The sequence below is a fragment of the Apium graveolens genome, chromosome 8 (genome assembly GCF_009905375.1).
Source record: "Apium graveolens cultivar Ventura chromosome 8, ASM990537v1, whole genome shotgun sequence".
Classification (NCBI taxonomy): domain Eukaryota; kingdom Viridiplantae; phylum Streptophyta; class Magnoliopsida; order Apiales; family Apiaceae; genus Apium; species Apium graveolens.
In genome coordinates, this window is record NC_133654.1 from 35,184,614 (window position 1) to 35,256,702 (window position 72,089).

A 72,089-nucleotide genomic window follows, 5' to 3' on the forward strand; every position below is an offset into this window, starting at 1 on the left:
GTACCTTTATTTGTAAAAACTGATCCAAACGGTATCGGTTTTCGAGATAATTATCCAAATCAATACAATTTGTACTGCGGTCTTGGTCTCAGCGCCTGGTTACACGTATTACGAGGTGATAATTGTGATAGTTTAATAAAAAGCTCCCGTTTCTCGAAAATACGAGTTTTATTGATTTACCGAAACGAATATTGTATCGAAAATATTGCGCTGGGACCCGCGCAGGACAAACTGTACGCCGGATCGAAAAAGTCGAAACATGGAATATGCTCGGAATATTACAATTAGGTTAGGAAGGAGTTCTCGGAAAATTTCGGGTTCTAAAAACGTAACAACGGATGACATCGGTTGGTTCCCGTTTTTATAAAATAGATTTTAAATACTCGGAAAAAGATTTTAGAAATTTCAGATGATTCTTATAAATCCGTAACCCAACATAAAAATAATTAGGAAGATATGACAATTATCTATATTTTATTTTGGACATATAAAAATTAAAATACTCAATTAATAGTATTTTTGAATATCCAAGTACAGATAACATTTAACAATTAACTCACATAATAGATACTGTACACACATAATAATTGTATAATAGCAAAAATAATTACACGATATATCCCGGATATTACATCCTTCCCCCCTTAAAAGGATTCTGTCCTCAGAATCTCCTAAGAAAACAAATGAGGGTACTTTTCTCTCATATCACTTTCTAACTCCCAGGTTGACTCTTCAACCTTTGGGTTTCTCCACAATACTCTTACTAACTTTACCACTTTATTCCTCAATATTTTCTCTCTATTCTCTAGAATCTCTACCGGATTCTCTACATATGACAAATCTGTCTGAAGCTCTATTGGCTCATATTCTATTACATGCCTGGAGTCTGGATTATATTTCTTAAGCATTGATATGTGAAAAATATTATGAATCTGCTCCATGTGCGGAGGTAACGTTAACTCGAAAGCTATTTTGCCAACGTGCTTTAAGATTTCAAAAGGTCCTACATATCTTAGGCTCGGTTTTTCTTTCTTTCCAAACCTCGTTAATCCCTTCCACGGCGCTACTTTCAGTAGTACTAAGCTTCCTTTTTCGAATTTCATGTCTTTCCTTGATTGATCTGTTTATTTCCTTTGACGGTCTGGTACGGCTATCAATCTCTTCTGGATAACTTCAATAACTTCCTTTGTCTGCTGTACTAATTCTGGTCCAAGTATTTTACGCTCTACTGCTCCGTCTTAATACACTAGAGATCTGTATTTGCATCCATAAAGGGCTTCTTAGGGTGACATCCCGATACTAGCGTGATAACTGTTGTTGCAAGCAAATTCTATCAGAGGTAAATGCTCGCCCCAATTTCCTTTGAAATTAATAGCACAAATACGTAATAAGTCTTATATTGTCTGGATTATTCTTTCACTTTGGCCATCCGTCTCTAGGTGATAATCTGTACTCATATTCAATCTTGTTCCTAAACATTCTTGAAAACTCTTCCAAAATCTCGAATTAAATCTTGGATCTCGATCAGATACGATAGACACAAGAATTTCATGACGAACTACAATTTCCTTCAGGCACCTATGGATCAACATATCGAGCGAAAATCTTTCGTTTATAAGCAGAAAATGAGCTGGCTTGGTAAATCTATCCACTATAAGCCAAATGGCATCATGATTAGTTTTTGTGCTTGGTAACCCCAACTATGAAATCCATGGTGATATGCTCCCACTTCCACTCTGGAACTTCCAATGACTGTAACAATCCACTTGATCTCTGATGCTCTACTTTAACTCTATTGACATATATAACATCTGCTAATTCATTCTGTAATTCCCCGCTTCATATCTAACCACCTATAATTTCCTTTAAATCTCTATACATCTTGGTACTCCCTGAATGGATTGAATACCTCGAATTATGAGCTGCCTGTAAAATTTCATCCTTCAATTCCATCACTGGTGGAATCCAAGTTCTAGAAGAAAACCTAAGAATACCTTGATCGTCCTTTTTGCGTGCACTATTCTTCCCATACTAAATGATTTATATCCTGATTCATTACCTCTTCCTGACACTTCTTTATCTTTTCTAACAATTCTGATTGAAAAGTTATACTTAAACATTCTTACTCCTTTTTGGATTATGCACTCTGACTTCCAATTCCAACTTCTAGAATTCCATAGATAATTCTTCTCGTACAGTCTCTATGTTCATTCTCTCTCCTTCTTGCTCATCTCTTGCCACTACATTTGCTTTTCCTCGAGAGTTCATACTTCAACTCTTGTGGTCCGTATATATCTCACATCTTTCTCTATACTTATAATATTTCCCAATCTTTCAAAACGAATATTATTGTTGCTTTTAATCCCCAGTTATGAGTAGGGTACTTCTGCTCATAAGGTTTCGGTTGTCTGGATGCATATGCAATAACTTTATTGTTTTGCGTCAACACACATCATATTCCCTTACGAGAAGTATCACTATAAACTACCAAATCTCCCTGATGCTTTCAAAGTAATTAAATAGGTGTTGTAACCATTCTTTCATTTAACTCCGCAAAACTTTCTTCACCCTTCTCCATTTCATATAACCTTCTTGCTTTTCCTGGTTAACTTCATCTCGAATATTACAACTTTCAAGAAATCTTGCACAAATTTCCAATAATAACCGGCCCATTATAAAACTTCTTACTTTTGTTGGTGCTTCTGGTCTTTCTTTATTCATACTATCTTTAAATTTTCTGCTGAATCCCCTTTTGTCTCCTCCTTACTGACTGTCTATACTAAGAATTATATCTACTGCCATTAAAGTTTTCACCTGGTAAACTCTTTTTATACCACTTCTTTCTTCTTTGACTCCTCAGCTATCATTGTATAGGTTGCATGGTTCTTCTTAATTAACACAAGTATATCTTATCCAAATTCTTCCTTCAAAATTCTACTCATCAAATTTAAATATCACTGGTATATCAGTTCATCCCACTAACATTTCTAGAATTTTATAACAACAGTACTAAGTTCTGAAAATTATCTTTGATACGTCCATAAGTTAAATTTTCACTTGGTAATATACCCAGTCTCAAATCAATCTTATAAAAATACCTTGCTTCGTTCATTTAATTAAACAAATCATTGGTTCGAGATAACAGATATCTGCTCTTGAGAGTAACCTTGTTGATCTTTCGCTAACATATAATCTCACACTTTCATCTTTCTTATTAACACATCGTGCTAGGGCACTTTAAGGGGTACGCTAGGTCCAGTTGCTTTTTCTTCTATTTATCTCCTACGTTTCCTCTAGTAACTTTTTTATTTTATCTGGTGTCATTCTGTGCGGGACTTTGGACACTGGCTTCATTTCAGGTGCCACATCAATCATAAATGCATTTTCTTTATCTAAAGGAAATATTGGTAACTCATCTGGAAACCTATCTTGAGACTATAAAATCTTCAAGTTCGGTTTGCTCCTGACTCTTATTTATAATCGCCATAGCACTTATATTCTGGTCGCGGTAATCTTAAATCGTTCTTAACAAGTTCTTTACTTTCCTTTGTCCTTTAAACTTCTTCATGTTCTCATTTGGCGTCTTCAGAACTATCTTCCATTACGACGGTCTACCTGGGCATCACACTTGAATAGTTAATCCACTTCTTAGAATAATGTCAAATCCTCTTATCTCAAATGATATCAATTCTTCACAGCTTATTGCCAGAAATATTGATTCCGCCATTGGTACTTACTTATTTAATAACTGCACGTTCTTAACTTGCTATTCCTTTAGTCATAAACTTATTGATTCGACAGGATAATTTATCTTATCAATAAAACCTTGAGAGATATACGATCCAATTGCTCCCACATCTTTCAATACTTTAACACATAAGGTATCCGCAATAATCTTCCACGTCATCACATCCATATTCTAAATAACATATCGCAAATTCTCGTTCTTGGAGATGTATCCCATATTGAAGTAGATTCCTTTGACTCGTAATGCATTCCTGGCTAGGGCCAGTGATTTGCAATTCTCACCATATGCCCTTGTTTCCTTTCCATGCATGAGAGGTAGATGAGACTTTTCCCGCTGGGTGTATAATATGTTGACTTTTATTTAAAAGGCTCTCGCAAAGAACAACGGTACAACGATACAACTAGAAGGATTCACAATTTTAATAAACTTAGAGTTGAAAAGAAAGAAGAAGTAATGATTTGAATATGAATGAGACAACCACATTGGTACTTAAGATGGCCAGTCTTTCATACCGTATGGCATACAGCACATGATTAGGTGGCGTCCCACCCGACTCTTCGTCACTCCGACAAAGTGTCTCATCATAACATTGTTTGTCCCAATCAGAAAACAAAACCCGAGGGGAACAATTAAATTTTAATGGAATGCAAAATCCTTCTTTTTGATATTATCAGAAAGAATTTATTAAAAAAAGGAGTTCAGACATTTTAGGAATTAAAAAGGAATATATGCTGTAATGTTGAGGACGAGGATGGTACCATTGGTCACCATTCACATTTCACTTGTATTCATCTTTCGAGCTTGCTCAATCATTTCCCAATTGTATCACATAACAACTTTAGAAGTATGCTAAAATGCCTTCGCAACTAAGCATTATGGTAGATTCTTACTCATTAAGTCTCGCGTCTATAACGTCGCAGCTACACGTATAATACTTTAACAATTTGATCATAATGGCGTTCTTATCAGATAACCTTGAGTTTCCTCTTTTTAATTTGGAATAACCGTAAATCATTCAACATAACGATCATTTTATTAATAATATTCTTCCTTTAGAAAAGTCTGGAAATTTTCCCAATCTTCTTTGGTCATGCTCCGGCTTCCGCTTAATCAATGAATTCTTCTAACTCTGATAATCCCAGTAATTGGATGAATAGTTATTCCGTACGCTGGTTCTGTTGTTAATCCTATCAGACAATACTTGCACTCACTTCTTCATAATCGCAGGTTACCTCGTTCTCTGAATTAACAATACTGAGTCTGAAACAACATCCTTCCAGATAATCCGGGTCTTTTAACAAATAAGAAACTCAAGTAGTAACTTGACAACCAAGGTTTAAAACTTATTTTATTCAAAAAAGGCTTTTAGAAATTTTGTGAGGAAAAATCTTTTTCGAAAACTTGTTAAAAAAATTTTGAAAATTTTGAAAATCACACCTCCGGTTGTCCTTACTGTATGAGTTGGTTGTTTTCCTTCTTGATAGGGATAAATAAATTATGATTGTATAATTAAATACTGCATTAATTGTACAAGCTGTGGGCTGCTAGGCCCAATAAAAAGATATATGAAACTCAGACCAGAAAGGTTAAGCCTGATGGACCAGATCAAGCCTGATGGAATAAAAAAGGCCCAAAAGCCCTAATTATTAATTAATTTCGTAATTAATTAATAAGGGAAAAATCAGCTATTGAGAAGAGTCCCGATAAGGATATAAATCCTTATAGATTAGCCTCAAGGGGACCTAAAAGGATAAGGAATCAGCTTCCTACTTCCTAGGACTCCTAAGTCTATCCTAATTCAGAGGCTTGTCCACCAAGTCTCCTATACCAAGTCCAATTCAAGGACTCCCACATCTATATAAGGGGCCTCACCCCACAAATCAGAACTACGTTTTTTGGCTTGATTCTCTAATTCACAGAGATACGTAGGCATCTCGTAAAGGCAGAATTAAGCTACGAAGTACGAGAGCAGCCATTAAAGGCCTTGAGCTCCCGAATCTTAGTATTAAATACAGCAAGTAGTAACCTTAGCTTTTTATCCATAACATTTGGCGCCGTCTGTGGGAAAAACAACAACCATGGCGAGAACACGGAGAACAATTGGAGCTCTAGAGGAAGGAACACCATCAGAGACAACCCAGGTGATTTCATCAACCGTGGAGGATCCTCCCCATTCAACTTATGCATCTACTCAGGGGGAAGCCCAGACAGGGGCAACTCAACCTCAGCCACAAGGGACAACTCCCCCGACTATTCAAGGTACGAATCCTCAAGTTCAACAAGTACATATACCTGTGAATTCTCGACCCGTCGGGTATGAATATTCAACTGTTGTTACTACTAACCCCCCTTATGGGATGCCCCTTCACCCTGAGGTTGGAGGAAGCGGATATGCTGGGCGAAGTGAAGCAAGAGGGCGGTCGCCCCCCTATATACGAGGTTTGGATCCTATCCCTGAGGATCGGGAATTTTCTGGTCCATACACTGAGAGAGACTCCGAATCTTCGGATGATGAAGTGGCCCCGAGAAGGAGGCGTCCTGGAAAAGAGCCAATGGCCGATGGAAGGCAACGCCCCCAAAGCACCCCAGGGGCGAATCCCCAAGAAGTGCAGGAAAAGATCAGGGCTCATGAGACTGAAATCCAAAGGCTGAGGCGTGACTTGGAGGCTCACCAAGCCACCAGAACCCACATACCTCCTAGGGGGAGAAATCCTCCTCCTATCATAGACCTGGATGGTCCGGTAAGAAGAAGGGCTGCTGTCCCAAGAACTGATCCAAGCAATCTCCTTCCCCTTGGAGATCCTGATGATCCAACTCCACCCTTCACAGAAGAGATAATGAATGCCCATATCTCAAGGAAATTCAAGATGCCCACTATCAAAGCCTATGATGGCACGGGAGACCCCGCTAATCATGTTAGGACGTTCTCTAATGCACTGCTGCTGCAACCCGTGAACGATGCTATAAAATGTCGGGCCTTTCCTCAAACCCTGTCGGGTATGGCTCAAAGATGGTACAGTCGCCTACCCCCAAATTCTATTGGATCATTCAGAGAATTAAGTCAGGCTTTTATTAAGCAATTCATCAGTGGAAGAGTCCATGAGAAAAGTTCAGCATCTCTTATGAGTCTTGTGCAGGGAGCTAAGGAATCCTTAAGAGATTACCTGAATCGTTTTACAAAGGAAGCTTTAAAAGTCCCAGACCTTGATGATAAGGTAGCCATGATAGCACTGCAACAAGGAACTAGGGATGAGTTTTTCAAGATGTCTTTGGCCAAACGACCCCCTGAGAGCATGTTGCAGCTCCAAGAGAGGGCAGGGAAGTATATCAAGGTTGAAGAAAGTATGAGGAAGACCGTAGTAAGTAATGAGCCCACTGGAGGCAAGAAACGAAAAACTGATTTGGAGTATATCGCTAAGGATATATATCCTAGAACTGAACAAAACCCTGATTCAACCCCCAAGAAGGGAGGACCTGGGCAAAAGTTCACTGAATACGCTAAGCTGAATGCTCCTAGAAGTCAGATTTTGATGGAGATTGAGAAAGACAGAGATATTCGCTGGCCTAAGCCCTTGAAGGCTGATCCCGCCAAGCTAGATAAGGGCAAGTATTGCAGGTTTCACAAAGATGTTGGCCATGACACCGATGAGTGTAGACAGTTGAAAGATGAAATTGAGTTTTTGATTCGAAAAGGAAGATTGAACAAGTATACTGGAGATGGAGGAGACAGAAATAATAATGGAAGGAAGAACTTTGAAGATCGTAGGAGGGACCAAGATGATCAGGGGCGGAATCCCCAACCTAGAGGACCAGTTATAAACACCATTTATGGAGGGCCGAGACCTCGAGGGCCTGTGATAAACACGATCTTTGGAGGTCCAACTGCTGCTGGATTGTCCAAAAATTCCAGAAAGGCATATACTAGAGAGGTTATGCATATTGTTGGAGAAGCCCCGAAGAGGGCCAGGACAGAAGTAACATTGGCTTTTGATGATTCCGACCTAGAGGGTGTGAAGTTTCCCCATGACGACCCGCTGGTCATAACGCCGATAATAGGAAATAGCCCGGTTAAGAGGGTCCTTGTGGATAATGGTGCTTCTGTGGATATCTTGCTCCACGACACCTTTCTAAGGATGGGGTATAACGACTCCCAGTTAACACCAACCGACATGCCGATATATGGATTTGCTGGAGTAGAATGTCCTGTGGAAGGGATAATCAAGTTGCCAACCACCATAGGTACGGAGCCAAGGCAAGCAACGCAGATGCTGGATTTCGTAGTGGTAAAGGCTAGTTCAACCTATAATGCTATCATGGGGAGAACAGGGATACATGCCTTCAAGCCAGTCCCCTCTTCCTACCATTCAGTCATGAAGTTTCCCACCCGAAACGGGATTGGAGAAGAGAGAGGGGATCAAAAAATGGCTAGAAGCTGTTATGTGGCCTCTTTGAGGGCAGATGGAGTCGGGGGGCAGGTTCTTCCTATTGAAGATATGGATGTTCGAGAAAATGATGAGAATAGAGGAAGGCCAGCAGAAGAATTGGTTTCAGTTCCTTTAGATCCCAAGAATCCTGAGAGGATGACTTTCATTGGAGCTACATTAGAGGAGCCCCTTAGAGGGAAGTTAGTGAAATTTTTACAAGAAAATAGTGATGTGTTTGCATGGTCAGCAGCTGATATGCCAGGCATAGACCCGGAGTTAATTACTCACAAGTTAAACGTGGATCCAAGCCGGAAGACAGTGAAACAAAAGAAAAGAAATTTTGCCCCGGAAAGACAAGAGGCTATAAAGCAGGAAGTGGAAAAGCTCTTAGAGGCTGGTTTCATTGAGGAGATTCAATTTCCGGAGTGGTTAGCAAACCCTGTAATGGTGAAGAAGGCTAATGGAAAGTGGAGGATGTGTATAGACTTCACCGATCTGAATGATGCATGCCCCAAAGACTGTTTTCCGCTGCCTAGAATTGATACTTTGATTGATGCCACCGCTGGACATGAAATGCTGAGTTTCATGGATGGGTTTAGCGGATACAACCAGATCAAAATGCATAAGGATGACATTCCAAAGGTATCATTTATCACTGACTTTGGTGTTTATTGTTATCTTGTTATGGCATTTGGTCTCAAGAATGTAGGAGCCACCTATCAAAGGTTGGTGAATAAAATTTTTAAGGATCTTATTGGGAAGACTATGGAAGTCTATGTTGATGACATGCTAGTCAAGAGTCTAGTAAAGACTGATCATATAACCCATTTGAGGGAAGCTTTTGAGGTCCTGAGGTACCACAAGATGATGTTGAATCCTACGAAGTGTGCTTTCGGAGTAGGATCTGGAAAATTCTTGGGATTGATGGTCTCAAAGAGGGGAATTGAGGCTAACCCCGATAAAATAAAGGCAATCCTGGACATGGAACCCCCAAAAACTGTCAAGGATGTTCAGAAACTCACAGGAATGATTGCTGCGCTAGGACGATTCATCTCCAAGTCAGGAGACAAGTGCTTGTCATTCTTCAAGTCATTAAAGAACATTAAAGACTTTGTATGGAGTGAGGAAAATCAGAAGGCATTTGAAGAGTTAAAGAAGTATATGGGCCAGGCCCCGTTGTTGGCCAAGCCAGTTCTGGGTGAAGTTTTATTCTTGTACTTGGCTGTTTCAGAAAGCGCCTTGAGCGCGGTGTTGGTTAAGGAGGAACTGAAAGTCCAGAAACCCGTATACTATGTCAGCAAAATTTTGCATGGTGCTGAGTTGAATTATTCAGCCATTGAGAAATTCGCTTTAGCCTTGGTAATGGCTTCAAGAAAGCTGCGTCCTTATTTTCAAGCTCACCAAATTGAAGTGCTAACAAATCAGCCACTGAGAAATATCATTCACAGTCCCAAGGCAAGTGGGAGACTGATTAAGTGGGCAATAGAGTTGGGAGAGTTCGATCTCAAGTATAAGCCACGTATGGCCATAAAAGCCCAGGCACTAGCTGACTTCGTGGTGGAATGTACCATACCCAACCAAGAAGTCGGGGGCAGGAAGATACCATACCTCAAGACAAGGGAGTCGACAATAGGGACAAGGAGAAAGAATATTGGGTTCTCTATTTTGATGGAGCATCAAAAACAAATTCCAGTGGAGCAGGGTTGGTTTTGCAAAGCCCTGATGGATTCTTAATTGAGTATGCCATGAAGCTAGACTTCCCAACCACAAACAATGAGGCAGAGTATGAAGCCCTGATTGCTGGCCTTGGTCTAGCTGGGACACTTAGAGTCAAAAACTTAAAGGTCCGTGGAGACTCGAAGTTGATTCGTATCCCAGGTAAAGGGAGAATTTGAAGCAAGGGATGATACGATGGCTAAGTATGTTCGCCTAGTAAGGGCTGTGATGACCCAATTTAATGAATGCCATGTTGAACACATTCCAAGGGAAGAAAATGCTAAAGCAGATGCGCTATCAAAGTTTGCTTCATCTGAGATTGAAGAAAGTTCAAGAAGTGTGTACTTCCGTGTTTTGAAGACACGAAGCATAGATGTTAAGCTTGTGGCTCCCGTAGGCTTGGGGACATCATGGATTGATCCCATCAAGGCTCACATTCAGACCGGTTGGTTGCCAAGCGATGCAATTGAGGCACGGAAGTTAACTGTTCGAGCACTAAGGTACTCTTTGATAGATGGGATTCTATATAAAAGATCTTTCGTGGTTCCTTACTTGAGGTGTCTCAGGCCCGATGAGGCACGCTTAGCTCTTGAGGAAGTGCATGGAGGTATTTGTGGGCAACACTTGGGGGGCAGGGCCTTGGCTCATAAGATAACTCGTTTAGGCTTCTATTGGCCAGAAATGATGGCTGATGCCAAAGAATATGTAAAGAAGTGTGACCGCTGTCAGAAGCATGCACCAATTGTTAGACAACCCCCTGAGATGATGACCTCTATCAACTCGCCTATTCCCTTTGCCATGTGGGGGATGGATATTCTAGGGCCTTTTCCTATGGCCACGGCACAAAGGAAATTTCTGATTGTAGCCATTGATTATTTCACCAAGTGGATTGAAGCCAAACCCTTGGCCAAAATCACTACTAAGCAGGTTGCACAATTCCTGTGGGAAAACATTATGTGCCGATATGGAATTCCCCGTATCCTTGTCACTGACAATGGAACACAATTCAACAATGAGGAATTCAAGAAGTATTGTGAAGAAAATGAAATCGAGTTACGATTCACCTCTGTGGCTCACCCGCAAGCCAATGGACAAGCAGAGGTAGCAAATCGGATAATCCTGGATGGACTAAAGAAGAGGATCGAGAAGTCAAGAAATAATTGGGTAGATGAGATACTTCCAATATTATGGGCCTACAGGACTACTTGTAGAGTCACGACAGATGCAACTCCTTTCATGTTGGCATATGGGGCGGAAGCAGTAGTTCCCGTGGAGATATCACATTCCTCTCCAAGGATTCAGGCTTTCGATGAGAAAGAAAATGAGGAAGGGCAGAGATTAGCCCTGGATTTAATCGATGAAGTGCGAGATAAAGCACATGCAAAGATAGTAGAATATCAGAAAAAAGCTTCATTCTACTACAACTTAAGGGTTAAAGAGAGGTTTTTTAAACAAGGTGATCTAGTTTTGAGAAAAATAGAGGCTTCTGGTGTTGGACAGAAAGGAAAGCTCGCCCCAAATTGGGAAGGGCCGTACAGAGTCAAGAGCGTTAAGGGTAGAGGAACCTACAAGCTGGAAACTATGGATGGTTTTGAAGTCCCGAGGACCTGGCATGCACAAAACCTGAAGGTTTACTACGTATAAGATAGGCTAAGTACGATTCTCACTTGTCATTGTGACAAATAGGTTTAAAAGCACCTGGAAGCTTTGTTTGCATAGGATTTTTATTTTTTAGCTATTATAGATCAGGGTCGAACCCATATTATGTAAGGTTTAGGAAAACCAGACTTGAAATGGAAGAGTTTGAAATTATTTCAACCTATGGATGTTTGACTTGTGATAATACTTGTGTGGCCCATTAAGCCGAGTTTGAATATTAAAGTATCGGAAAAATGAAGGAGAGAATGCAAATAAGGAAAGTAGCATAGCCCCGCAGGGTAATAAGTTTTAATACAAACAAAAGTCCAGACATAAATTAAGGATAAAATTACAGAATAGAAAAACTACTCCTCCATGCGGGAGCCTTCATTCTCTTTCTCCTTATCAGCGCCTTCAGCGTCCTTCGCAGGAGAAGCGGGAGGAGAAGCAGTGTTAGGATCCAAGATGCGATCATCTGGCTGAGGAGAGTCGAAGAGGGCGTCTATGCTGTCCTCTGACTCAGCCTGCTCAGGACTTATAAAGTCCTTAGGGTCGACTAAGCCCGGGTACTTCTCAGAAACAGCCTTCACGGCCGCATCCCATCCCTGAGTGAACTGTAGGGAATAAAGACCCTCATCATGAATCTCCATGAGATTCCTAAACTTGTCAGAATCCATGTAGTCATCAATGAGCTTATCCTTATCGCTCCTAAGTTTCACCAGCTCGGAATGAGCCTTAGCCAGCTCCTCTTTCTTCGTGTCCAGCTTCTTCTCCAGGACCTTGGCTCTCTCCTCCCACTTCTTCATCTCCTTCTCAAAAACATCAGAGTTACCCTTCCAAGATCTAGCCTGATGTAGGGCCGCCTGGAAATAGGTATTACTCTGCAAAGAAATATGTATGAGTTGGCGCAAATTCATTGGGATACAAGAAAAGTAGAAATTCACAAAAGGAAGAGAAGAAAAAAGAAAATTACCGCAGCTTGGGCTTGAGAACCCAGAAGCTCAATAGTCTCGACGTCACTCCCCGTAACAATGTCAGTGAAATCATGGGGAGTGATGGAATGGTACGACCAATCCTTGGCATGTTTGGTGGATCCAACCACCGTATCGCTCCTCCTGAAGCCCCAGTTAGGCCTGAAGGAATGTACCTTAAGTGGAGGATCCACATCGTCCCCCAGCTCGACCACCGGGACGTGGGGCTTAAGGAAAGTAGGACCGTCAGGTTTGCTCCTGGGGTCCCTGTTTAACTTGGCCCTCTTCTGGCGGCCAGATTCCCCCTCCTTGGGCCTATTGACATTATTAATAGCCTCACAAGCTGAAAGGAAAAGCACAAGGAATATTAAAATCCAGAAAAAAAGAAAAAGTGCGATTAAAGAGAAGGAAAAATAATTACACAGGTATAAATTTACCCTTATCACTGGCCTGGGAGAGACCAACTTTCTTCAAGGAAAATTCCTCTAAAAGGGTCCAGGTGTCTGTTTTCCCATCATCTGAAATTAAGGCTTGGTAGGCCACCTCCTCCTCATCAGTTAATCTGATGCTACCGGGACTACCATCTGATACTTTGCAAAATGGCCTACGGAAGAGTGTGGCCCAATCACCCCCAGCCCAGGTCAGCCTGACAAACTCATCCCTCCATTTAGGGTTGTTCTCGACTATAGAGTTACTATCAAAGATATGAGGAATTTTGGGCCGTTGGCGAATTAAAACCCAGCCCTGCTGACTCATGGAACTATTATAGAATTGGAAAACTTTCCTAAAGACTGCTACGGAAAGAGGAAAGCTATTCCTGAGACACAGGACCATAAAACAGATAATGTTCCTCCAGGCGTTAGGAGGGAGTTGACAAGGGTTGATTCGTACATCGGCTAGTAAACGAGGAATAAATTCGTGAAATGGGAACCTAAGACCTGCGGTCAGGGCTCCTCGATAAATGAACAGGGTATCCCCCTCCCAATTACAAGTCCTATCCCCAGGGGCGGCTGGAGTGATCCTAAGGTGGGGTGGAAGTCTGTACAGGGTATTCATAGACTCTATCCTACCATCTAACTCATGAAAAGTGTTACCATGATTATACGAATCTAACTCAGACAGAGAAGGATATTCATCACCTCTCGAGTTAATCATATCAATGAGGGAAGTATATGGAGATTGAATTTGGATGTTTGTACCTCTCTTAGAGACATTCATCTTCTGCAAACGAGCTAGGTCACGGTCCGCCATTAATATGCTTCGGTTGAAGGCTTGAAACCCAGAAATACTTGAGAATGGAGGAGCTGCGGTGGCTTTGGTCGCCGGAAATCGCCTTCAAAAGGGAGAACTTTAGAGAAAAATGTGAGATGAAATGAGAAGTGGGAAGTGAAGTGAGGATTCTCACTCCACACTACACTTATATAGGCGAAAAGCTCGGAATACGAGGCGTTTTTAGGCCCATTTAGCCAGGCCCAACCTAAAGGCCCATCTACAAGAATTATCAGGAACAATCTAGAAGCTCCTGTGGAATTTAAAAAGTCAAAAATCGACCAGAACCTTAATATGGTTCGATCAGAGTCCTGATCGATGCAAAAGAGAGTCCTGATCGATATCTTATTCGAACAGGAGGGAAGAAATCCCCTAAGTTCGATCAGAGTCCTGATCGATGCAAAAGAGAGTCCTGATCGATATCTTATTCGAACAGGAGGGAAGAAATCCCCTAAGATCGATCAGAGTCCTGATCGACACAGAAGAGAGTCTTGATCGATATGCTATTCGAACAGGAGGGAAGAAATCCCCTAAGATCGATCAGAGTCCTGATCGACACAGAAGAGAGTCTTGATCGATATCTTATTCGAACAGGAGGAAAGAAATCCCCTAAGATCGACCAGAGTCCTGATCGACGGAGAACAGAGTCCTGATCGATATTCCATTCGATCAGAATGGTCGAGAGCCATTTAATTCGTTCAGAGTCCTGATCGAAATCGATCAGGAATCCTGATCGATTAAGCCCGTGTAGCAATCGACTAGGGTGTCACTTTGAAGGCCAATTCGGTCAGAATCCTGATCGATATCGATCAGGAATCCTGTCGACCAGAGTGTAAGATCCTGAGTTAATTCGATCAGGATCCTGATCGAATTGGCTGCATCCTGATCGATTTTGGCTGCATCCTGATCGATTTTGTCTGCATCCTGATCGATTTTGTCTGCATCCTGATCGATTTCGAATGCATTCTGATCGATTTTAAGCCAGAAAATTAAGGATAAGTCCCGGGAAATTAGGGAAAAATCCAGAAAATTAAGGATAAATCCAGAAATTAAGGAATAAATCCAGAAATTAAGGATAAATCCCAAAATTAAGGGAAAATTCCAGAAATTAAGGATAAATCCCAGAAATTAAGGGAAAATTCCAGAAATTAAGGATAAATCCCAGAAATTAAGGGAAAAATCCAGAAATTAAGGATAAATCCCAGAAATTAAGGGAAAATTCCAGAAATTAAGGATAAATCCCAGAAATTAAGGGAAAAATCCAGAAATTAAGGGAAAAATCCAGAAATTAAGGATAAATCCCAGAAAAATAAGGAAAAATCCCAGAAAAATTAGGGAAAATCCCAGAAAAATTAGGGAAAATTCCAGAAATTAGGGAAAAATCCCGGAAATAAGGGAAAAATTCCTGGAAATCAAAATAATTCCTAAATAAAAGGAAAAATTCGTTGTAAACGTGTAGGTCGCTCCACACTTTACGGAAAAACGAAACCCTGTAAGGGAACAAATAGACTTAACTTCTGCGAAACCTATTCAATGTTTCCCAAAAGTTGGGGGGCAAATGATAGGGATAAATAAATTATGATTGTATAATTAAATACTGCATTAATTGTACAAGCTGTGGGCTGCTAGGCCCAATAAAAAGATATATGAAACTCAGACCAGAAAGGTTAAGCCTGATGGACCAGATCAAGCCTGATGGAATAAAAAAGGCCCAAAAGCCCTAATTATTAATTAATTTCGTAATTAATTAATAAGGGAAAAATCAGCTATTGAGAAGAGTCCCGATAAGGATATAAATCCTTATAGATTAGCCTCAAGGGGACCTAAAAGGATAAGGAATCAGCTTCCTACTTCCTAGGACTCCTAAGTCTATCCTAATTCAGAGGCTTGTCCACCAAGTCTCCTATACCAAGTCCAATTCAAGGACTCCCACATCTATATAAGGGGCCTCACCCCACAAATCAGAACTACGTTTTTTGGCTTGATTCTCTAATTCACAGAGATACGTAGGCATCTCGTAAAGGCAGAATTAAGCTACGAAGTACGAGAGCAGCCATTAAAGGCCTTGAGCTCCCGAATCTTAGTATTAAATACAGCAAGTAGTAACCTTAGCTTTTTATCCATAACACTTCTTATGACCAGATACCAAGTTAAAGAAATGATCACCCAAAGATCCATTCACTTTCATTTATCTCTTTTCCTTCATTAAGTCTATTACTTTCCGTAATCAATGAAAACTTCCGCTGTCGTTGCACGTTATCTTATTCGTAGCTTCACATTAAGGCTCTCATACTGGTAGTACTCCCGTTAACCACTTTGCAATCATTGAGTGGAACAGATTATCCAATAGTCAACAAGTCGGCTAATGTCACATCATCTTGTTAAAATGTTTATCACATCATTACAACACAATTTTCTAATCTCAAGAAATCTTCAGATCCCTAATCTCCTCTAACTCTCTCTTTTCAACACTTTTCTACTTCATTTCACAAGCTAGTCATGAGTGGCCTAATTACTAATAGCTTCTTTTAACTGGATACAGCCATCCTCCAGAACACTTGAATCTTCTTTCTAAACTCCTTCTCACCTTAATTTATATCTCAATACTCACTGTTTACTGCCGATATCGCGTCCCTTCTCACAAATGCTGTTGTTTCGTTGGAAAGGTTTTTAAACTAAGGATGTAGAATATGGTGTATAATAGACAGAAAAGATACATTCATAGTTGAATGTTCAAAAGAACAAGAATAAGCAAATGAAGGTTCTTGAATAGGTAGTCTCATATCGAGAGATGATAGAATAGCGTTGAATAACTTGGAGAGGCGCAACTATCATAACAGAAGGTAATACCGCTAATACTGATGGAAGATCAAGGCGCAAATCGAATCTGAGAGAAGATGACGATCCTTAAACGGAAGGTTCCAAACGATCAGTTGATGCAGGGAAATCAGGATCTGCCATTGCCGTTGCCTGGATATCACGTCGCTAGTCAAGAATCCTGAATCGCAACACGAACCGTGCCGGAGACCTACTATACAGTCACACTCAACCTCACAATGACCTATCTTTCTATTTCCTATTCCTAATCCTAACCCTCTACCCAATCCCGACAATCTAGGCATGTTTCAGTGACTTATAACCTGTGGCTCTGATACCAACCTGTGGCGTCCTCCAAACCCGGGTCAGAAGTTTGGGATCCACAACACATAATCAATATATAAACCTGTATATATAAAATATTATTTGTAATGACCCTGCTTTACATAACCACGGATCGCAACAGGTTAAAGTATGAAAACAAGCCACCACCTTAACTTTTATTACAACGTACCATATCCCAACTAATTTAATTTACAACTGGTAAAAAAAAATTATTCTTCAACCTTGCTATCTCACTACTGCCATAAGCTTTTGCTAGCTCGATCAATCATAATCTGGAATCCTAGCTCGAACATTGAACTGGGAAACCTCGCTATCAACCGTATCCTTCTTAACTGTAGAATACATAAAAAGATTCGCAAGAGTGAGCTAACTAGCTCAGCAAGTCATATTATCAATAACTGAGGTTAAACAATAATAAACGAGGTGATTCAAAAGAATCAAGTTTCCTGTTAAACAGTCAATAGAATTGGATATTCATTTTAAGTTTTTATTTTAAAAACCAAGGTTAGGCTGCTGATCAGTCACGCACTAACCCCGAGCAAAGCACACAGCACTGCTCTAACTACTGGATCCAAGGCACACATTGGCCTAACTTGACCATCGATATGGTCTGACCACGAATCTGGTCCATACAAAGAAAACTATCCAATTCTAAAGCATTTCAATATGATAAACAATAGAGTTCAATAAAACCAGATCATAATCAATAACCATAAAATATTTGTAAAAGAGCATGGTAAAAATTCATAGTTACCAAAAAGGATATGTCAAAATACATAAACGAAGTGGCCTCCAGCCGGTAGGATAATTGGATATTAGATGAATAGTGTTTTTACAATGTTTTAGTACTTTGATATCGCAAGGTATGGTTGAGTATAAAAGTTTCTGTATGTGTAAACAATTCTGTTCCAGTGTTTGGTATATATGATGGATATATATTTGTGGAGTAGTATCTTATTTGTGTGGTTTAGTATCTGGTAAATCAACAAGAAGTGGTTTACAAAGAATAAGGCTTACGGCTCAAAGATCAAATGCTGTGGCTCAGGTTCAAGGCTGAAGGATTCAAAATGTGTATAGTATAAAACAGAACTATTTTGGGTATTAACAATATGTCACAAGAGAATTTAGAAATATTTGCATTGTATTTTGAGAAAGGTTTAGAAATACTTGCCTTATCATAATCGATTTCAACTTCACTTGTACTTGTCTAATGACCCCATTCAACAATCACTCGTCTGTTTCTCTTATGCCTCGCTTCTATCCTCTGATCACTTGCGGTATTTTCTACATGTTAATTCTATTTTCTGATCACCTGCTTCTCTTTCTTACGCCTTGCTTACTCTGCTAGGCATCATAAGTATCTATTAATATTTAACTCATACCATTCTATTCGACATACACTTCTATCTACCCTTCGTTTTACTCAAATCCAATTAACGGATTGAAAGTTACGCTGTAAACAAGTAATTACCGAACATATAGACCGACAGTCAACCAACAAGTCACATATAACACATAACACGTTAAATAATCAATGCCATCCCATTTATAAAGAAGTCTCGGGTCATAAATAGGCTTTCGGTTACTTAAAATGATTTTTAAAATATTTTTCGGAATTAAAACGGGTCGTTGGATCAATTTTGGAGTAATAAACAGGGTTCGGTTGGCCAATTCTGGCTCCGAAATAATTTTAGAATAATTATCGAGCCTTGAAAATAATTTAGAATAATATTTTAAAGCTCGAAACTATTTTTCAGAATTTTTAAATCATTTCTAAATAATTAAATCTAATTAAATAAGTAATTAAAATCAATTAATAATTAATTAAATCAATTAATCAATTAATTTTCGAATTAATTGACCAATTAATCAATTAAAAATTAACTGAAATTAATTAACTAATTAATTCAGATTTATTTTTGAATTAAAATACTAATTTTTAGAATTTTCAGAAATTAAAAATAAATTTTTATAATAAAAATAAATAGGAAATATGATTTTTAAACATTTTTAAAACAGGAATCCAACTTTTGTAAACTCTGGAAAGTTCAGGGACTGAACTTCATCGTTTTCAAAAGTTGGGGTACTAAACTGCAATTTTCCAGCCCTTCGCCGGAAAAAAGTCGGGTTCGCCGGAGAACTCAACTCCGGCCTCCTCCCACCACCACAAACTCCAGATTTAATCTATACTTCACAAGGAACACAACCATGCCATCAATTCATACTAATCATCCCGGAATTAGCCGGAAAATGATCAAGAATCTCGCAGGTTTCCGGCGAGTTCGACGAAAACTTTAAAACCTAACTCCCTCTTTTACAGACCTCGTTGATTCATGAAACTTATACGACTAGATTGCAAATTTCACAGAGAACACAACCCACTATAACACAACATCAATCTATCACAGAATAAGAAACCCCCAAATTTCAATTAAGAACATTCATACGGGTTATAAACCCTAATTTTAAAATTCAAAAATCAAACTCAAATTTGAACATGTTATTGAACTCCAAATCAGACGTATGACATATGAAAATCATCAGGAAAACAAGCTCTACAACATGCAATCATCAAATCATACAAACAATCATCCGAACAAAAATTCATATTTTTAATAATTTTAATTCGAAAATAAATAAATTTTCAGAAAATAAACCTTTGGTTCTGCAGTGAAATAAAGCTCAGAATCTGATAGAACACTTCAAATACTTCGTTTTGGTTACTCAAGCTTTAAAAACAGAGATCGGTAACGCCTTCGTTTTGCTGTTTGATTCTTAGAACAGTTTATGTAATTAGGGTTTTTCTCTGAAAATTATAGAATTAACTATCTGCAAATGATTTTGATACGAAATAAAATACGGTAAAAGGCTATTTATAATTACAGAAAATTAGTATCCCGTTGGATCATTCCGGATATAAAATGGTACGTTTATTTGTAAAAACTGATCCAAACGGTATCGGTTTTCGAGATAATTATCCAAATCAGTACAATTTGTACTGCGGTCTTGGTCTCAGCGCCTGGTTACACGTATTACGAGGTGATAATTGTGATAGTTTAATAAAAAGCTCCCGTTTCTCGAAAATACGAGTTTTATTGATTTACCGAAACGAATATTGTATCAAAAATGTTGCACCGGGGCCCGCGCAGGACAAACCGTACGCCGGATCGAAAAAGTCGAAACATGGAATATGCTCGGAATATTACAATTAGGTTAGGAAGGAGTTCTCGGAAAAGTTTCGGGTTCTAAAAACGTAACAACGGATGACGTCGGTTGGTTCCCGTTTTTATAAAATAGATTTTAAATACTCGGAAAAAGATTTTAGAAATTTCAGATGATTCTTATAAATCCATAACCCAACATACAAATAATTAGGAAGATATGACAATTATCTATATTTTATTTTAGACATATAAAAATTAAAATACTCAATTAATATTATTTTTGAATATCCAAGTACAGATAACATTTAACAATTAACTCACAGAATAGATACTGTACACACATAATAATTGTATAATAGCAAAAATAATTACACGATATATCCCGGATATTACAGAACCTATTTACTCTTGTGACGTACTCTGGTTTAATATAATTAGTTTAGTTATTATTCTCTTGTGTTTATTTGTCATGTTTTCATATGAACCCATGATGACGATGAGTGCTATCATGGGCTAATCGTGATCATGGGGTCGTAACGGATTTACTATGGAATTCTTTAGTTAGTTATTTAATACCTTAGTGTGTGATGATTGTATGATATCTAGTATTCGTTGTGCTTATTCGTCTTATGTGTGTCGCGAACATATAAGATAGGGTGTTAATCTCTTGTGAAGCGACGGTGGATCTTGAGATTTAGAACTTGCCATGCTAGCATAGGTTCATGTATGATGTTGCATGATTAGTGGGTAACTCTAACAGTTTTATTTGCCCTGTGTAATTAAAAGGAATAACTTGTTCTTAAATCGTTATGTTGTCAATTTCTGTAGACATATAGGGACTCAACATAATTGATGTCTATTCAACTTCTATCTTAATTGTGGATGTTTGATATAATGGTATTAGTACAATGAAAGTTGGCTTTTATCAGTTTCGTGTTATTCGATTAATATCATCACTGTTGCATGCTAAGGGTAATAACAATGACTATTGAAGGAAGTAGTAATGAAGTTGTGATCTCATGAGTGTTTTAATATTGTTAATTCGAAGTGATAATTAAGTGGTTAATTGTAGTAGTTAATTGTAGTTAATAATTAGTTAATCAATTCTAAGTGTTATTGTCTTCACATTGAGAAGTAATCATACATTGGTGAGTGAGTTTAATTGAACATAATTAGTCTGAGTCTCTGTGGGAACGAACTAGAAAGTATTCTATATTACTTGCGAACGCGTATACTTGCGTGTATTATTAGCGTGTGATTTCTCCCTAACATGGGGCAAGCCCAATGTCATTAAATATTAATTCAATCAACTAAAGAATTAATATTTGCACTACCTTTCCTAATTCCGTAAATTAATTATTTAATTCAACTCCCATATTATTTGCTTATTAAATTCCCCGTGTTTAAGATATCCAATGTCCATTAATTAAATTAATTTCTGACAATCACTTTCATCAATGTCTTATATCCTTGATCATCCATTCAACGTTATAATTGTGTTAGAACAAATCTGCCTGCAGGACTAAAGCACAATTATCTCTATGAGCTTTCAAGATGACATCATCACCCGAAACTATTCTTCGGACATGGTTTCCTTTTATAGTTAATATCCCACTCTGTATATAATGTCAATGCCCAATACATAAATTCGAAATTTAAAATAAATTACTTATTTTATGAATCAAGGCATGTGCATTAATTACAAGTGTCAATTACTATATCCGGATTAAGAACCTAAGCAATAATAATATCGTAGAATCCTAGTTCTTTTTTATTGTCAGAATAAAAGAATTATTCTATAATGTGACAAAATACTCATAACTACCTCTTGATTGGACATTCATGTGTCCACATAAATCAGTGTGAACCAATTCTAACTCTTCTTTGGCTCTAATCCCATTTGTCTTGAAATGCATATCAGTCAATTTACCTTCCAAGCAGGATTCACAAACTGGAAATGGCTCCACTGCCAATGAGCCTGAAGGCCCATCTACTACCAGTCTTTTAATCCTTCTCAAGTTAATATGACCTAATCTCAAGTGCCAAAAATATGTTTGGTTCAAACTAGAAGGTTCCTTTCTTTTAATAGATGTAGAAGACGTGTTGTTCAATTCCCTATATTTTAGTTGCAGTGCAGGTTGTCTAGGATTAATTATATACAAATTGTCTTGCAATGTACCAGAATATATAATTCGTTTATTCATCATAATAGAAACATTACAATCCAAACAAACATTATAACCATCCATAGCAAGTTTAGAAACCGAAATTAGATTTCTTCTAAATGAAGGTACATAAAGACAATTGTTCAAAACCAAAATCCTATAAGAACCAAAAGATAAATGAATAACTCCTACTGTAACTACTTCTACTTTCGTAGCATCCTATGAACACGTATATCTCACCATCTCTAAGCATTCTGGATAGTTGAAATCCCAGCATGGAATTATAACATGATCAGTGGCTAATGTATCTACACACCAAGTGCGCGTAGATATAGCCGCTATATATGTTTCTGTAACTAGAGAAAGAGACATACCAGTATTGTTTATCTTTTTAGGAAGGTGACAATCCTGGTTCAAGTAACCTGACTGCTTGCACCTGAAGCACTTTTCTTTAGGTTTTCTCACACCACCTTGAACTCCCACTGCATTCACATCTTTGTGTGTCTGAACCTTTTACTTCTTTCGCTTTAGAGGAAGAACCTTTCTCAGCCATATTCACTTAAACACTAAGCCTAAATAATCCTTCAGCTGTCTGAAGTTCTGTCAGAAGTTCCGTGAGACTATACAATCTCTTGTTCATGTTGTAATTCAAGCGAAAATGCTCAAAACTCTTAGGCAAGCTCATAAGGACAATGTCAATCTGGGTTTCCCAGTCAAGTTCAGCACCAAGGATCTCTATCTCATTCAGATGAGTCATCATCTTGAGAACATGATCCCCTACAGACGTTCCTTCAGTCATCTGAGTGTTCATTAAAGCCTTCATGGCTACTTGCCTAGCAGCCCTATTCTGATATCCAAAAAGTTCCTTGAGATTAAAGAGCATATCCGCAGCAGTGGCCATAGACTGATGAAGATGCTGCAAAACACCCGATATTGCTGCCAGAATTTAACATCGCGACATCTCATCATCTTTAATCCACCGCTTATAACACTCTTTCTCACCTTCAGGGGCATCAGGAGCAGGCTGATCTAGCTTGGGTTCATAAGTGCAAAATCTGTACTCCTCAACGGTCAACATAATGTCCAAATTTCGTTTCCATTCAATATAATTAGGTCTGGTAAGTTTGTTATCCTTAAGTATGGAGAACAGTGGATTAAACTTCATTGTATCCTGAGAATCATGCATAAAAACATCACATAACATATAAAGGGTGCATTAAATATTAAGTCATATTGGTTCCTCTAACAATTATTAAAATTAATGCACTAAAATTTAAACATAAGTTCCTGGTACGTAATGATGGGTGACATGTTTACCACCTAAATTTTAAATATTACTTCGGTCCTATTACTAAATAATACGCCATTTGGGGTGGTCATTATTATTTTTCATAGATAAGTGTATACCATTATCAAATCTTAAATCATAATTAGATTAGAAGCCATCAAATGATATCTTATAATTATCCGAAATCTATAAAACTTGGTACGCCATGATGGGTGACATGTATACCTTCTAATATTCATTTTTTATTTAAGAAGTTTATTCTAGTATTCTCCTTAACATTCTAGACACCATAAATTATATGTCATGATGGGTGACGTATACATAATTTATATTTGTCTCCATGTTAAATTACATACAAACAATAATGGAGACCATGGGATTTGATTTCATATCAATTCCCTCTACCACTTAGTATTTACTTTGAGGATTTTAATCTAAATGCATCGTCCTGGGTTATTTCTTCGAATTTCATATGTAATATGTAAACAACAAAGAAGACATAACATAGCAGCATACTCGCATGATTAAAGAATTTAAAACATTCCTATGTCCATGTCATTCTAGCATGCTAGGTTTAGTATCACATGGCATGATAACACAGACAAGAAACACATATTAGCAATAATCAAGATCAGAAGAAACAAATAAAGCACATTCACTATTATGGCCTCATATAAGGTGACCAATTGATGTCTTGATCAATGGATGTCCTGATCAAAGGATGTCCTCATCAACGGATGTCCTGATCAACGGATGTCCTGATCAACGGTTATCCTGATCAACGGAAGTCCTGAAATTCATCCTTCGAAAATTTCTGAAAATCTTCGAGTGCCCAGTTAAATGCCTAAACAGCCTCAGAACAGTTGACAACTGAGGCAATAGATATTTAGATGTATTGTAACATCTTCCTCTCGTTATGCCGTTTCCGAAAAGGTATTGTAAGCCTAAATCGAACATCGTATGCAAAATCTGCAGCCAAAACAGCGAAGCTCCCTGAAAACAGAATGCAGCAACGAAAATTCTTTTTTTCTTACGGCTTAGTTGATCGAACAATTAAATACAACTTAATACAGGTGAATAAGCCTATTCTATTACATCAGATCATAACCTTGATCAATTACAAATTGATACTTCAAGATCACAAAACCAGAATAGAAAATACTATCACGATCAACCCTCATGATTTACAACAAAGCCACGAAAAACCATACGGGATCTTAACGATAATAAAATAACCACGATTAAACCACGTGGGATCCAAACACATAATTAAAACATGGACATAATAGTGAATAACAACCTGCATCACAGAATCAATACAAGTATACCACTATATACATGTATATATAATTATGAAATGGACTTCATATCATAACACGCAGGACCTAGAACTAGGCGCTGATACCAATTGTTGGGACAATAGGATCTCGGACCTGCATTTTACGCTATGAATTTTTTATATAGAGAGTTCAAAGAGAATGTTAACCGTAATCACTACGGCGCAAGCGATTCAAATCCACGTCTTCTACTGTATTCCTCGATTCCTCTCGGACGAAGTGTGGGCTTCGATCTCCCAAGGTTTACCTCTCCTGGTAGCTCCGAAAATCCAAAACCCTAGTTGGTTCCTTGAGAAAAATGTTTGCCTCTCTCAAACCCTAAGATATTATTTTATGTGTTCTCGCACACACATGCACGCACCCTTTTTTTGCTTCAGGAGAATTAGAATATTTATAGGCTACAGTAGGAATCATGGCTAATTTGGTCGGGCCTCCTAAAGACATTCTGGGCCTAGCCCAATGTCATTAAATATTAATTCAATCCACTAATAAATTAATATTTGCACTATCTTTCCAAATTCCGTAAATTAATTATTTAATTCAGATCCCATATTATTTGCTTATTAAATTCCCTGTGTTTAAGATATCGCATGTCCATTAATTAAATTAATTTCTAACACTCAATTTAATCAATGTCTTATATCTTTGATCATCTACTCAACCTTTTAATTGTGCAAGAACAAATATGCCTGCAGGACTAAAGCATAATTATCTTTATGAGCTTTCAAGAGGACACCATCACCCAAAACTATTCTTTGGACACGGTTTCTTTTTATAGTCAATATCCCACTATGTATATCATGTCATTGCCCACTACATAAATTCACAATTTAAAATAAATTACTTATTGTATGAATCAAGGCATGTGTATTAAATACAAGTGTCAATCACTATATCCGGATTAAGAACCTAAGCAATAATAATATCGTAGAATCTTAGTTCTTCTTTATTATCATAATAAAATAACTATTCTACTATTTCAATCCCGTTAAATATACACAAGTATTATTCAATATTTAATATAAACTATTTCTAAATAATACTTCAATCGTTCCAGTGGTTTGTCTAACACCACATAGATTGTGAACCTTTACTATATTATATAAGGAGTCTGATAATATAATCTTCTGCTATCCCATTTGATACTAGATTATCTACAATATATAATACACAGACATTGTGAAAACATGCATTCAAAATTCTCAAGAGATTATTATATACTTTCAAACGAATAGTTCAGTATATACCCTAACAACTTTGCAGTTGGAGCTATTCTTGGCCGGAGAAAGAAGAACATTTTTCATGTGGTTTACTATGCTAGTAAAACCCTTAATGGTGTTCAGTTGAATTACACTACTACAGAGAAGGAGCTTTTGGCAATTGTCTACGGTTTTGAGAAATTTTGATCTTATTTGCTTGGGACAAAAGTGACGGTTTACACTGATCATGCTGCTATTCGATATCTGGCCTCGAAGAAAGATTCAAAATCTCGATTGATTCAATGGATTCTCTTGTTACAGGAATTCGAGCTAGAAATTAAAGTCAAGAAAGATACAGAAAATCAAGTAGCGGATCATCTCTCATGTTTGGAAGATTAAGGCAAGGATTCACAGGATAAGACATTGATCAACGAATTTTTTCCAGATGAGCAACTTTTTGGGGTGCAAGAAGAAGAACCATGGATTGCAGATATTGTGAACTATATTGTGAGTAATGTTATTCCCCCATGACTCTCTTATGCTCAAAGGAAGAAGTTTCTACATCAGATGAAGTGGTATCGATGGGATGAGCCGTTCTTGTTTAGACAAGGGGCAGATCAGATTAATAGGAGGTGCATTCCGTATAGTGAGACGGAGTGTATCTTCCGAGACTATCATTCTACTGTGTATGGTGGCCATTATGGTGGAGAGAGGACAGCTGCCCGTATCCTTCAAGCAGGATTTTTCTGGCCTACTTTGTTTAAAGGTGCTCATCAGTTCGTGTTGAGATGTGATCACTGCCAATGAGTTAGAAATATGTCCAAGAGAGACGAGAGGCCTCTCAATGTGCTTCTTGAAGTTGAGATTTTCGATATTTGGGGAATCGACTTCATGGGGCCATTGGTCTCATTATGTAATAATCAATATTTTCTTTTGGCAGTGAATTATGTGTCTAAATAGGTTGAGGTTAAATCTTTGCAAACCAACGATGCTAAGGTGGTGATCAATTTTCTTCATAAGAAGATATTCAACGTTTTGGTACTCCAAGGGTCATAATCAGTGATGAGGGATCGCATTTCTGTAATAGCAAATTTACTGCATTAATGGAAAGATATCATGTGAATCTTCGTGTGACCACAACTTATCATCCTCAAACTAATGGGCAAGCTGAAGTCTCTAATCGAGAGATCAAGCAAATCTTGGAGAAGGTTGTGAGTCCGTCAAGGAAAGAATATTGGTCTTTGAAGCTATATAAAGTTGTTTGGACCTACAGAACAGCATTCAAGACTCCTCTAGGCATGTTTCCTTTCCAGTTGGTATATGGTGAGGCGTGTCATTTGCCTACAAAGCTAGAACATAAAGCATATTGGGCTTTGAAGAAGCTGAATCTTGACATGGAAGCTGCTCGAGAAAAGAGAATGCTCCAACTTAATGAACTCGACAAATTCCATCTACAGGATTATGAAAATAACAAGTTATATCAGGAGAAGGTCAAGAGATGGAATGATAGGAGGTTAGTGCACAAGACATTTGTGCCTGTTCAGCAAGTTCTATTGTTCAACTCTCATCTCCGTCTTTTTCCAGGAAAACTTAAGTCACGGTGGTCAGGTCCGTTCATTGTCAAAACTTTGTTTCCACATGGAGCCATGGAAATTTTTGATGAGCATCCGGACCAAGCGTTCAAAGAAATGGTCAGAGGTTGAAACATTATTATGGGGATACGGCGAACCGTGAGGTGGTGAGCGCTGTTTTTGTAACAACTTGATTTCAAAGTTTCACGTCAAGCTAAAGATGTAAAACAAGCGCTTCGTAGGAGGCAACCCATCCATTTGTTGTATTTTTGCTAAAAAAGAAAAATAAAAAATAAAAAAACTGAAAATTTTTCCAGAAGTGCGGCGTGCCATGTGTGCGATGTCCCTGGAAAAGAAAAAAAAGTGAAAAAATGAAAAAAAAATAGCAAATCAGCTTAACCCAAGCCCAAACCCGAATTCTACCCTATTTCTACACCCTAAACAACTCCCCACCCCTCCTATCTCTATCCTATATATATACATCTACATACATACAAACACATCTCATACACCCACAAATCCTAGCCTCTCCTACATACAATACTTACACCCAAATCGCTATCACTTGTGATTATGGCACCCAAAAGAGCACGAACCACAGGGAGTAGTAGCACCTATGTGACGCCCTCCAAACTCGGGTCAGAAGTTTGGGGTTCACAACACAAACATACACTAATACATATACCTGCTTATGAAAGTAATATATGTAAAGACCCTACTTACCATAACCATGGATCACAACAGGTTAAAGTATGAAAACAAGCCACAACCTTAACTTTTATTACATCGTACCAAATCCCAACTAGTTCTGCTTACAACTGATAATGATATCATTCTTACAATCTTACAGAACTCATCTATATTATAAAGCTCCTGCTAACTCGGTCCATCTTATCCTGGAATCCTAGCTCGCATGCTGGATTGAGAATCCTCGTTACCAAAAATTTCCTTTTCAACTGTAAAATAACATAACAGATTTGCAAGAGTGAGCTAAATAGCTCAGCAAGTCATAATAGCAAAAACTGAGGTTCAACAATGATCAGTCAAAATGATTAAGAAGAAACAAGTTTCTGGATAATCAATGAGTAGAATTGGATATTCTCTTTTCATATAAAAAACCAAGGTTAGGCTGTTGATCAGTCAGGCACTAACCTCGAGCAAGGCTCCCAGCTTTGCTCTATATACTGGATCCAAGGCACGCATTGCCTAATATGACCACGAATCTGGTCTGACCACGAATCTGGTCCATATTTATAAAACCATCCAATTCTAAAACAATTCAATATGATAAACATTGCAATTCAATAAAAACGGAAACCTGATTAACATTTATAAATCATTTATCTCAAAGCATAAAACATTTCACAGGTATCACCAGGGTGTATCGAGGTATATATATATGAAGAATGGCTTCAAGCCGGTTGAAGAATCAGGTATCTGATGAACAATGGTTCAATGGTAACACAAGGAATAGATCTTTTGATGTCATAGGGTATGATGGGGTATATGCTCAAGAAATTCTGTTTCAATATTTGGTTTATGGTGTGTATGTATTTGCAGACTAGTACTGTATTGGTATGGTTTAATATCGTGGAAATCAACCGTTGATAGTTTAAAAGAAATAAAGCTTACAGCTCAAGTTCAATAATATGATCAGGGTTAAAGGTTGAATAGTTTAAAGCGCTTGCAATGTAAAACAAGATTTATTTTGAATACTAGCAACATGTTATGAGAAAGTTTAGAAATATTTACAATATATCTCAAAGAAGGTTCAGAAGGACTTGCCTTATCACCGATGATTTCCAACTTTACTTGTACTCATCTAACGGTTTTACTTTTCAATCACTTTCCTTCTTTTTCTATGCCTTGCTTCTATTCGTTACTCACTTGCCTTCTCTTTCTACGCCTCACTTCTATTTAAGGATCACTGACTTTCTTTTTCTATGCCTTGCTTACTCTGCTAGGCATCACAAGAATCTATCAATACTCAAATTCATATCATTCTAATCGTCACATAGACGTCATAAGCTTTTATCTACCCTTCGTTTTACCCAAATTCGATTTACGGATTGAAAGTAATAGTAAAAACCGTCAAACAATAACCACATAGGCATATAACACATCAATTAGATAGCACGTAGCACATAGCATGCAAGATATTCGATCAAAATAATTTGCTAAAGAAGATTCGGGGTCAAAATGATTTTCCAGGTATTTAATACGAATTTTTGAACATTTTTCAGAATTAAAACGGGACTCCGAATCAATTTATAATTAAATAATAGGGTTCGAACACCCGATTCTGACTTTAAAATAATTTTATAATAATTATCGAGCCTTGAAAATAATTTAAAATAATATTTCAAAGCTCAAAACTATTTTTCGTAATTTTTAAATCAAAGGTAAATAATTAAATCAAATTATTAAATACAATTAAAATTAATTAATAACTAATTAAATTAATTAATCAATTAATATTTAAATTAATTGACTAATTAATTAATTATCAACTAAAATGAATTAATTAAATAATTAAGATTTATTTTTTAAAAAAATATTTTTTTCAGAGTTTAAATAATGAATTTTTGAATTTTTAAATAAATAAAAATCAATTTTTTAAAATTTTATAAAAAGAAAATACATTTTAGAAAATAAACAAAACAGAAATCTAATTTTTGCAAACTTCTGAAACTCTGGGGGACTAAACTGTAAAAACGTAATTTCAGAATTAATTTTGAAATCAATTAGATCAAAACCGGGTCAAAATCCTGGTCACCAAGAACATAAACGGGTTCGTGAAGAACCCAGTTCCCGGCGACCGGAATAACCTCCGATGAAGCCCAATCCCGACCATAACAACACAGATCGAACAGGTTTTTGTTGCCAATCTGTTCTAATCCCTTCAAACAACACAAATAACCAATAATCAAACACCAAGATTCATCTCAGAACAAACTCCGACAAAAATCAAATAAAAAGCCGGGGAACTCGAATAAAATCCGGCGAGCTCAATTACGGGGTATCCAGGAATCGTTCATTGTACACATATACATGAATCGATCCCTAATTTAACCAGGAAGATAACCCAATCATTCAAATCGTCTAATAACCCCTAACAAAGAAACACCTAATTTTGAATTAAGAACATTCATACCAAGAACCCTAATTTCAAAATCCGAGAATCAAACATCATTTTCTCTATATTATTGAACTCTATTTTTAACATATTATATACCAAATTGACCAGAAAAATATTATCTACACGATGGAATCGTCAAACCATATCAAGAACATCATGAACAAATTTTCATAATTTAATCTTTAATAAATTCAAAATAAAACAATTAAATAAGAAAAATACCTTGATTTCTGCACCAAAATAGATGGTGGATTCAGAAAGAGGTTTTTGAGAGCTTCGTTTTGATATATTGCACGTCCGAATTTGAGTTCGATAACGCCTTCGTTTGTGCGATTGATTTTCAAGAACGCGGTATTTTATTAGGGTTTTCTCTGATTTGTACTGTCTGAATATGATTTTACAAATAAAATTAAATAAGAAAAGGGCTATTTATATTTACGGAATATTAGTACATTCTGGTTCGTGTTGGATCGATAAATACGTTTCTTAGCCGCTAAGTAACTATAAAATGATTTGATCGGATAACGTTTTGGATAAACACTATCCTGTTTTGGATAAGCATTATCCTGTTTTGGATAATTATCAAAACCGGGATTTTATAAAACGATTTGTACGAAGATAATGTTATCGAAAAGGGTTAGCGTATCGAAAATATTGTGTCGGGCCGCGCACGGGTCAAACCGTAATCCGGAACGAAAAAGTCAAAACACGGAAAATGTCCGGAATTACCAGATTAGGCTAGGAAGAAGTTTTTGGAAGAGTTTAGAGTTGTAAAAATGTAAAAACGGTTGAGGTTGGACGATCCCGGCTTTAGAAAGTGATTTTGTAATTATTCAGAAAATAATTAATAAATTCGTAAATCAATATAAAATTATATATCACTCCAAAAAATTACCAGAAAAATACCTTAATTATCTATATTTTATTCTGGACATAATAAAATTAACATACCTATACTTTACCACATATAAACATCCACATAACAACACCAATCATCAGATAATTCACCAAAAATCACAATATAATCACATAATAATTATTTATGAATAAAAATAATTACACGCTATGTCCCGGATATTACATCATTCCCCCTTAAAAGGATTCTGTCCTCAGAATCACACTAAGGATCAGATAATGATATATTCTAGTATCTCACTTCCATTTTTCTCAGGTTGATCTCTCAACCTTACAACTTTTCATAAACTTTTACTCGTAGCATCACTCATTACTCAACAACCTCTCGCTGACATCATATTCTATTAGTTGCTCCTATAACTCAACTCAAGTCTCCATTTTATATATAATGGAGCTTACTTACTTTTCGTAAATATACACATATAAACACCCTATGAACCATGTATACGTGTGGAGGTGAAGCCAACTCACTTACACTTAACTTGCCTATTTTACCGTTTCAAAAGGACCAGCATAATGCCTATTAATTCTACTTTCTTTCTAATTCTAGTAATTCGTGCTCATGAACGTTTCCAATAGTTACTGGTTATTGAACCTCATTCCCACATGTTTCTCTGTTCAATCAACCTAGTTCGTAATCGCTCATAATCGCATCTGAGGCTCTTTAATCGTCCCATTAATCTTCTTGTCCATCTACGAATGATATATTATACCCAGGGCGTATTCGATTTCTAACGTTCTCGAAATTACTTTAGAATTAAGAGTTAACAAGAAAATCTCGACCGGATACGATTGGCGCACAGCCGTAACATCATACCTTAATTTCCTTGAATCACAATCGAGTAGATTTTCCTAGCGAAATTCTCATACTACTTAGAAAATATACTAATCTGGAGGCATCACCCGCTTATTCTAATCCATATTATCATTTTTAGTTTTAGGGAGTTCTCATACGAACTGACTGCAGTGCTCTTCCTTGATGTCTAGTCACATATAATGCTTATTCTTTCTTTGTGCCATACTATCAGAAAGTTTTCTTTGACACCTATGTCACGTATCATATTCTCGGAGTAGCTTGAATCCCTTGAGTTATCGTAGCCAAATTCCTATCTTTTAGTTCCTCCTTACTTACTGCCCGTTCATTTAGGGGTGGTATATATTATTCTGGTTTGACATAATTCATCGTATTCTGAATACTCTTGTCAAATCTCAAATCAAATAATATCGATCACTTACAATCAATTTATGGATCTGGTGACGTACCACCATTTCTTCAAGCAGCAACTAACCCACTTATTGGACAAACTTTGGTTCTCAAGTGACTTCACTACAACGTTTCCTGGCGAAATGTATCCATTTAGTCTTTGATGTCCCGCCTTAAGTCTTGGGTAGGTATAACATTTATCTACATGTTTTCCCCCATTTCATCTTTATGTCTGGTCACTAGATATCTTCTTTTAGCCCTCAGTACTTAATCGTATTCCTGGGACACATTCCCTATCTCAATTTACAAATGTTTCCTAAATTTTTCACCTTACTTTTGTCCCTCATTATACCCATATCTTACCTATAAAGTTTCTTTATCATCCTTTTGATTCCACTTCCTTTCCTATTTCCGTTCTTCATTCTCATAGCTTATTCACAACCGAACTCCTGATATTAATACTAATTTTGATGTCATATCAAATTAGATATCAATATGAACTTTGATGCTCACAACATCCCATACTGAAGTAAATATCAATCATCTATATTAATACCACTTTTGATATTTAATAACAACCTAAGTATCAATATCAATCATAAACTGAACTAAAAATGTATCTCACATTTTATCCAAAACAGAAATACTTGATAAATCATTTATTGTATGATTATCAAAACAATTTGTAAACAAGACGTCATTCAATAAAACTTTATTGCAGATGATAAAATCTCTTTGATTGTCTAATAAAATCCATATTGGTATGGTTATTAATCTCTTCTTTATTCCACCTTCTTTCTTCCTTTTCTTCCTTCCTTCTCTTTGATCTATCTTAAATCTTTAGTTCTTCAAAACATTCTTCTCGTTTGTCCATATAAATAAGTTTTTATTTATCTTGGTCATTATAAAGGGCATATTCATTCAAGTAAAACCTCACACACTTGCAGCAATTTCTGAATTCTACTGGTGTCCTTACCTTCTCGAAGTTCCTTATTGCTTTTATTTCTGATTTGAAAGTTACATCAACTTTGACTTAATCTAATTGGAATCGGTTTCCATCTAACTGACCATTAATTGGTAAAATTAACCAATTAATTTACTTAATTGATCAATTGCACCAAGTGATGACTAGCTAAATGAAATCAAAGACCAATTATATATAGTCGGATTGGCTGTAACAACCTCTTTCAAGAACCGAGTTCACAATCATTTGGAGTATTGACATGAATATCAATAACACATGGAAGTATATTCTCTATCTTTAAGAGTAGGGTATTTTATGAAAATTTGGGCAGCATCTCCTTTATATTATTGACTACCAGTCGGACTCAAGCTGATACCAACAATCAACTCACAATAGACCAATCAACTTCAATCTTTTAAACTCACCATTTCATCATCACATATAATAGTAACCAGTACAACCCATATTTTAGTTCAACTTAAGATTATAGCGAACAATTCTTATTATATCATACCCTTTCTCATATCCTTTGATTATAACCGAATATCACTACTGAGTACTATTATAAATTATTCTAAAATTCTTCCAATTCATGTTTCAATTCAAGCTCTCTCATTAACAATTCGTCTATCCTTGATAATATACACTTGTTCTTATTAGTTAACCCGTTCAACTTCTGATAACCAACACATAGTCTCAACCAACCCTCTCATAATCTTGTGAAAGAATTCCTTTGGTTTAAAAGCATCACTTCTTAAAAATCCTTGCAGTTGAATCACCATATCTTCATCTCCCCCTTATGTCTTTTCATACTGAACTTCTTTCACTGGCTCAGTTACGAGTATCAAATTTATCATAACTCATTTACTTAAGTGGGAAAACCCAACCATTCCTTAAGAAAACCTTTGAAGTTTATTCGTAACTAGCATTTCTTCGATCTTGAACCTTCACGACTAGTATCTCTCACATGATTGAGGTATGCGTCATCTTCACAATATATTAATCGATTATCTGATTATTATTAAGAATTTCTTCATTCGCTTCTGCTGTCCAATCAATCATTTGCCTTATCCGATATACACAGCTTTACTTTCTTATTCCTCTAATTAATTTACCTCATACGGTTCGCTAACTATTCCAATTCACGCCAAAATCTCATACTTGCAACGTATCATGTATACAGATTTTTGCCTCTGATTTGATGTTCTCGCAATAATCTTGTTATCGGCAAAATGGTTCTTCTCTATACGTAAATGTCCATATTTATCGGCCTGCAATTATCCATACTTATCATATAACTCATCGGTTACACGGGTTCATTTTACTTCCTTTTAAAACATTCAAGGAATAGACCTTACACAAGAAGGAATTTGTGTATATAATTCTGATTGGAAACTTTTTGTAAGGGATAACAGTACAAAGAAACAATCGGAAGGATTCATAAATCAAGAAATCAAAATTGAAGTAGAAAGAATGAATGGTGATTTAGATATGAGTGAGATAGCCATATTTGTACTCAAGATGGCCAGTCTTTCATACTATATGGCATACAACACATGATTAGGTGGCGTCCCACCAGACTCTTCGTTATTCTGATAAAGAGTCATACCATAACATTGTTTGTCTCAATCAAAAAATAAGTCTTGAAGGAAAAATGATTTTTAAAAGGAATACAACAATTTCCTTATCACCTCATAGAGCTAATTGTGAATTAAGTTCATACTTTGTTCATGATTCATAAGAATGTATGGTATTATAGAAAAGAATGATAACATTGGTCGCCATCAACATTTCATCTGTTTATAGCTTCAAAGCTTGTTCGATTAATATATCCCATTCCGAGTCATATATTGACTTTTAAAAGTTCTCTGAAATGCCTTCTTCAATCGATCATTAGAATAAATTCCCATATATTAGGTCTTGTATCTTTAGCGTCGCACTTCCATGTTCAATATTTTTTTAATTCGACCCTATTTACACTCTTACGAGATTTACAATCATATCTTCCAATATTTCTTATGCTACTGACCATTCAACATATCAACTCTTTTGTTAATAACATTCTTCCTTTAGAAAAGTCTATAGATTTTCTCAATCTTCTTTGCTCATACTCGGCTTCTCATGAATCAACGTATTCTTTAAACTCTAATCATCTCAGAACTTGAATAAACAGCTTCTCCGTACATTGGTCCAGTTGTTAAACTTATCGAACAATATTTGCACTCTTCTGCTAGGAACAATCAAATCTTCTCCATAATAGCTGGTCCACTTGACCTTCTAAATGAACCACACTAGCTTCTAGAACAAGCATTCTTCTGGATAATTTGAATCTTATAACAAAAAACACTCAAGTAGTAGTTTGATAACCAAGTTTTTAAAACTTGTTTTGTTTAAAGGACTTTTAGAAAATTTTATGAAGAAAAATCTCTTTTGAAAACTGTTTAAAATTTTGAAAATCATACACTTGGTCGTCATTACTCTATGAGTTGGTTGTCATCCTTATCAACAACTACAAGGTATCAAATTAGGGAAACACTCAGATAAGAGCTCATTCATTTCCATATATCTTCTACCCCTTATTGGGTCTATTTTGCCTTCATTGGTCAACAAAAACTCCAATTACCGTTGCATATTATCTTATTGGTTGCTTCACTTCTAATCTTCCATACTAGTAACATTCCCATCATCATCTCTTACGATTACTAAGTATAAAAAATTTATCCAGTGATCATCAGATCTATTTTATAACACAAGGTCGATTTATATCACATTACTTCTATACGTATCATGTTTGGTCATAACATCGTCATCAAATTCCAAGAAAACTCTCGATCTCCAATCCTCTCAAATTTCTTTAAAAATCCCTCTAGCTTACTCCACAAGATAATTATGGGTAGCATACTCATTAATAGCTCCATATTACCTGCTAGCAGCTATCCTTCGGGATAACTAAAATTCTCTCTCTAGGTCTCTTATTACCCCTCTTAATATCTTGTGTATTCACCATATGCTGTAGCTCTCAAATCCATCCTCCTAGGTGTTGTTACTTCATAAGATGGGTTTTAAACTGATGGTATAGAACAAGGCATAGGGTAGACAGAAGAGATGCGCTCACAGCTGAATATCCGGTAGAACCAGAATCAGCATTTGGGGAATTCTCGAATAGGTAGTCTCGCATCAAGGGATACGATACTAGCTTGAAAAGATGCAACCATCGCAACAGGAGGGGATATGGCTAACACCGGTGGAAGAGCAAGGGGTGAATCAGATGATAGTCTTCCGATTGAAGACTCCGAATGATCAAACGATCAAGGGAAAAAAGAATCTTCCATCGCCGCCATCTGTAAATCGGGTCGCTAGATAAGGATCTCGAATCTCATCACGGACCGCACTAAAACCTACTATTTGGTAGCACTCAACCACTCGACGTTCTATTTTTCTATTTCCTAATTCTAATCTTACCCTCTACCTATTCCCGACAATCTAGGCTTGTTTCAATGACTTATAACCTATAACTCTGATACCAAACCTGTGACGCCCTCCAAACTCGGGTCAGAAGTTTGGGGTTCACAATACACATATACACATAATACATATACCTTCTTATGAAAGTAATATATGTAAAGACCCTACTTACCATAACCATGGATCGCAACAGGTTAAAGTATGAAAACAAGCCACAACCTTAACTTTTATTACATCGTACCAAATCCCAACTAGTTCTGCTTACAACTGATAATGATATCATTCTTACAATCTTACAGAACTCATCTACATTATAAAGCTCCCGCTAATTCGGTCCATCTTATCCTGGAATCATAGCTCGCACGCTGGACTGGGAATCCTCGTTACCAACAATTTCCTTTTCAATTGTAAAATAACATAACAGATTTGCAACAGTGAGCTAACTAGCTCAGCAAGTCATAATAGCAATAACTGAGTTTCATCAATAATCAGTCGAAATGATTCAGAAGAATCAAGTTTCTGGATAATCAATGAATAGAATTGGATATTCTCTTTTCATTATAAAAACCAAGGTTAGGCTGCTGATCAGTCACGCACTAACCCAAGCAAGGCTCCCAGCTTTGCTCTATATACTGCATCCAAGGCACGCATTGGCCTAATATGACCAAGAATCTGGTCTGGCCACGAATCTGGTCCACATTAATAAAACCATCCAATTCTAAAAAAATTAATATGATAACCATTACAATTCAATAAAAACAGAATCATGATTAACATTGATAAATTATTTATCTCAGAGCATAAAATATTTCACAGGTATTACCAGGGTGTATCGAGGTATATATGAAGAATGGCTTCAAGCCGGTTGAAGAATAAGGCATCTGATGAACAATGGTTCAATGGTAACACAGGGAATAGATCTTTGATGTCATAGGGTATTATGGGGTATATAAGTTTATCTATGCTCAAGAAATTCTATTTCAATATTTGGTTTATGGTGTGTATGTATTTACAGAGTAGTACTGTATCGATATGGTTTAATATCGGGTAAATCAAGCGTTGATGGTTTACAAGAAATAAAGCCTACAGCTCAAGTTCAATAATATGATCAGGGTTTAAGGTTGAATAGTTTAAAGCGCTTGCACTGTAAAATAAGATTTATTTTGAATACTAGCAACATATTATGAGAAAGTTCATAAATATTTACAATATATCTCGAAGAAAGGTTCAGAAGGACTTTCCTTATCACCGATGATTTCCAACTTTACTTGTACTCTTCTGACAGTTTTACTTTTCAATCACTTTCCTTCTTTTACTATGCCTTGCTTCTATTCGTTACTCACTTGCCTTCTCTTTCTACGCCTCACTTCTATTTACGGATCACTGACTATCTTTTTTTATGCCTTGCCTACTCTTCTTGGCATCACAAGAATCTATAAATACTCAATCTCATATCATTCTAATCGTCACATAGACGTCATAAGCTTTTATCTACCCTTCGTTTTACCCAAATCCGATTTAAGGATTGAAAGTTACAGCAAAAACCGTCAAACAATAACCACATAGGCATATAACACATCAATTAGATAGCATGTAGCATATAGTATGCAAGATATTCGATCAAAATAATTTTTCAAAGAAGATCCGGGGTCAAAATGATTTTCCAGGTATTTAATACGAATTTTTGAACATTTTTCGGAATTAAAACGGGACTCTGAATCAATTTATAAATTAAATAATAAGGTTCGAACACCCGAATCTTAATTTAAAATAATTTTATTATAATTATCGAGCCTTGAAAATAATTTAAAACAATATTTTAAAGCTCGAAACTATTTTTTAGAATTTTTAAATCAAAGGTAAATAATTAAATCTAATTATAAAATTAATTAAAATTAATTAATAACTAATTAACTTAATTAATCAATTAATATTTAAATTAATTGACTAATTAAGTAATTAATTATCAATTAAAATTAATTAATTAAATAATTAAGATTATTTTTAAAAAGAATATTTTTTCAGCGATTAAATAATGAATTTTTGAATTTTTAAATAAATAATAATCAATTTCTGAAAATTTTATAAAAAGAAAATACATTTTAGAAAAATAAACAAAACAGAAATCCAATTTTTGCAAACTTCTAAAACTCTGGGTACTAAACTGTAAAAATGTAATTTCAGAATTGATTCTAAAATCAATTGGATCAAAATCGGGTCAAAATCCGGGTCACCAAGAACATAAACGGGTTCGTAAAGAACCCAGTTCCCGGCGATCGGAATAACCTCCGGTGAAGCCCAATCTCGACTATAACAACACGGATCGAACAGGTTTTTGTTGCCAATCTGTTCTAATCCATTCCAGCAACACAAATAACCAATAATCAAACACCAATGTTCATCTCAGAACAAATTCCGGAAAAAATCAAATAAAAAGCCGGCGAACTCGAATAAAATCCGGCGACCTCAATTACGGGGTATCCAGGAATCGTTCGTTGTACACATATACATGAATCGATCCCAAATTTTACCAGTAACATAACCTAATCATTCAAATCGTCTAATAACCACTAACAAAGAAACGCCTAATTTTCAATTAAGAACATTCATACCGAGAACCCTATTTTCAAAATCCGAGAATCAAACATCATTTTCTCTATGTTATTGAACTCTATTTTTGACATATAATATACCAAATTGACTAGAAAAATATTATCTACACGATGGAAGCATCAAACCATATCAAGAACATCAAGACCAAATTTTCATAATTTAATCTTTAATAAATTCGAAATAAAACAATTAAATAAGAAAAATACCTTGATTTCTGCACCAAAATATATGTGGATTCAGAAAGAGGTTTTCGAGAGCTTCGTTTTGATATATTGCACGCCCGGATCGGAGTTCGATAACGCCTTCGTTTGTGCGATTGATTTCAAGGACGCGATATTTTATTAGGGTTTTCTCTGGTTTTCTCTGGTTTGTACTGTCTGAATATGATTTTACGAATAAAATGAAATAAGAAAAGGGCTATTTATATTTACGGAATATTAGTACGTTCTAGATCGTGTTGGATCGATAAATACGTTTCTTAGCCGCTAAGTAACTATAAAACAATCTGATCGGATAAGTTTTGGATAAGCACTATCCTGTTTTGGATAAGCATTATCCTGTTTTGGATAATTATCAAAACCGGGCTTTTATAAAAAGATTTGTATGAACGTAATGTTATCAAAAAGGGTTAGCGTATCGAAAATATTGCGCCGGGCCGCGCACGGGTCAAACCGTAATCCGGATCGAAAAAGTCAAAACACGGAAAATGTCCAGAATTACCAGATTAGGTTAGGAAGGAGTTTTCGGAAGAGTTTCGGGTTGTAAAAACGTAAAAACGGGTGAGGTTGGACGATTCCCGGCCTTAGAAAATGATTTTGTAATTATTAAGAAAATAATTAATAAATTCATAAATCAATATAAAATCATATAATACTCCCAAAAAGTACCATAAAAATACCTTAATTATCTATATTTTATTCTGGACATAATAAAATTAACATACTTATACTTTACCATTTATAAACATCCACATAACAACACCAATCACCAGATAATTAACCAAAAATCACAATATAATCACATAATAATTATTTATCAATAAAAATAATTACACGCTATGTCCCGAATATTATAACCCATCCCCCGTCTACCGAGGATTCTAGTGTGGGTGGCACGGAGAACACATTTACTTCACCGGAGGCTCAGGCGGAGTTCACTAGGTTGATGTCTAAGCCGATTTCTAAGGTGAGTGGATTTTTACCCACGGCTCAGGATGGGAAGTTGTTGGAGATGATTGTTGAGAAGGGTTGACAGACTTTCTGTGAGACACCTGATGTGGTTCCGATGAGCATTGTACGGGAATTTTACGCAAATGCTAAGGAGGACATGAATGGGTATTCTGTTGTTCGTGGGTTGACTGTTGATTATCATTCGACAGCTAGTCGTCGAGTTATAAATCAACCCGCGAGGCCTAGGATTGCTGATGATTGGGTACAGAAGACTAGGGAGGATTTGGACTTGGATTACATTTTGGAAGAGTTGTGTGTTCTAGGCACGGAGTGGAAGTACAAAGCAAGCACCATTGAGCCATTTACTTTTCCTGCTTCTTTTATAAACATGTATGCTAGGGCTTGGAGCCTTTTTGTGTGTGCTAATATCATGCCATCTTCACATTCACACGAGGTTACTGTGGATCGGGCTATTCTGTTGTGGGGGATTTTGAATGAAGAATATGTTGATCTCGGGCATGTGATTCATCATAGTATGCTGCATTTTCTGTGAGGGGGAACCACAGGGGTGATTCCTCATGCCTACATTATTACAAAGTTATGTACTTTGGTTGGTGTTAGGTGGCCCGAGCATGAGCAGCTGCAGATGCCGAGTGCTCCCATTGATAGCTCGATGATTTCGGTGATGCATGAGTGGTATGGCAGTAAAGCCCATGAGAAGGCATTGGTTTATACATATGATCATCTACCGGGTGGCCATCCAGCTGACCAGACGTATGCAAGGGGTTCTTCTCAGGCACGGCAGGAAGCTGTTAGATCCTCTCGTGCAGCCGCTAGATCTTCTCGTGCACAACAGACAGGAGATAGGACTGGACTTGGAGATGCTCAGTATAGGAGATTGACTAGGCATATGGATGCCATGCACGACATTCACAGCCATTTTGCTCAGGATTTGACACAGAGTTTGAGTACTGCTTTTAGAGCCACTAGTGTCGAGGTCGATTGGCCAATATTTGGAGCGAGCACTATTTACCCGCCACCTGATTCTCCACCCGATGAGGGTGATCCCACCGACGACTAGTTATGCCTTGTATCCTTATTATTACCTTCAATGAGGACATTGAATATTTTAAGTTTGAGGGTGATAATGGAACGATTAGTATTGTGTCGTGTTCATATAGATTCATATTTCATGTTTATTTGTAGATCATTCATTATTTTTGCATGATTGTTCATATAGGTCATATTTATTTGCATATTTGTTCATGTTATTATGTGATTCCATGTAGTTGCATTTGCATGCATATAACATGATCCCGTAGGTTGAGCTGTTTCTGATTGGTAGGTTATTATTGATTTGAGTGTAGTGATGTCGAATAGAGGGATGATTAAGTCCTAATGAATTGATTTGCATGCCCAGAAACAAAGTTTTTTCACAAGTCTTATATGTTGCTTTTGAACTATATCATGATCATACTTGTTTATTTGTTGGAATTTAATCACTTGGTTATATTTAGAATTTTTTCTATTCTCGTAATGACGTAGGAACATTGAATTTTTAAACTAGGGAAAACATGGATATCATTTCTAGTTTTGAATAAAATTAGGCGTCAAATGGCTAGTAACCGGCTCATATTTTTATGAGTAGTCTAGGATTGGATGAGAATGAGCGAAACGCACTCATTCCAAAAAAAAGAAAAAAAAAAGAAAAAGAAAAGAAAAAAGAAAAGAAAAGAAAAAAAATTGTGTTAGTATATACAGAATTGAACAAGGTTGAGCTCTCTAATACTCGAGCAATTAAGTTCTAAGGGACTTTGTGCCTAATGACCTAAGGCTTGTATAGTCTAGGATCCATTAACCTAACGCTCGCTATATGGGTATAATTGTATAAGTCTTTTGGGACCTCATACATTGCACGGTCAAATAAGCATTTGTGTTTGATGTGTTTCAGTATTATATCATGATCCTTGTATAACTCCAGTAAAATTGAGGTGTTGTGAGTCATTATGTGTTTAACATCTATTCTATTTATAAATTTGTGATTGTTTTGGCAAATGATAGGATATGGTTATTGATCTAGTGTTGAGAGTATATCTGATAAGCATCTCACACACGCACGTTCCTGGTTTATATGTTGGTTTATGGGATTTGGTTGAACTCTGTTTAAAGTCATTGCATTCTCAGAGACATTGCTTATTAATTTGGTTATTGTTATTCCGAGGGGATCGTTGCATTGTTATTTAGTTACATTGTCACGTAGTTGCATTCATGCAGTAGTTTTATTATTAGTGTCGAGTTTGTTTATGTTTGAGGACAAGCATCGATTTAAGTTTGGAGGTGTGATAAGTAGATTTTATATCTACTTGGAACGCTTCATATCGGCTTAAGTTGGTGTTTTGGACTCAAGTATTTGGTGTTTTTGATGTGTTGAGTCGTTGCAGGGCACTAGTCATAGGTGGAAATGAGCTTTTAAATGATTATATGTTGATAAGAGATCAGGGAAGGAGTCGTGGAAGTTTGTACGAAGGACGGAGCGCAAAAAGAAGAAAGCTACAGAAATTGAACAGAAAGCAGGCGCGTTCACGCCCAAAGGAGCGCGCCCGTGCCCCATTTGTCAGACACAGAGCGCGCCCGCGCCAGCCAGATTCTGCAGAATCCCGATTTGATTATAATTTGGTTATTGCGAGAGTCCAGGTCATCCAGGGCTATATATATAAATAAAAGAAGACATTTAGAAGAACAAGGAAGCCAGGGAGAGCATAGAGAAGACGTAAAGCACATAAGACGACTAAAGAGAAGAAGATTTAGTTTTCACTTTTGTATTCTTCGATTTAGGAGATACTTTTGGATGCTTGTTTTTGATTTGTTATAAACCCTAGTACTTTTATATTATCTCGTAGTATGCTGAACTTATTTATTATCATATTTTCATTGAAACCCATGGTGACGATATATTCGATCATGAACAAATCATTGTAATGGGGTTCTAGCGGATTTATTTATGGATTTCGACAGTTGATTTTTCTAAATCGTTAGTGAGTGGTGATTTATGATTTCCTAGTATGGTTTACTTATCCTTCTTAGATGCGTAGCTAACATCTAAGTCGTTTGTTAATCTTTATTGAAGTGAAAGTGGATATAGAGGTTTAAAACTTGCCATGCTAACATAGGTTTATGTATGTTGTCATGCGTGATTCGTAGTGTAATTTTAACCATCTTACACTGCCCTGTGTAATCTCAATAGATAACTTGCTCATTATGTCGTTATTTTTTCAAATCTTATAGACATATAGGCTCTAAGCATAATTGGTGTCTGCTCAACTTCTATCTTATTTGTGGATGTTTAGTAGTAAGGTATATGTAGATCGAAAGATAGTGTATACTAATTTCGTGTCATCTGATTAGTTGTCATCAGCATCACATGCTAAGATTAAAGGCATAAACTCTGAATGAAGTATTTAATGAAGTTAGAATCCCATGTTTTATCTCATATAAGTAAATCCGATTTATTCTCTTAGTTAATGTATGCTAGTATAATCAGTTTAATTAGTTAATCAACTCTAAAATGATACTTGTCTTAGCAGTGAATAATAATCATACATTGTTGCATAAGTGCATATTTTGTTTAAACCAGTCTATGTGGGAACGAACTTAACTTAATCTTATACTACATGTGATCGTGTACGCTTGCGTGGTTTTGTGCGAACAGCAGCCAAAGACAAGAAGAAAGTTTAATGTTGGCTTCCTATTCTCGAATAATTTATAGGGAATCATGCATTTTTCTTGATTGACCAAGAGAATATTTTGAGTGTAGCATGCAGAAATTACAGCTTCTACCCAAAAATATGTAGGTAACTTTGATTCTTCAAGCATTGTCCTTGTAGCTTTAATAAGAGATCTATTCTTTCTTTCCACCACTCCATTTTGTTGTGGAGTTCTTGCTGCTGAAAACTCATGCATGATCCCATTTTCTTCACAAAACAATCTCATCACAGAATTCTTGTACCCAGTTCCATTGTCATTCCTGATTCTTTTAACTTTTAGATCAGGATGATTGTTGACTTGCCTTATATGATTGATGATAATTTCACTAGCTTCCTCTTTAGATTTGAGAAAATGTGTCCAAGAGAACTTTGAGAAATCATCCACAATTACTAGGCAATATCTTTTCTTTGAGATGGACAACACATTGACTGCTCCAAATAAATCCATGTACAGTAATTGTAAGGGTTCTTCAATCATTGATTCAAACTTCTTTTTGAATGATGCCTTAATTTTCTCTCCTTTCTGGTAGGAATCACACAATCCATCCTTTGAGAATTCCACTTGAGGAATGCCTCTTACCAAATCTTTCTTTACTAGTTCATTCATAGTCTTGAAGTTAATATGGGACAACTAGCTTCTTGTGCCCTAGCCAACTTTCATCTTGACTTGCTTTGCTGAAAAGACAAGTGACAGATTCTGCATTTGATGAGTTGAAGTCATCTTGATACACATTTCCTTTTCTCACTTTAGTGAGAAACACTTTGTTACTTTTCTTGTTAGTCACAACACAGGCGTCTGAGTTGAATTTTACTGAGTTGCCCTTATCATAAAGTTGGCTGATACTCAACAAATTATGCTTGAGTCTATCCACTAGGTAAACTTCATCAATGATGACATTATCTTTCAAAATCAAGCCATATCCCACAGTATAACCCTTGTTGTCATCTTCAAAAGTGATATTAGGGCCAACTCTCTCCTTGAACTCAGTGAGCAAGGTAGAATCTCCAGTCATGTGACTTGAGCACCCACTATCCATATACCAAAGATTCTTTCTGTTTCCCTGCACATAGAAAAATCAAATCAAGTTGATTTTGGTACCCAATTTTCCTTGGGTCCTGCTTTGTTAGCCTTTTTTTAGGTTTCTTAGGCTTTTCCTCATTTGACTTAAGGTGATTGAGTTTCAACCTTGGTAATTTGAGTAGAGCTTTGAAAACCATTCATCATAACATAATTATCATGCACAGGCTGGTTAACATGGAAAAATATATTCTGTGCAAACATGTTATTCCAGTAAGGCATGCTAAATGGCATTTGAGGCATACTAAATGCAATATAGTAAGTATTTTGTGCAAATGGCATATTAGCAAATTGTGCATTCAAATTATGTGCATGCATAGCATTCACAGGAAATATGGGCATGTTGGGAAATGATGGAGGTGCAGACATGGGTGCATGCATAGCAAGTTTGCAATTAACAGACAAATGATTAACACTACCACACTGCACACAGATTTTTCTAGGTGCATATTTATCAGGTGTGTAGTTGTTATATTTGTTAATTCCTACTTTCCCATTCCTATTGTTTTTCCTTTTAGATTCTGCTTTAACCTCAATCTTCTCCAATCTGTAATTTAATTGCTTGATTGACAGACGTCCTACATTAACTCTCTTGTTTCTCTTGACTTGACTTGTTTCTCCTGTAACAAAGTTCTTGGAAACTGATCAATATTCTTCATTAAGTTTGGATAGTTAAGCTTTTCTAATAGGTTTTCTTTCAGTGGACGGATGTGGTTCTTTTTCTTTTGACAGATAATCCTCTTTATCATTCAACGGATAATCTTCATTATCCATTGAATCTGCATCCGTTGAAAGTCCTTCTTCCAAACTAGGATTCAGTTTCTCTTTACTCTTTTTCCAGGCTGCCTCACAGAAAGACTCTATACCTTAAACTTTTGTAATTGGAGTATGGACATCTCTAGATGATTTCCAAGCCTTAATTTTCTCATGTTCTCGTTCAAGTTACTTTCTTAAAATCTCCTCTTTCTTTAAGGATTCAGTCAGTTCATCTTTGGCAATCTTGCACTCTATTTTAAGTTTCTCAAACTCAACAAATTGAGTTTCTAACACATTATTTCTTTCACTCAAAAATAAATTATTATCTTTAATATTAGTGTTTTCTTTAGTGAGTGATTTGATTGTAACACGCATGTCATTTATTGCATCATTACACTCAGCTTTAGATAAATGTGCTAGATTAGTGGTGATTACCTGATTACTGGATGAACTGACCTCAGCTTCATCTGATTTGGCCATAAGTGCTAGATTAACATAGCTTGTATCCTCATCCTCAACCACTCCATCAGCAGCCCAGTCATTTTCCTGAGTTTAAAAAGCCCTTTCCTTCTGTTTAAGCAATTCAAAGTATTTCTTCTTATAATCCACAGGCTCAAACTTCTTTCTATCAGAATCAGGCTTTCTGCATTCACTTTCCAAATGACCACACAAGCCACACTTGAAACATTTGAATTTTGACTTGTCAACCATATTTCTGTTTGGATTGGATGCTCCAAAATTCTTCTTAAATTTGAGCTTGGCAACCTTCTGGATAGAAAATCCAGATGTTCATCTTTGTCATCCATATCATCTTGACTAAGATGGTCTTCATGTTCAACTACTAGCCCTTTTTCTTTGCATTCACAAACTTTGGGATTTGGTGCAGGTTCCACGGATTCTACCTTTATCACTTTCTCCCTCTCTTGCTCAGCAACCAATGCAATGGATTCTCCCTTCTTCCTTCCTTTTTCCAACTGCTCATCATGTTTTCTCTCAAGCTCATAGGTCTTTAGAATGCCATTCAGTCTCTCCAAAGTGAATTCCTTATAATCTTGGGAATTTCTAAGAGAGACTGTCATAGGCTTCCATTCCTTTGGTAAAGATCTAAGGAATTTGAGGTTAGAATCCTTTGTCTGGTAGATTCTTCCATGCATCTTTAGAGCATTTAGCAGTTTTTGAAATCTACTGAAAATGTCAGTTAATATTTCACTGTCTTCATAATGAAAGTGCTCATACTACTGAATCAAGAGTTGCATCTTGTTTTCCCTCACTTGCTCGGTTCCATCACATATAACTTAAATTGTATCCCGGACGTCCTTAGCAGTTTTGTAATTGATGATGTTGTCAAACATGTCACCATCAACACCATTAAACAAAATGTTCATGGCCTTCTTGTCCTTATGAACTTGTTCAATATATGGATCAGACCATTTGGCTCTAGGCTTTGGGATAGATTGCTCATTTCCTGTAGCAGCTCTCATAGGGACATGGGGGGCCTTTCTCAATACAATCCATATATGCTTCATCTTGAGAGAGGAGATGCAGGTGCATTTTCACCTTTCATTGGTGATAGTTGTCTTTGTCCAGAAATGAAATTTTTACTCCAACATCTTTTCTACTCATCTTGTTAGTTGTTGTGATCTTTAAACTCTTTGTACTTCAAGAGCTTGCTCTCATACTAATTGTTATTCCCAAACAATCTAACAAGGAATTATAGAAGGGGCTTTCAATGTAATTCTGGCTTTTTTATTTCAAGATTGATTCTATCTAAAATATTTATATGACAGTGTTTGATTAAGCAAAAGTGCGGAATGAAAATATTAATGTAATCAAACACAAAGTAATTAAACACAGGTATTTAAAAACTTTCTGGTGGATTGAACTTTTCCACCAGAGATATATATAAAATCGAGAACTCTGTGATGCAAGGTTTGCACACAACTGCTTACAAGTAGAATTAAAAATAATAGCCACTGATATAGATTTTTCTATTTCTCTAGTTGATTGCTTAATATACTACTAGCTACTCTTGGTTTATATATTACCAAAATACAAGTGAATAAGACAAACTAATAAAACAAAATGTGTCTTTGTCTAATCACATGCTTCTTCATTTCTCCATCCAGTATCTTTGATTTTTTTCAAGAAAGCATGGAAAGAGAAATGCTTTTTTGTTCTCTAAAACCTGTTAATAGGCCGCCACATTCCATTTACATCTAATCAACCCATGTGACTGTGTTAATCTAAAACCTGTTAACCCATGTTCTCTAAAACCTGTTAATTGAACATCCGTTGAATCTTAATTGGATCATCCGTCGAAACTGTGTTATATCATCCGTTGAAACTTCATTAGATCATCCGTTGAATGTGACTTGGGTCATCTGTTGAAACCTTGTAGAATCATCCGTTGAAAGTCTTCCATAGCAGTTAACTCTATTTTCACTTATGCAAAATTACAAGGCATCTAATATACACAATTACCCCACCTATTTTGCATATCAGTCTAGTAGTCAACATAACTTTGAATATCATACAACTTCTAGATCTTTAAGGTTTTGTAGAATGCTGGAATGTGTTACAAAACTTATTAATACATAAGCTACTCTTTCAACGGATGTTAAAGTGATCATCCGTTGAGAGCAACAAAGACACTAAATTAAATCTACTAAGATGTTTTGGTGAACTTATCATCAAGCCTATGACATGTTCCTAACAGAAGAACCCGGTTCGATCCGACCCGTTGCCATCCCTAAAGATTACACTTCTTATCTATTTTCTTTGGCATCATACAAAGCAACCAACTATACCTGCAAACCAAAAATACTTCCCTTATCAATCGATATAGTGATAAGTGATAACATACACAACTGATGGCAATCGAGCCGGTCGAAATGGACGAAGAAAAAATTAAATCTGAACCCGATTTTTTTGTCAAAACCAAATTCGAACCTAAACCCAGAAAAACCCGAATCACCAAATCCAAACCCGAACTTGTTAGGTTTGTTCGGGTTCAGGTTAGGAGATCTTTATCAAATTACATCTTTATACCAAACAAACTCTTGTGAAAAATTACTATGATCTGATTCGAGCAATCTCAATAGTTTGTACAAAGTATGGTACATTTTAATACTAATATCATTATATGAGTGCGCTCAACTTAGAACCAATCCTAAAAGTAGAACCTTAGAACCATTACAATATACGACGAATTCTGCTATACAACTCTAAATTTTAAATAGACTCTCGAGATCTAAATCGATATACATTTTTTTGCATCATCTTGTATGCTTAAAAATATTTTTAGAATATAATACATAAACACGACATTTTTCATGTGCAATTCTGCTGTAAAACCCTAATTAAAACTAAAAAAATGCAAAGTTCTACACCAGAACTCTACGTAAATAGCTTATTAATGCTACATGATAAGCGAATTTTGCTGAAGAATGTTGAATTTTACCCCTGAACTCAACGTAAATAGCGCTTAATACTACAAAACAAAGAGAATTTTGCTGAGAAATCATAATTAATACTATAAATAAGGCAAATGCTGCTGTAAAACCCTAAATTTTGAATAGACTATCTAAATCCGATTGTTAAAATATCTAATATTTTCAATACAAAATATAAAGTTCAACCGAAAAATACAAAACTACGAAATAAGACGAATTCTGTCAGGGAATCTTATATAACTTACCTAAAATGTAGGAGTTATAAGAGTTCTTAGACTAAGGGTTCTAAGAGAAAAATGACCCGCAATAATATAGTACGTCATATATTACTAATGCGTATATATAATATATCATTTATATATTCAGGTCGAGTTCGGGTTGAACCGAATTTTTTTTTTAATTTTTCGGGTCGGGTTCAAAACAGAATACCCTAAACCCAAATCTTTTAGTCTAAATTTAAAATTAAACCTAAATCCAAAATTACCGAAATATTTGGGGTTTCAATTGGTGGGAACATATCGTTGTATCTATCGATTTGATAAAAATTATCATCCCTAAGATAGATGTTTGCAAAATATTTTTTTTATACTTATTCATTTTTACTTCTTGTCAAACAGTAGAATCTAACCAAATAATCATTCTTGGTCTTACTCTTACCACCTCAATTTTAAGTGAATTAGCGGCGGCTCACGTATATTAGCCGCCTGGGCCCCATATCTACCCATCACTTGTTGAGTTGCTTAACAGTATTGATATGAAAGTTTCTGCTTGCCTTGACATTTCAACTGGCAGGCTAGTTCCATGCATCTGGTTATGTAATTTTTATCGTCCATCTTGTCATGTTATGATTCTCACAGGCACCTTTTAACCATTTTCCAATTTGATACAACTATTATATATTTCAGACTTTCAATATTCATACAACTTATGATATATATATTTATAATTATATACACAGACTTGGGCTGAGTTTAGAGACTTGGTGGAGAATTAAACTATTTAGAATCTGCACGTGCACATTCAAATTCTTACTAGTCAGGTTAAGTGAACATCAAAGAGGCTGCTGCTATTCTGAAAGATATCTTAAAGATTGTAGCCCACGTTTGAAGTCTAATTCCCCTCTCCAGTGTATATAAATACAAGCACCTTCAACTTAAACCTTAAATCAGTTTCATAAACACACAGTGTGATATAAATAACTAGAAACTAGAATAGCAGCGAGAATGTGTACCTTAGAAAAACGCGGAAGTGTTTACATTCTCACACTTACCGGCAATGATGAACACCGTCTCAACCCATCTCGCATTGATTCTATCTCCGCCGCTCTCCATCGAGTTCGAAGTGAAAGCACAGCCACACCTTCCACTTGTACCGCCCTTATAACTACTGGAGAAGGCATGTTTTTCTCCAATGGGGGGGACATACCATGGGCTCAATCAAACAAACAAAAATTCTTGTTCTTGATGTCCAAAATAAGAGCCCTCTTCACCGATTTCATGTCTCTCCCTATGCCAACCATTGCTGCTGTCAATGGGCATGCCACTTGTGCTGGTGTCATTCTCGCCCTTTGCCATGACTATGTTTTCATGAGAAAGGATCGTGGTTATCTGTACATTAATTATAATGATATCGGGATAGTGCCTACTTCCCCTTATATAAGAGCCACCATTAGGGCCAAAATTTCAAGTCCAGCTGTTTGGCGTGATCTCATTATGAGTGCCCAGAAGATTCCAGCCACGATGGCGGTGGAGAAGGGGATTATTGACGCGGCCTATGATACTGTGGAGGAGACGGTGGCCGCGGCTATAGAGCTGGGAGAACAGCTGGTCATGAGGAAGTGGAAAGGGCATGTGTATGCAGAAAATCGAAAACTTCTATTTCCGGAAGTGTTGCAGGCGCTAAGTGTTGTTGAAACTGACGAGAGTGTGAAGAATTCTCTTATACCTATCAAGGACCTTACATCTCGGCTTTGATCTTGGCAAGTTGAGTCCCCTAAACAGGCTCATTTACCTGCATTTGGATCAATATGGTTTCATATACACACGTAACTACTCTCTGGTTAATTTAAATAAGAACTAATGTGGATGTTCTGCCACCTATCCTTTTTTGTCTATCCTAAAGACCAAAATATCCGAGTGCAGTTGTCCAACGGGATCAATAGGAAGGTGTAGATTTTGCTTACAGTGTTAAATGATAAAAAATTCAAATCTTGTCTTTATAATATTTAAGTTTACGTTTTTACCCAAAAAACAAAAGTTTACGTCAGATGTTTATCTATGTCATCCATATCATCTTGACTAACATGGTCTTCATGTTCAACTACTAGCCCTTTTTCTTTGCTTTCACAAATTCTGGGATTTGGTGCAGATTTCACGGCTTCTACCTTCATCTCTTTCTCTCTCTTGCTCAACAACCAATGCTATGGATCCTCCCTTCTTCTTTCCTTTTTCAGCTGCTCATCCTGTTTTCTCTCAAGCTCATAGGTCTTTAGAATGGCATACAATCTCTCCAAAGCGAATTCCTTATAATCTTGGGAATTTCTAAGAGAGACTGCCGTAGACTTCCATTCCTTTGTAGAGATCTAAGAAATTTGAGGTTAGAATCCTTTGTCTGGTAGATTCTTCCATGCAGCTTTAGATCATTTAGCAGTTTTTGCAATCTACTGAAATGTCAGTTAATGTTTCACTGTCTTCATATTGAAAGTGCTCATACCGTTGAATCAAGAGTTGCATCTTTTTTTCCCTTACTTGCTCGGTTCCATCACATATAATTTGAATTGTATCGCAGACATCATTAGCAGTTTTGTAATTGATAATGTTGTCAAACATGTCACCATCAACACCATTAAACAAAATATTCATGGCCTTCTTGTCTTTATGAACTTGCTCGAGCTCGAAAACAAAAATGTGTTCGTTAAGCCAAACGAGCTCGAGCCGAGTTTAGGTACGTTCCGCTCGAGCTCGGCTCGTCAAAACTCGAAAAAATAAATAATTTCTGAATATTTTTAATTATATTTCCACCACTTAGTTTATCTGCATACACAGATCTACATAGATATACACAGAGAGATAAAAGAGAGATGATGATACCCACTTACATATCCTTCGATACACAATTACACACAGATAACCAAATCAAAACTAAATCAGGAGCACAACCAAATCTAACAATTTTCTCCAAATACCCACTTACATATCCTTCGATTCTTGATAAAACCCCAAATCTGAAGCCGCACATTGTTGATAAAAACCTGATATAAAATCCTCGCTTTATTTATATGATTCTGTGTATTATGTTTAAGTTATAATGTAATAAAGATTAGGCGTAATTAAGATCTAGGCGGGGAAGAAGAAGGAGAGATGAACCAGAAGAAAGAGAGCACAAAACAGAACAGACCACACAAGAATTGGTAATACACGTTTTGGTTTTTAGATGATAGTCAATTGGGCTTAGATTAATAAGTAGATAATTGGGTTGGGCTTCAACTGTTTTTTTTTAAAAATGCAGGCTTGAATTGGTTAGGTTTGCGTTTGGCCATTACAAGGTTGTTTCTTTACTTATTTGTTAACGAGTTGTTTGGTTCGGCTCGAGCTCTACTCGGCTCGAACTTGACTAGACTCGTATTCGCGAACAAGCTCGAGTTCGGCTCGTTAGTTAACGAGCTCGAGCTCGAACATGTTTTTTTCGGTAAAGAAGCTCGGCTCGGCTCGGTTCGTCAGAGAAAAAATGAAAGCTCGGCTCGTTTATGCCAAAACTCGACTCGGCTCGGTTTGTGAACAGCTCTAAGTTCAACCCATGTTGTCAACATACACGTATATCTGTTTGTGTGTTTAACTTTGGTGGCCAATCTTAATTTGTAGGTATTGCCCAAGCAATAAATCTTCTATCAATGCAGAAGTTCTCTATAACGTTTGTTTTTATCAAAATTAAGGTGCTTGTATTACTATGATTGAGCGTTTTTGAAAAATATGATAGCTGCTGGGTAAACGAAGCTAATTTCGTGTTTTAAGATGCCTACAAAACAAAACTTTAGTGAATACGGAATCAAGTTAGACTATGTAGTTTTTAAAATGAGGTGTAAGACACTTAATAGACCGCATGCTACAACCTAATGATTTATTATGACAAAAAAATTACACTAGTTCATTCGAAAATGATTTAATTACGATGAAATTTATAATTTAATTGAAAGTTTTTCACTATGATCATTGTTTGATTTTTTGGTCACAAGTTCAATATTTGGTCAAAAGTTCTAATTTGGTTATAAGTTCCAAATTCTTGTCACAAATTAATCATTTGGGTTGGAAGTTCAAACTTGGTCATAAGTGTTAACATATATAATTTCACTATTCTAATAATTTTATCGTTAGAATATTTTTCTTTGTTATCATTTACTTGTTGGTTATATAAGACATTATTATATTGTAATCAATAACAAGTCGTATTACAATAAATTCTTATTTTTCTCTCTTTTCTCTTCTTTTTATATACTTTATCAAGAGTTATGTTTCGATCTGGGATAGGTCGACAAAGAATCGATCGTAGTGGGTTTCACATATGGGGATCAAAACGTGTGTTTTGATTATTGTTTTTTTTATAAATCAGTTTTGTTTTTTTGGATAATTCAGAGTTTTAATCACGATTGATATTTTTTTCACGTTCTTTTTTATCGAATTGGTTGAATTTGGTCGGTGTAAACAGAATTGAGTTTTTTCCCTGTTGGTCTTGGTTGTGACTCTCATACACGCTTTTTTCTCTATCTCTTTGATGATATTAGCTAATTGATAGAATTGTTTCTTTTCTCTTTCTTCTCTTCGCATATTCTTTCCTTTTTCTCGTGATCAATGATGTGGGTAGCCCTAGACACATCTGTATACCTTCTTTGCCTTTTATTTTTTATTTGGCGTTCTAGGCAAATTACCCATTCGAGGGATTGTTTGAGTTTATTTGGTGCTCTAAGCACATTGACCCTTTGCAGGATTGGATTAGTTTATTTGATACTCTAGGCACATTGGTTGGTTTAGTTTATTTTGTTGACACCTTCGCGGGATTGGTTTAGTTTTTTTTTTGCACTCTAGGCACACTAGCTCCTCGCGGGATTGGTTTAGTTTATTTTGCGGGATTATTTTAGTTTGTTTGGTGGTTTAGGCACATTAGCTTAGTTTATTTGATGCTCTAGGTACACTAGACTTTCGCGGGATTTGATTAGATTTTGATACAGTTTGAAATTGGTTACAGTTTTTTATTTAGTTGAGGATTGGATACAATTTATTAGCTTAGATTCAGTTTTGTAAAATTTGTTTGGATTGGTTATTGGATTTAATTTTTGTTTTGGACTCGATTTTGGTGGTTGCAAATTTATTTTATTTTTGAATTTTTTCGGTTGATTATTGGGTAACATGAATGGTTCTTTTTTTTTACTAATTAAATTGCTCAGTTTTCTTTTGAGTTGCTGCATCTTTCGACGTTTTCTTGTGTTGCTGCGTTTTTGGTAGATTTCTCTTAAGTTTCCGCACTTTGGGTTCTATTGAAAGTTTTTGGTTGTTTTGGATTTTTGACGAGGTTTGAAATTCGTTTGGATATTCTTGTTTTCTTATTTACAGTTTTGAAGTGTTTGGTTATGTGGCTCTATTTCATGTTGGGAAAAATCTCGATTCACTATCTCGAGTTTGAGGGGGGACGTTAACATATATAGTTTCATTATTATAGAAGTTTCCTTATTAGGATATTTTTCTTTATTATTATTTACTTATTGGCGATGTAAGGCCTTCTTCTATTCTAATCTATTCCGAGTAATATTATAATAAAACCTACTTTTCTCCCATCTTTATACTTTATCAACAAATTTCATTCTTGTCACAAATTATGATATCGTTAGAAAAAATTCTATCAAAAATCGTTATGGGTCCCTTTTGAGCAAAAATTGAAACTGAATGTTTAACTCAACAATACTGGTTTAGATAACTCAACATAAAAATAGGACTTTCAAGTAATCTATGTTCCACTAGAATCAGTTTAGAATGAGTATTGGGTATATACATAATGATCTTGATAGCTGCAGTGAATAAGACGTCAACAGAAGTCCTAATGAAGTTCATTAATATGTTCAGGCAATGTATTAGATGTAATTGATGATATCAGTATATAATTATCAGAGTTTGCCATCAGCATTTGATATCAGAGTTTGACAAAGATGACGTCATGGGCATTTGTCATCAGTATTTTGTTGATCAGTACTTGTTATCAGCATTTGTTCATATCAGGTTTTGTCACGTTGGAAATCAGGAGACATCACAAGAAGATATATTTGCAAAGATATTCGGTGTAGGACTTTACTTATTATAGCAATTAATAGTTAGATATGTATTAGAATTCCTAATTCACATGAAACATACCTACTAGATCGATTGTGTAACTATGCAATATACAAGCATAAATTAGGTTAACACTTTATGTGTTGTGCATTGTTCTATCATACAAATAACCTAGAAGCTCTCAAGGATATTTTTTCATCCTTTGAGAGAGTATTGTAATCAGATTTTATTCAGTAAAATAAAAACTGTTCTTATTTGTTGAGTTCTTTATTTCGAATTAATTATTTACATGTATTCAACCTCCCCTCTACAGTTGATTTAAGTCCTAACAATTGGTATCAGAGTTTGATGTTGATACACAAACAGTTTAAGATCCAGAAAATAATCATCAACGGCAAACAAAGAAACTCAACCAAATCCCCCACTACCACCATCCACAAACCAAATCAACCACAACATGAGCATATATGAGGCCATCAAAGTTTCAATCTTGAAGATTAATGAATATCCAATTTGGAAGGTAAAGAATGCTATGATTGTAAAGTCTGATTGTGACGCCCTCCAAACCCGGGTCAGGAGTTTGAGGTTCACAACACACACACACACCCAATATATGAACCTGTATATAGAATATTATATACATTGACCCTTCTTTACACAACCACGGATCGCAACAGGTTAAAGTATTAAACAAGCCACAACCTTAACTTTTATTACATCGTACCAAATCCCAACTAGTTCAATTTACAACTGATAATGATGTTACCATCTTATATAACTCATCTACAATAATAAGCTCCTTCTAGTTCGATCCAACTTAACCTGGAATCCTAGCTCGCACACTGGAAAGGGAATCCTCATTACCAACAATTTCCTTTTCAACTACAGAATAACATAAACAGATTTGCAAGAGTGAGCTAACTAGCTCAGTAAGTCATAATAGCAATAACTGAGGTTAAACAATCGCCAATTGAAATGATTCAGAAGAATCAAGTTTCTGAATAAATAATGATTAGAATTGGATATTCACTTTTCATTTTTTAAAAAATCAAGGTTAGGTTGCTGATCAGTCACGTACTAACCCCGAGCAAGGCTCCCAGCTTTGCTCTATATACTGGATCCAAGGCACACATTGGCCTATCATGACCACGAATCTGGCCCGTCCACGAATCTGGTCCACATTTATAAAACCATCCAATTCTAAAACAATTCAATATGATAACCATTGTAATTCAATAAAACAGAATCATAATTAACATTGATAAAACATTTATCTCATAGCACAAGACATTTCACAAGTATCTCCAGGTTATATCAAGGTATATATGAAGAATGGCTTCAATCCGGTTGAAGCATCAGGTATCTGATGAATAATGGTTCAATGGTAACACAGGGAATAGATCTTTGATGTCATAGGGTATTTTGGGGGTATATAGGTTTCTGTATGCTCAAGAAATTATTTTGCAATACTTGGTTTATGGTGTGTATGTACTTGTGGAGTAGTATTGTATTTGTATGGTTTAATATCTTGGAAATCAACTGTTGGTGGTTTACAAGAAATAACGCTTACATATCAAGTTCAATGATATGATCAGGGTTCAAGGTTGAATAGTTTAAAACGCTTGCAATATAAAACAAGATTTATTTTGAGTACTAGCAACATGTTGTGAGAAAGTTGTTAGTCCCTTAACAATATAGCAAGAATTACGGAAGGGGGGTTGAATGGAATTCTTGAACCTTTTTCTTGAAATAAAAATGTTCAACTCGATATGGATATATTTGTTTTGATTAGCACAATGCGGAATGTAAACTTGAATGAATCAAAACATAAGTAATTAAAAACAAGAGTCTTTAAAAACTTTCCGGTGGATTTAAACAATTCCACCAGAGATATATATAATATATCGAGAGGACTCTGTGTGCAGAAATGCTCACAGCTGCTTACAAAATAGAACTGCTGAGAATACAGGAAATGCTAAAGATTGTGCTTACAAAGATTTCTCTGTTTGTATGTTTCTCATCTATCTCAGTTATATTTCTATTTGCTACTCTCTTGGTTTATATATTACCAAGATTACAAAGTCAAAAGAACTGAACAAATATAAAATCTAACAGTCTTGATCTTTGCTGCTTTTCGTCCTCTATTACCCAGTTAATGGACTTTCACTGTGTGTTTGTATCCAACTCGACGGCTGTGTGTCAGCTTTCACTGTTCAACTGATGTTTGAATCTTGATATGATCATCCGTCGACTTTCAGATCATCCATCGATGACTTAATTGATCATCCGTCGATTGCTATGTTAAACATCCGTTGATAGTCATTTGATCATCCGTCGAAGCTTTGTTAATCATCCGTCGGTAGCTATTTTGGCACTTGATTTCATTTCACTTATACAGAATTACAAGACATTGCTTATGTACAGTTAATCAACCTATTCTGCATATCTAGTTAAAGTCAACATGACTTATATGCTACTACAGATTCTATACAAAGGTGCATACATCACTGTGCTACAAACTTATTATTACATAAGCTACTCACTCGATGGATAATAAGTTAATCATCCGTCGGGACTATAATGAGTTATCCGTCGGGACTAAAACTCTTATCCGTCGAGTGCTACATAATTTCACTAAGTAAAATCTACTTAGACATTTTGTTTAAGTGATCATCAAGTACACAACATATTTACAACAATCTCCCCCAATTTATGTCTACTGGAATTGTAGCCATAAATTACGAGACACTTGATGATTACAAAACATCCTTAACATATATCTTTAAAGATAAGTAGATAAAACTGAAAGTGCTTCAATTTAAACAAAATGTACAAGGTTTGGCTCACAGTCAGTTCAAGATGCTCCTCTAGCCTGAGCAGATTTTTCTAGTTTCTTGAAGGTCTGGATCTTCTTCCAAGCTTTCTGTTATTTTCTTCTATTTGATTCTGGAGCTGCCTGTGGAATTCTAATTCATCAGATTCTGAGAGATCTAACATTTCTTGCATCTCCAAGAGAGTCTCATTTCTAGAGATACTCAATTGGTCTTCTAATCTGAAGAATCTTCTCACACCCTTGTCATCCATGAATTCCTTCATCTAGTAGGGCCTTAGATGCACTCTTCTCCCTGTGTATGGGATGATAAGAGTCTTGGGAAGTGCATCTTTGGCTCTACCACTCCTTAGCTCTTTAATCTTCTTCAATACTAATCTTCTTGCAGTTACATTGAACCCAAAGTTTTTCTTGAAGGATGAATAGACTTTGATCAACACAGCTTGGCTTTCTTGAAGTATCTTGTGAAGAGGCCACTGAATCTCCCTTCCTCCTTTGTACTTGAACACCAACCTTTCAGGTAGGTTTCCGTATACATCAATTGCCCTTACCTCATCCAGCTCCTCCAGATAAAGGTTTAGATCTGAGAATTCTTTGATGTCACATAAGTACAAGTAGTCTCCCCTGTTGACCTTGGGTTGAGCTTTGACTACTGACTTGGATTTGAGAGGTGACAACTTCACTTTCTTGACTGCCCTTGACTTTGTCCTTCTTGGCATAGTAAGAATTGGCAAGTTGAAGTCAGGAATTGGTAATTTATCCCACTCTATTGGCTCATCCTTTGGCACAATAGGCTCTCCATGTATGTTCCTGTAGGGGTCCACCACCCTTATATTTTCAAATACCACAGAGGGCTTTGATGATTGAGTTTTAGCTTGAGTGGATTCCTTAGGAAATTGATCTTCCAATTCCTTGTCAACAACATCCAATTTCCTTTTTGTTCTTTTAGCCAGTTCTTTCTTTCTTGGGGATTTCTTCTGTTCTTCAATCTTCTTCTTTGATTCAGTAGCTTGAGATGGTTGAGAGGGAATTTGTTGAGAAGAATTCACAGCCTGTAGCTTGGCCAAGATAGCAAACTGTTCTTTCTTTTGTTTAGACTTCTTTACATCTAGAGCAGCTTGCCTCTTTTCCTGCTTCAATCTGGCTTTTTCTTCTTTCTTTGCATGAGCAAATTGTGGATGTCCAGCTACCACACAAATTTCCTTCCCAGTTCTAAATATCTTTGTAATTCTCTTTCTTGAGGCTAAATCAGCTGGATCTTTGTAGAAGATAATAGATCTTGATAGAAGCTTCTTTTCATCAGGCTTGGGTGTCTCATATACAGCATCCATAGGGTTCTTCAAAGATGACTTTGGATAGTTTGCCCTTGGTTTAAGAATTAACTCAGCCTTTGTAGTCTTGATGCAGGAAGATTGTCCTTTCTCCAGATAGTTCATGCTCATCTCATTCACACTGATTGGCTTGACATGAGAGTGATGGAGGGCTAACTGAACTGGTTCCTTGACTAATTCAAACTTTTTCTGTATGTCTTCATCAATCTTTTTCCAGTTGATCAGAGTCAACTTTCCTTTATCAGCATCTTTCAAATTTTCTGTTGCTGCATTGATAAGATCTATACCATCTGCAACTGGTGGCTTGGAGATAGTAATTGAAGGTACAATTACTTTGCTGATTTGAACTAGAAGTTTCTCCCCCTCAGTTGGTCCTTTCTCCCCCTTACTTGATTCTCTCTCCCCCTTTTTGTTATCATCAAGTGGAGGATTTAGGCCTTGTGCTTTAGCCAGTTGCATAAGAAGATTTGTCTGAGTCTGTTGATTTTGAAGAAGTAGAGCCACTGAATTCTCAATAACTTGAACTCTGTTCTCCAGCTTGGCTATCTTCTTGTTAGAATCTGATTCTCTCCTTAATCTCAGTAATAGATCTTGCATGGTAATATATGGCATTACTGAATCCAGCTTCTCAGAGTTATTGGTCTTCAAATCAGCTATATCCCTTTTCAATTCATCCACACTGAGATTCTGTCTTAAGCCCTGGATCTTCATTAGATGTAGAGAGTCCAGGTGAGCTTGAAGAACAGCCTTGGTACCAGCATCTGAAGTTTCCTGAAGGGCCTTTTGAATAGCTATTACTTGTTTGACCAAAGACACCTCAAATTGTCCTGGTGTAGATTCCTTTGCCCGTGCCCATTCAGGTAAACTTAAAGCAGAACTTGGGCCTTCAGATCCCCCTAAGTTCATGCTTCCATCCAAAGAACCAGAGTCATCATCATCAGAATTTACTCCAAATTCTTCAGATGGCTCTCCAGCTTGAGAAGGCATTCTGTTCACAGCAGCTTTATCTCTTTGAAGAGATTCTGTGGTGTGCACTAAATTCAAAGTCTGCTCTGCCTCCACATTGCCCTGAGCAGCCAACAATTGATAGGCAGAAACAGGGTGAGTAAAAGTGTCAGCATCCAAGGAAATGTTGTCAATTACAGCTTTGTAATGTTGCTGAAATTGTCTTTCCTTTTCAGCATCATCCACAATCATTGACTCACTAGCAATGGTTGGTTCCATCCTTATTTCTCCAGTACCTGCCTTTCTCTCATATTCTGTCTTTTGTTGCATCAGGGTCTCACCCTGGCTCCCCACCCTCACACCATCACCTTCACCTACTAAGGTGGGACTCCTCTCACTCACTTTTGTCAATCCTGAATGAATGGATTGCTGAGATTCACTCTTTTCCTCTCCTTTTACCTAGGAGCAACCCAGCCTCTCACTCAATGCACTCTCCTCTCTCAGTCCTAAGAGTGATTGTATTACCACTAAATCTTCTGCACTTGAAATTATTGAAGTTTGAAGTTGTGCAGAGACACTCGACGGATAAGTGATATCCGTCGGGTGAGTGGTAAAGCTATCCGACGGATAACTGTTGTTAAGCTTATCCGTCGGGATACAATCACTACTCGACGGATGAGCAATATCCATCAAGAGAGTAGAAATGAATGAGGTGGGAAGAAAAACTATTGTTGACTCTGTGTTGATTGAAGTTATTTGAGGCACAGATGTCACAATAGAATCTGAAAGAATTGGCAAGTGAGCCAACAAATCATCTAAAAGATGATGCTCACTTGCACTAGATTTTGGCTTCCCCAACAGAGTTAAAGAAAGGGAATAAGTAATTGAAGTGTTTATCATGTCCACTTCCAGTGAGTTAGTTGGTGAGTATTGTGTTTCAGTGGCTTCTATAATGAGAGATTTTGGCTGTGACTCCACATTTATTGGAGCCACATCAATCTGAATTTGAGAAGGTGCAGGGATTGTGTCTTTAGCACCAGTTTGCACTAAGTGTGTGCCCTGTGCATCCCCAGTTGTTTTGGATTTCTTCTTTCTAGTGTAAGTTTGGGGTGAGCTTGTGTCCCTAACCCTCTTGGCCTATGCTCTTGGATGAGAGCTTTGTTCAATAGCCACATCCTTTTGGGAGGATGCAGCTAGAAGTGAGCTTTTGTCCTTTTTAAGCACTGCAGCTTGTTGGGAAACTGCAGTGTGGTTAGGCTGGGATTCACACAACTCTCTAACCTTATACTTGGGTTTTCTTTGATATTCACTCCTTCCCTCACCTATCTTACCCTCCTTCACACTCCCCTCTTTGGCTTTGGTAGATTTTTCAACTAGTACTTTTGAGAGATACCATAGGGGGTTTTCTTTGATTTGGATTTAGAAATTGCAGTTCTTTTGGCAGCTTTGGTAGGCAACTGTTTGTTCATTGTCACAGTTGCCATAGCTATGCCTGAAGTCAAAGAAATAGAAGAAATTGGAATAGTTGAGGGTATGGATGAACTTACCTCACTTACCTGAGGTGTCAGCATTACAGGAAAATAGAACATTGGCACATCCCTGTGATGGTTGGCTCTATTCAAGTCTGCAATGATTCTTCTCTCTTGAACCCAACAAGCTAATTTGTTGTTTGGGTTCTCAAGCACAATATCTTGACAAAGATGGTTAGCCAAAAGCATAAAAAATCTAGCATAGTAAACATTCTTTCCTCTTTTGGCTAAGTCACCTAATTTAAAACCTAACTCATACACAATAAGGTCACTGAAATTGTAAAATTTGTCTGTAACTAGCATGTATAGCATGTTAAGCATGGAAATGTTCACAGAATCAAAATTACTGATTTTTCCAGAAAAGACTTTAGTTACAACATCACACATGTAACTCTATTCCTTCCTAAGACCTAGTCTTCTAATGTCACTTAGTTTTGTAGTAGGAAGTGCATAATGAATGGAATTGAGCATATTGACAATATCAGTGTCAGTGTGTGGTGCAATTACATTATCATCAGGAATCTTGAAACATGCATTTATTACATCACTATTGATACAGAAGTCATTACCTTTGATGGTCAGAGTGATGGTTTTGTCAGTAGAGTTGTAGATTGCTGTTGTCCACATCTCTTCAACAACTTCACAATAAATTGTGGGTGATTCCAGCATGGCAAAACATAACTTGCAGTTCTTCACGAAGTCCATCATCTTATGATAGTCTTCTGATTGCTGAATACCCTTATTGACCAAAGTAGTGAAGTTGTTCTTTTCATATATGAACCGAGTCTGTGACATGATCTTTACTACGGGTGCCATTATTAGAGAAGAAAAGCTTGAAGAGAAAGAGGATTTTTTCTTGAGAGAGAATGAAATAACACAGTTGAATTTGAGAATGATAAAAGAAAATGATTAGAATGAAATAAGCTTTTATACTTTACTCAAAATCAACGGATAAAAATAATAAAGAGAAGTAAATTACCTAATAGAAATTGCCTAAAATAGCCGTTTTAAAATAAACTGTAAAAATTCCACCCATTATCCGTCGTGTAATGCTTACAAACTGTAAGTATCCTCGATGGATAATGTTCAGGGAATTAACGGTTAAGATTTAGACACTTCGACGGATGAGGATAAACTGTTATCCGTCGAGCTTTAAAATATTCCAGAAAAGTAATTGATTTTTATTTACAATTTGTATATCGACGGATGACTCAACCCGATGGATAATGGTCATCCGTCGAGATGCAAATTTTGACTTAGCCAAAATTTCATCCAAGACTAAAAATTAGCTAAATTTCTGGCTACTTTTCATCTTGCAAAATAATTCAGATAAATTCAAGAGTAATTAAGCATACCTAACTCACTTACCAACCTAGAAAAGGTGGATTCATCCAGTGGCTTGGTAAAAATATCTGCAAGTTGCTTCTCACTTGGAACAAAATGTAACTCTACAGTACCATTCATTACATATTCCCTTATGAAATGGTACTTGATATCTATATGCTTTGTCCTTGAATGTTGCACTGGATTTTCAGTGATGGCAATTGCACTTGTGTTGTCACAAAAAATAGGAATCCTTTCAACTTGCAAACCATAGTCTAGCAATTGATTTTTCATCCATAAAATATGTGCACAGCAACTGCCAGCAGCAATATATTCAACTTCAGTTGTAGAAGTAGAAACTGAATTTTGCTTTTTACTGAACCAGGATACAAGCTTGTCTCCTAAAAAATGATAGGTTCCTGTTGTGCTTTTTCTATCAATTCTGCAACCTGCATAATCTGCATCTGAATAACCAGTTAGATCAAAACCAGAATCTCTAGGATACCAAATGCCAAGTTTTGGTGTTCCTTTGAGATATCTGAAAATTCTCTTAATAGCTATCAAGTGAGACTCTCTAGGATCAGCCTGAAATCTAGCACACAAACATGTAGCAAACATTATATCTGGCCTACTAGCTGTTAAGTACAGAAGTGAGCCAACCATGCCTCTATAACTTGAAATATCCACAGACTTTTCAGTAGTGTTTAGTTCAAGCTTAGTTGCAGTGGCCATGGGAGTTTTTGCAGATGTGCAATCCATTAGATCAAACTTCTTTAAAAGATCAAAAATATATTTAGTTTGACTAATGAATATTCCATCACTAACCTGCTTAACTTGTAAACCAAGAAAGTAAGTTAGTTCTCCCATCATACTCATTTCATACTTGCTTTGCATTAGTTTGGCAAACTTTTTACAAAGTTTCTCATCTGTAGAGCCAATAATAATATCATCTACATAAATTTGAACAAGTATACTAGAGCCATTAACATTTCTGAAAAATAAAGTTTTATCTACAGTACCTCTTGTGAAGTGATTTTCCAAAAGGAACTTTGATAAAGTGTCATACCAGACTCTAGGTGCTTGCTTTAGTCCATAAAGTGCTTTCACTAGATAATAGACATACTCTGGGAAATTTGGATCTTCAAAGCCAGGAGGTTGACTTACATACACTTCTTCCTCCAATTCTCCATTCAGAAAGACACTTTTGACATCCATTTGATAGACCTTGAAATTGGCATGGGCTGCATAGGCTAAGAAGATTCTGATGGCTTCAAGTCTTGCAACAGGAGCAAATATTTCATCAAAATCTATCCCTTCTTGCTGGCAATAGCCTTTAGCAACCAATATTGTTTTGTTCCTTACTACTATGCCATTTTCATCAATCTTGTTTCTGAATACCCATTTGGTGTCTATTGGATTCTTTCGTTTAGGCTTGGGTACCAGCTTCCATACTTTATTCCTTTCAAATTGGTTTAGCTCCTCCTGCATAGCTAAAATCCAATCAGGATCTAACAAGGCTTCTTCTACCTTCTTTGGTTCTTCCTTAGACAGGAAGCTGCTGTATAGACATTCTTCTTGAGTTGCTCTCCTGGTTTGAACTCTGGAAGAAACATCACCAATAATCAGTTCAAAGGGGTGATCTTTTGTCCATTTTCTTGGTTGAGGTAGATTAGCCCTAGATGAAGAGACCTCAATGTTGTCTTGATGTGTGATTGAGTTTTGATTGCTAGAAACTCCCCCTGAGTTTGTGGATCTTTGATTTGAGATAGGGGTACTTTTTATGGGTGATCTGCCTTGACTTCCTGCTCCTTTTGATAACACGACGGATGGTGAATTTTGAGTACCGACGGATGAGGCAGGTTGTCTTCCGACGGATAATACAGATTGCCTTCCGACGGATGAAGCATTATGTAACTCAACGGATGTTGAGTTTTGTGCTTCATTTGTTGTAGATTTGTCTGCATTATCCTTAGACACTGTTTCTTGATCACTCTCATCATCACTTTCATCACTGACCATCTCAACATTGTCGAATTTGAGGCTTTCATGGTAATCTCCATCTTTTAGTCATTCAATCTTTTTATCATCAAACACAACATGTATAGATTCAACAACAATGTTGGTTCTTAGATTGTAGACTCTATATGCTTTACCAACAGCGTATCCAACAAAAATTCCTTCATCTGCTTTAGCATCAAACTTCCCATTTTGATCAGTTTGATTTCTCAGAATATAGCATTTACAGCCAAAGAAATGAAGAAAGTTTAGAGTTGGCTTCTTGTTCTTGAACAATTGATAAGGTGTCATGCATCTTGCTTCATTAATCAGAGAGATGTTCTGAGTGTAGCATGCACTGTTTACAGCTTCATCCCAGAAATAAGTTGGTAATTTTGATTCTTCAAGCATTGTCCTTGCAGCTTCAATAAGAGATCTATTCTTCCTTTCCACTACTCCATTCTGTTGTGGAGTCCTTGCTGCTGAAAACTCATGCAAGATCCCATTTTCCTCACCAAATACTCTCATGACATAGTTCTTGAACTCAGTTCCATTGTCACTCCTGATTCTTCTAACTTTGAAATCAGGATGATTGTTAACTTGCCTTATGTGATTGATGATGATTTCACTAGCCTCATCTTTGGACTTTAGGAAATAGGTCCAAGAGAACTTTGAGAAATCATCTACAATTACTAGGAAAAATCTTTTCTTTGAAATTGACAATACATTGACTGGTCCAAACAAATCCATGTGAAGCAGTTGCAGAGGCTCTTCAATTGCTGAATCAAGTTTCTTCCTGAATAATGCTTTAACCTGCTTCCCTTTTTGGCAGGCATCACACAGTCCATCCTTTGTAAACTCCACCAGAGGAATGCCTCTAACTAGCTCTTTCTTTACCAGCTCATTCATGGTCTTGAAGTTCAAATGGGATAGCTTCTTGTGCCATAGCCAACTTTCATCTTGACTTGCTTTACTAAGAAGATAAGTTGCAGATTCTGCTTTAGTTGAGTTGAAGTCAGCTAGGTACACATTTCCTCTTCTCACACCAGTGAGAACCACTTTGTTGTTTTGATTATTAATTATAACACAGGTTTCTTTGTTGAAGGTTACTGAGTTGCCTTTGTCACAAAGCTGGCTGATACTCAACAGATTGTGTTTGAGACCATCCACTAAGGTAACCTCTTCAATGATGATATTGTCCTTTGAAATCAAGCCATATCCCACAGTATAACCTTTGCTGTCATCTCCAAAAGTGATACTTGGGCCAGCTCTCTCTTCAAACTCTGTGAGCAGGGTAGAATCACCAGTCATGTGTCTTGAACAACCACTATCCAAGTACCAAAGATTCCTTCTGTTTCCCTGCACACATCAAAATCAAATCAAGTTGATTTTGGTACCCAAGTTTCCTTGGGTCCCGCCTTGTTAGCTTTCTTCTTCTGTTTCTTAGGTCTTAACTCATTTGACTTAGGAATTTCATATTCTTCCTTAGTCATTTGGGTTGGGCCTTTGAAAGCACTAGATGCAACAGAATTATCATGCATGTTATGGCTAACAGGAAATGGCATGCTTGGTGCAAACATGTTATTCCAGTAAGGCATGCTAAATGGCATTTGAGGCATATTGTATGCAGCATAATATGAATTAGGTGCAAATGGCATATTAGAAAACTGTGCATCCATGTTCTGTGTAGGCATAGCATTAACAGGCATGAGAGGCATGTCATTCATGTTAGAGAATTGAGGCTGAACAGACATGGGAGTAGGCATGGCAGATTTGCAATTAATAGACAAATGATTTACACTACCACACTTGACACAGATTTTTCTAGGAGCATATTTGTCAGGTGTGTAGTTATTGTGTTTGTTAATCCCTACTTTACCATTCCTATTGTTTTTCCTTTTAGTCTCTGTTTTTACCTCTATCTTCTCAAGTCTGTCACTTAACTGTTTGACAGTCATGTGACCAACATTAGCCTTCTTCCCTTTCTTGGCTTGACTTGACTCTCCTGAAACAAAGTTCTTGGAAACAGACCCATACTTATCATTTAGCTTGGTTAATTTGGCTTTGCTAATGGCTTTGCTTACAGCCGATGGATGAGGATTTTTATCATTCGACGGATAACACTTTTTGTTATCCGACAGATAGTCCTCATCATCCGTCGAGTCTACATCTGTCAGCAACCCATCTACCAAAATAGGTTCTAGTTTCTCCTTATTCTTTTTTCAGGCTTCATCACAAAAAGACTCAATTCCTTGAACCTTGGTGATTTGAGCATGAACATCTCTGGATGTTTTCCATGCTTTAATCACCTCTTGTTCACGATCGAGCTGCTTCTTTAAAATTTCTTCCTTTTTCAAGGACTCAGTTAATTTCTCCTTGGCAATTCTACACTCAATTTTTAGTTTCTCAAACTCAACAAACTGAGACTCAAACACATTATTCCTCTCACTCAAAAACAAGTTGTTTTCTTTGATTTTAGCATTTTCTTTAGTGAGGGACTTAAGTGTAACACGCAAATGATACAATTCTGTAGACATGTCATTTATTGCATCATTACACTCAGCTTTAGATAAATGTGCAAGGTTTGTAGTGATTACCTGATTGCTTGAGGAACTTGTCTCTGTTTCATCAGACTTGGCCATAAGGGCTAGATTGACATAGATGACATCTTCATCTTCATCCAAGCCATCAGCTGCCCAGTCATTCTCTTGTGTGATAAAAGCCCTTTCCTTTTGTTTGAGTAGATCAAAGTATTTTTGCTTGTAATCTACAGACTCAAATCTTTTCTTGCCGGAATCTGACTTTTTACACTCATTTGCAAAATGCCCTGCCAAGCCACATTTGAAACACTTAAATTTTGATTTATCCACCATGTTTCTATTTGGCTTGGCAGCTCCAAAGTTCTTCTTGAACTTGAGCTTGGCAAATCTTCTTGAAAGGAATGCTAGGTGCTCATCAATGTCCTCCATGTCATCTTGGCTCAATGAATCTTCATTTTCTGCAGCTAGCCCTTTACCCTTGCTTTCACAGGCCTTTGAAGTTGATTCCACAGCTTCCATCTTCACTTCCTTCTCCTTTTCCAGATCAGCAACTAGTGCAATGGATCCTCCTTTCTTCTTTCCTCTCTCCATTCTTTCATCCTGCTCTATTTCAAGCTCATAGGTCTTCAGAATGCCATACAGTCTCTCCAAAGTAAACTCCTTATAATCTTGTGAGTTTCTCAATGAGACTGTCATTGGTTTCCATTCCTTTGGAAGAGATCTGAGAAATTTTAGATTGGAGTCTTTAGTCTGATAGACTCTTCCATGCAATTTAAGAGCATTTAGTAGCTTTTGGAATCTACTAAAAATGTCAGTGAGTGACTCACTTTCTTCATTGTGAAAATGCTCATATTGCTGAATCAGGAGCTGCATTTTATTTTCTCTTACTTGCTCAGTACCATCACAGATTATCTGTATTATGTCCCAAACTTCCTTGGCAGTCTTACAGTTGATAATGTTATCAAACATGTCTGCATCAACACCATTGAACAGAATGTTCATGGCCTTTTTATCTTTCCTGACTTGTTCAATATCAGGATCAGACCATTCATGCCTTGGCTTTGGAACAGATGGTTCATTTCCTGTTGCAGCTCTCATTGGAACATGAGGGCCTCTTTCTATGCAGTCCACATAGGCCTCATCTTGAGAAAGCATATGAAGATGCATCTTTACCTTCCAATGATGGTAATTATCTTTATCAAGAAAAGGAATCTTGACTCCAACATCTTTCTTGTTCATCTTGCTGAATTGTTTTAATCTTTAAACTCTTTGTAGATTAAGAGCTCGCTCTGATACCAATTGTTAGTCCCTTAACAATATAGAAAGAATTACAGAAGGGGGTTGAATGGAATTCTTGAACCTTTTTCTTGAAATAAAAATGTTCAACTCGATTATGGATATATTTGTTTTGATTAGCACAATGCGGAATGTAAACTTGAATGAATAAAAACATAAGTAATTAAAAACAAGAGTCTTTAAAAACTTTCCGGTGGATTTAAACAATTCCACCAGAGGTATATATAATATATCGAGAGGACTCTGTGTGCAGAAATGCTTACAGCTGCTTACAAAATAGAACTGCTGAGAATACAGGAAATGCTAAAGATTGTGCTTACAAACATTTCTCTGTTTGTATGTTTCTCAGCTATCTCAGTTATATTTCTATTTGCTACTCTCTTGGTTTATATATTACCAAGATTACAAAGTTAAAAGAACTGAACAAATATAAAATCTAATAGTCTTGATCTTACTGCTTTTCGTCCTCTATTACCCAGTTAATGGGCTTTCACTGTGTGTTTGTATCCAACTCGACGGCTGTGTGTCAGCTTTCACTGTTCAACTGATGTTTGAATCTTGATATGATCATCCGTTGACTTTCAGATCATCCGTCGATGACTTAATTGATCATCCGTCGATTGCTATGTTAAACATCCGTTGATAGTCATTTGATCATCCGTCGAAGCTTTGTTAATCATCCGTCGGTAGCTATTTTGGCACTTGACTTCATTTCACTGATACAGAATTACAAGACATTGCTTATGTACAGTTAATCAACCTATTCTGCATATCTGGTTAAAGTCAACATGACTTATATGCTACTACAGATTCTATACAAAGGTGCATACATCACTGTGCTACAAACTTATTATTACATAAGCTACTCACTCGATGGATAATAAGTTAATCATCCGTCGGGACTATAATGAGTTATCCGTCGGGACTAAAACTCTTATCCATTGAGTGCTACATAATTTTACTAAGTAAAATCTACTTAGACATTTTGTTTAAGTGATCATCAAGTACACAACATATTCACAACAAAAGTTCAGAAATATTTGTAATATATCTCGAAGAAAGGTTCAGAAGGACGTGCCTTATCACAGATGATATTCAACTATACTTGTACTCATCTAACATTTCTGCTCATCAATCATTTTCCTTCTTTTTCTATACCTTGCTTCTATTCATCGATCACTTGCTTTCTTTTTAAACGCTTCAGTTCTCTGTACTGATCACTGGCTTTCTTTTCTATGCCTTGCTTACTCTTCTAGGCATCATAAGTATCTATCAATATTCAATCTCATATTATTCTAATCGTCACATAGACGTCATAAGCTTTTATCTACCCTTCGTTTTACCCAAATCCGATTTACGGATTGAAAGTTACAGCAAAAACCGTCGACCAATAACCACATAGGCATATAACACATCAATCAGATAGCACGTAGCACCTAGCACATAGCACACAAGATATTCGATCAAAATAATTTTTCAAAGAAGATTCGGGTCAAAATGATTTTTCAGGTATTTAATATGAATTTTTGAATATTTTTCGGAATTAAATGGTCTCTGAATCATTTTATAATTAAATAATAGGGTTCGAAAACCCGTATCTAACTTTAAAATAATTTTATAATAATTATCTAGCCTTGAAAATAATTTAAAATAATATTTTAAAACTCGAAACTATTTTTTGAAATTTTTAAATCCAAATAAATAATTAAATCTAATTAAATAATCAATTAAATTTAATTAATAACTAATTAAATAAATTAATCAATTAATATTTAAATTAATTGACTAATTAAATAATTAATTATCAAATAGAAT

At 36.4% G+C, this 72,089-nt stretch overlaps 2 protein-coding genes across 2 annotated transcripts; both read left to right on the forward strand.

The window, feature by feature from the left end:
* Positions 1–27,184: 27,184 nt before the first annotated feature.
* On the forward strand, positions 27,185–27,784 carry LOC141679481 (uncharacterized). Its single transcript, XM_074485975.1, has one exon. The coding sequence runs from the start codon at positions 27,185–27,187 to the stop codon at positions 27,782–27,784; it is 600 nt and encodes a 199-aa protein (XP_074342076.1).
* A 23,610-nt stretch (positions 27,785–51,394) lies between these two features.
* LOC141679482 (enoyl-CoA delta isomerase 1, peroxisomal-like) lies at positions 51,395–52,144 on the forward strand. Its single transcript, XM_074485976.1, has one exon. It carries the CDS (start codon positions 51,395–51,397, stop codon positions 52,142–52,144), a length of 750 nt encoding a protein of 249 aa, XP_074342077.1.
* Positions 52,145–72,089: the final 19,945 nt, after the last annotated feature.

Excerpts from the sequence above, each read along its gene's own strand:
- LOC141679481 (XM_074485975.1), top strand. The coding sequence starts at position 27,185 with ATGGAAAGATATCATGTGAATCTTCGTGTGACCACAACTTATCATCCT.
- LOC141679482 (XM_074485976.1), top strand. The coding sequence starts at position 51,395 with ATGTGTACCTTAGAAAAACGCGGAAGTGTTTACATTCTCACACTTACC.